General features: G+C 47.6%; 1 protein-coding gene across 1 annotated transcript; it reads right to left on the reverse strand.

Moving 5' to 3' along the window:
* Positions 1-11,792: 11,792 nt before the first annotated feature.
* Positions 11,793-32,463, reverse strand: LOC144247280 (TOG array regulator of axonemal microtubules protein 2-like). The gene is made up of 18 exons (XM_077787692.1): positions 32,430-32,463; positions 31,516-31,730; positions 30,723-30,883; positions 30,249-30,295; positions 29,288-29,376; positions 28,171-28,321; positions 26,921-27,076; positions 25,509-25,641; positions 23,749-23,854; positions 22,953-23,188; positions 21,540-21,692; positions 20,265-20,382; positions 19,218-19,321; positions 17,609-17,813; positions 16,203-16,419; positions 15,062-15,148; positions 12,612-12,839; positions 11,793-11,953 (listed from the first exon to the last, which is right to left on the reverse strand). The coding sequence occupies exons 1-18, from the start codon at positions 32,461-32,463 to the stop codon at positions 11,793-11,795; spliced, it is 2,601 nt and encodes an 866-aa protein (XP_077643818.1).
* Positions 32,464-71,489: the final 39,026 nt, after the last annotated feature.

A 71,489-nucleotide genomic window follows, 5' to 3' on the forward strand; every position in this document is an offset into this window, starting at 1 on the left:
GGTCCCCAGCTAGAGAAGGAATTGTTTTGTCTCTCTGCTCTGTACAGAGGGCTCACCATCCCCTAATACGAAGCCCAGACCCACACACTAAAGCAGCCCGGAATGTGAAAAATAGAAAAGTTAAAACCTGAGACATCATTGGGATGCTTCACAATGTTTTTATGCAGTGAATCTTCCTAAAAACTAACGTAACTCAGGGCACCCATTGCCTTCATGGAAATCCATGCTGTGGCTGGGCTCAGTGAAGAGTCCCTGAAAGCAGAACCGACTGGGCTCCTCTCACTGAACACTGCTCTTCCCATCACCAGGATAACTCCCACTTGTGAGAGTCTGAAGGACTTCTCAGCCCCAGTGTGGTGCTGCAAGGCTGACTTAGGAGGCTTTGTCCTGCTGCAGAGATTTCTTGGCTTTTGCTAATAAATCTTTATTCTAGTGCACCAATAGAAATACTTGGCACTATATGGCACTTCCCACATGGAGATTCCAAGGCAACTTAATGTACTGCTTAGCCCAGACAAGAGAATCACCACTCAGATGGGAAACCTGAAGCTTTTGTCACTCAGCTGTCCTCCCAAAGTGCCTGGAAATGAATGGCAGCATCAAAGTAGCCTTAGAGCAGATTTAGGGCTCCAGCTGTGAACTCCCTGCTAACAGCAGGTAAAGCCCCAGCTGGGCAGGTGCACTCTGCAGTACCATTGTTACCTTCCCTTACCACAGGTGATGCCTTAGCATTTCAGCTTTTATATTTTCCATCTATTTCTAACCCTGCAGTTCTTTAGTGTAGAACTCTAAACTCCACACACAGTGTGAGCTGCTGCTTTCCCATTTTGGGCAGACACAGCAATTCCTCTCCAGGCCTGGCAGTCAAGGACACCTCACTGCCGCAGGCCCCCAGAGATGGAAACAAAAGTGAGCTGGGGGGAGCAAACTTGGGGTAAATGACTTCATTACCTGAAGCTGGAATTGGAAGATGAACCCTCAATATGCAAATGGCCCAAACTTCTAAAAGTGTGAAAACCTGTGAGCCGTGGTCCATTTTTGGGTGCAGCCCTGGGGGGGCTTCATGTGCCCTAAATGTACCTGAAGGCTGTTCAATAAATAGAAATGCTTTTTTATTGCCTTAATTTTGTCTGGCTTCTGTTTTCAGGTAGCCCAAAAAGGTGTCTTAGATGCCAAAAAGGCATCAGAGGTACCAAAGATACTGCATTCTGGCAAGTCAGAAAGTCAGATTTAATTTGTTTCCAGCTGTGATTTTAACTGGCAGCTTCTGCAAATGAAGGAGCAGTGAGAGCAGCTCATCAGCACATGGATCAGTGTCTCTGCGCATGCACTTGCCAGGAGCCCAGCAGCCTTCTTGTCTTTACAAGCAGTGTTTTCTTTGACCAGACATTCACTGTCCCCTTTGAGCTGACAGTGGTTGAGGCCCAATGCTACTTGAAGGGAAAATAAATGGAAATATATGACCCTTAATTAAAATAACATTTTAAAAAGGAAAGTAGACTTTCAGTGATTCATAGCAAGAATTGAGAGAGGGAAGAAGAGAGGTCACCCTGAGAAATTTAAGGAGACTTAAGCAAGATTTGGTTTGTACAAAAGGATCTGCAGTGCACCTTGAGGCTACAGAACTATAAATCATGTTGTTTCAGGGCTCATTTATCACCGAAGTTTGCCCCAGGATTTGGCAAAGGAGGTAGAAGTCTTCCAGCTGTTTCGTGCAGCAAAGTGTCATTGATAAGCGCAAGCCTGCAAAGTAAACAATAAAATATCAATTATAAGTGAGACAGTTGCAAGGAAGCTGCCTAGAATCAGGTTTCCTCTGGCTTGCAGTGCTCCCTAGATAGTGTCTTCTTGCTCACTGGTGACACAGATTCCTGCATACTGGGAGATTCCTGCATATTGGAGATTCCTGTGTATTTGGAGCAGTTCTCCCGGGTGAAAATAGGTGACCCAGGCTTCACAGTCACTTACTCTCAGTAGCAGGTGCACAGGAGTGAGCAAGGCCTGGGGAAGGTGCAGCAATTTTGACATGGTGGAACATTGGCTCTGGGACACGTCCTGTGCCGGTCGGATTTTTTGGAGGCGGCAGCCCACTCAGGGCCCTGGACAGGCCCCTGACCAAGAATGCCGGCCCTTTTCCCTGGAAAACAAAGCTCGCAACCCCAGGTTCCTGGTGTCAGGTTGCCAGGTGAGCTTGGGACTGTCAGGGCAGAGCAAGTTCGAGGTGGTGGCAGGTTGGGGGGCCTGGGACACATCCTGCGCTGTTTGGATTTTTTGGAGGTGGTTGTCAACTTAGGGCCACAGGCCCCTGAACACAAACAGCGGCCATTTGCTCTGTGAAACAAAGATCGCCACCCCAGGTTGCTGATTTCAGTTTGCAGGGAGCACTTGGGACTGTCAGGGCAGTAGACATTTGAGTTGGTGGCAGGCTTGGTCTGGGAGACATCCTGCGCCGTTCCAAATTTTAGGCGGTGGCCACCCACTCAGGGCCACAGGCCCCTGATGCAGAATCCGCAGCGCACACAAATGAGAACTGGGATTTCAGGGGGTGGCAGGAGAAACTAAATCCATCTGCTCGCTTCCCTTTCCTGCCATGGCCACGCTGATGCAATTCAAAGAATTGCTCCTGCTCAGGAAGCTCTCAGATGATAGGAGCAAAAGCCACGTGTTTCTGAGGTGCTAGCTGCCAGTGTCTCAGATTTTCCTTCCCAGTTCTAAATGGTTTTGACTATTTTTTCCATTTCAACACTTTCTGTGCATCTCTGTGAGTTAATAGGCCCTCACAACCCTCTCCCTCAAAGCCTTGAGATACTGCCAAAGCAGAACTGGTTCATGCTCTTTTCTCCTGGTGATTTTACAATCTTATGCAGACTCTGAAAGCAAGCTCATGCTGTAGACAAAAGATTGACCTGGGTAGCACAGGGCACTTTCTGGGTGTGTGTCTTTGTCTGCTTTTCACGGCCTTTGGGTGAGCACGGTGAGGCCGAGGCCTGGGGCCCTCAAGATGGCGCCGGGCAGCCCCGGGGGCAGCGGCGAGGGGCGGCACCGAGGGGGGCACAGGGTGCATTTCCCCGAGCCATGGGAGAAGCGAGCAGCAGGGGAAGGCGCCCTGGGGAGAAGGGCAGGCACAAGGGCCCGGCTCTCTGCAGGGTGGGCAGCCACTCGCCAAGTGCTGCTCCTGGAGCCACAGGCAGGGCCGTGTCTCCTCCCCGCCCTGACACTGCACCTGCAGGGCCGCGTCCGGCTCTTCCCAGCACGGACAGCAAGGACGTGGACACGCTGCAGCCGCTGCTGAGGAGGGACAGCGAGATGTGCAAGGGCTGCAGCACCTCTCCTGCAAGGAAAGGCTGACACAGCTGACGCAGCTCAGCTTCTTCGGCCTGGAAAAGAGACTTAGACTTAGGCTTGTCCCAAGTGGGGCCTTCCAGTACCTGAGGGCAACCTACTAGAAAGGCTGGGCAGGGACTTTGTACAAAGGCAGGCAAGGACAGGACGAGAGAGGATGGATCCAAATGGAAAGAGAGTCGCTTTAGATGAGGGATTCAGAAAAAGACTCTCCTGGAACAGGTTGCCCACCAGAGAAGGTGTAGATGTCCCATCCCTGACAGTGTTCATGGCCAAGCTGGATGGAACTCTAGACAAGCCAGTCTAGTGTGAGGGGTCCCCCGCCACAGCAGCAGGATGGTAACCATGTGATTTTTCAGGTCCCTTCCAAGCCAAAGCATGCCACGGCTCCGTGATTCTGGGATACTTCCCCTCTTCATCCTCTGACAGAAAAAGAAACGTGGCACCAAGTTCCATATTGCAGATCATGTCTTTTGGCAGCCTGCAACTGTCTCAACAGAGGATGAAAAGACATGGCATTACTGACACAATTTCCCTTTTCTACTTGAAAATTAAATGCTCCACTCTCACAAAACTGTCAGAAGAGGCAATTCTTCCCCATGAAATGCTTTGTCTCACCCAAGGAAGAAAGAAGCCACAAGCCAACACTCTTCTTTATTGCTTCCTTGATTGGTTACTTCTCTGATAGGAATTACTTTGGGTTTTTATTTGTTTGTTTCTTTCATTCATTCACGGGGTCCGCAGCAGCTCCTCCATTGGGTTTGCAGAGGCAATGGACGAACGGCCGCCAGCTCCGGCACCTCAGCAACAGCAGCAGCAGCAGTTCTCTGGATCGATCGGACTTGCGCTCAACTTTCTGCTCGCTCTCTGTCGCCTACTCCCGTGCCATCTCGTCCCGTGCCGTCCGTGTTCCGCCTTTCCCAGCCCGGCTCACGCCGAGTCCCGCAAGGCACCCGTGCGTGGCTCGGCCCCTGCCCGGCCATGCTCGGCCCGCGAGGGTCTCGCCTCCGCCAGGCTCTCTCCAGAGTGGCTGCGGCGCCTCCGCAGGAGCCTCTGGAAGAGTTCCTCACTCTGTTCGTGGCGGGGCAGCAGCGTCCCGTGGCTCTGCCCGGCGCGGCCTCTGGCCCGGCCCCAGCCCCGAAGGAAGCCCCTGCCGCAGCTCCGCCTGGAGCCGCCCCGCTGCCGCCCGGCTCCCGCCCCGTCGCCGGGAGCTCCCCCAGGCGCTTCCCCGCCCCGAGCTCCGCCGCTCGGCAGCTCGGCCGCCGGCCCCGAGCCGCCGCAGCCCGGGGCGGCTCGGCAAGCAGCAGCGCGCCGGGCGCTCGGGCTGCCGGGGCAGAACAGCGGGAGCGCGGTGCCGCCCGCAGGGGCAGAGAAGCCTCCCCTGGAGCAGCTCTGCCGGGAGGGCCCTGCTGGGCAGCGGCGGCTGCGGCAGCGTTTGCTGCGGGACCCGGCTCGCCGCCGGCGCCCCGGCAACAGACGGAGGGCGGCGGGAGCCGGCGGGCGGCGGGCGGCGAGCTCAGCCCGGCGCTGGCCTTGGCTTGCAGGGGGCCATCAGGCGAGTGTGCCGGGATCGCGTCTCGGAGCGGGCGCGGCTGCTGAGTGAGCGGGGCCAGCGGGAGAAGTCGCGGGGCGGCCGGGCGGGGCTGAGGCCAGGCCCGGCAGGGCGGCAGCCGGAGCTGCGAGGGGAACGAGCGGCGAGTGAGCGCGGCCGCGCAGCGTCCCGGGCCGGGCAATGGCAGCGGGCTGGGGCCGGGCAGGGGTGCCCAAGGCGCGGCGCAGCATCGGCCCCGCTCAGGGCATCGCGGTCCCCCGCAGCACAACGGCGCCCTTGTGCCCCTGGAGCCGGCACTTTTGGCTGTACAGCATTTTTCAGGTCCATGATCCCCAAAACCTGTCAATGGTGGTTCCATTGTAATACCAAGTAGCAAAGAGCAGCACAAATGACACAAAGAAACTATGGCAAAAGAATAAGAGGAGATGCCCAGCGAGGAAAGGATGTGGTGACACACTGGCACATCAAATGAGCTGCACTCCCATAACCTCTTGGCTAGCAGGTCCTGGTCTCACATTCTCCATTTGTTTATTTATGTTTAATTTATTTTGGTTTTTTAAATCATCAAAATGAAATATATCAATGTTATAAATTTACGCCACAACGGATCATAATCCAACTAGAATTTTATTAATTACAGCAAGTAGGATATGAGCAAAAACAGCACTGGACGGCCGGGGAGTCTCTGCTCCCTCTCTGCCGTCCTGATTCGTCTAAATAGTCTTCTTTTTATTCCGTTCTTTCCATGAAGTCCTGACAGGCTCCTTTGTTTGCAGTTTCCTTCTGTTTACGTAAGCCGTAATTGTGGTTATCTTTATCTTGTATCGTCAGTCCCCAGGTGTTAAGTGTTTGTGATTTTTCTTTATCTTGCAAATGTTGTGTCCGCAGGCTATTTGCGTATCCTCGTTTCATAACCAATACCTTAGTCTGTAAGCAGTCTGTATTTTCTCACACTCCGTTTCCTATCCTCCGTCTGTGGTTTCTCACGAGTCCGTTTCCTAACCTTTATATATATATCTTAATAAACAATACCTCAGTCTGTGGTTTTCCATAAATTTCCCCATTTTCTTGTTTTATCCCATTATTGTTTATTAGACATTGCTTTCACTTTCAGCATTGCAAATAAACCTTTTTCTACAATCCCAACATTTATCATAGCACTCACAAGGTAATACTTCACAATTACAATAGGCGTAGCCCCCACGTGGCACAACACATTCACAACAATCTTCATCCTCATCAATAGATGCACTTTTCTATTTTGCCCCCGACTTCGTAGTTAAAATAAGTAGTTTAGCTATGTTAAATCGTTGTTTAACATCGTGTAAAATACAGCGTAATATACAAGGCATAAATATAAGTCCCAGCATCAATATAATCAGTGGTCCTGCTAAGGCAGACAACAAAGTGGTTAGCCAAGGTGAAACATTAAACCAATTTTCATACCATGACCTGCCCGCCTCACAATCTTTTTTACGTTGATTTAACCTTTTCCGGAGTTCAGACATAGTATCCTGGACTACTCCTGTATACATTCATTAGGAGTCTAGGTTGCTTTTATATATTTATCAGGAGCCTTTACTGACTAGCCCGAGGCTATTGTTTCACATCCCTAATAACTACAATAATAATGTCTGGGATAATTACAGTAAGACGGTCCAGAGGCCGGGCATATATAAAATGGAGGTCCTTTTTCACAATGTATTGGTACTAAATCACAAAGTTTTACAATGAATTCAGGTGGACCTGGGTTGCTAAAAGTGGCTATTGTTCTCGTTCCTTCCCAAGATATTAATTCCCATTTAAATGGTTCATGAGAATTTCCCCTTTCTGCTTGGGTTATTGTCAATATCAAGACTAACGGTATACCAGGAAAAAGGGTGTCTGTCAATTTTGCCAATTTAAGTATATTTTTACCAATCCTGGGGAAGTTCGGCCGTTGCTGCCTCTGCGTCCCATTGTTCTGGTTCTTTTCTCCACGGTTTGTTCCTCTTCTGCCTTGCCTGTCGACTCGGTTGCGTCGAGTCACGGGGGTTATCATCTTCTCGGCAGCAAGGGAATTCTTCAGGAGAACAGCTGTTTTGGGATTTCTGCCTCTTTATATAGGCTTCCCACTTTGCATCTTGAACTAATGGGGCAAAGCAAGACACAGTTAGTACTTCCCCTCTACACTTTATAGCCAAGATTTCAACCACAAAGGGGGACTGGTTTGTTGGAATGGTAATAATGATATTGAAGGTATCCACCTTCACAGTGTGTCCACCATTTATCCTGGCATACTTTATACCTAAAACAAGCAAATGGATAACAATTATAGTTTATATCATTACTACAAATTCATATATTTAGAGTACATATATATTATTTACATCAGCATACCTTCTATATTCACTATGGTGTGGCTACATATATTTAGCAATTTCCTTCAACACACTTTGTATGCTTCTATATATAATAGATAAAAAAAAGAAGTAATTATAGCATATATAAACAGCAATACACACTTTATACCAAAAGGTAATGCAGCAAAAAAATCAAATAACGTCTTTATCATTATGTTATCTTTTCAGGGTTATCTTGGTGTCACCTGGGGTACTGATTACTTTCCAGTGAGGTCTCGTTACTGGGCCTTTAAGGCGGCTGGCATGAGTCCATCCACGCTCAGCAGTCCGGACGGCTGTTTCTGTTGTCAACAAAACAAGATAAGGTCCCTCCCAATTGGGCTTTAGGGTTTCTTCCTTCCGCACTTTAATCAATATCCAATCCCCAGGTTTAACGTTGTGTATTTTTAGGTCCAATGGGGGTCGTTGCACCATTAGTCCACGTTCCCAAAGCTGGTTACGATGTTTTGCTAATTGTGAAACATATTCATTAATCACACGGTCTCTAATTAAAACATTTGTTTGTGGGCTTTCAATTCTGTAGGACATTCCGTACACCATTTCAAATGCTGATATTCCTACATCTGCTCGGGGTCTGGTTCTGAGAATTAATAGTGCCATGGGTAGGCATTTAATACATGATAATTTGGTTTCTATAATTAATTTAGTCAAAATAGTTTTAATTTCTCCATTCATCTTTTCAACTTTTCCTGAACTTTGTGGATGCCATAGTGTATGGTATTCCTACTTTATACTTAAGCTTTCTGTCAATTTTTTTGTCTTAAATTTTTCTTTTTCCTACTTAACGATGGCATATCTGGACAATTGTTTACTTTCTACTATTTGTGATGACCCATCTATGAATAATACTTCTCTACATTGTAGTTCTTCTAAGTCTGACCTAATGCGTGTTTGTTGTTCGATTGTTTGAAAACAATTGTGTAATGGTTCATTACTTTTTCCTGAGTACAAAAATTCAGCGGGGTTAACTGCTCCAGTAGTTTTTAAAGATAATTTAGGGGATTCTATAAGTATTCCCTCATACTTTAATAATCGGCTATCTGTAAGCCATTTTTCTGCTTTTTGTTGTAACACTCCCCTGATGTTATGAGGCGCATATAAGACAACTTCTCTATTAAAAGTAATGCAATTTGTTTCCTCAAGCAATAGGGCAGCAGCAACAATGATCTGTAAACAACTCGGCCAACCCCTGCTCACAGGATCTAACAGCTTTGATAAGTATGCCACCGGTTTCTTTTGTCCGGCCCATTCCTGAGTTAATACTCCGAATGCCGTTCCTTCATGTATGTTAACAAATAAATGGAATGGCCGTTTTAAATCCGGGAGACTTAAAACCGGTGCTTGACTTAGCTCCCTTTTGAGATTAGCAAACTGCTCTTGATCCTGAAGAGGCCACTTGGGTATTTTGTCTTTAAGCAGTTGTTCATATAGGAATTTAACTTTAAAGCTGTAGTTCTCTATCCATTGCCTACAATACCCAAATAGCCCTAATGCCTGCCGAATTTGCCTCTTAGTGACAGACATAGGTAATTCCAGAATTCCTTTAATACGCTCTGGATCTAGTATCTTCTGGCCGTTAAACAGATAATGTCCCAGATATTTTACTTTTTCCTCTGCAAATTGTAACTTTTCCTGTGATACCCGTAGTCCCTTTTGTGCAAGAAAGTTTAGGAGTCGAATGGTTTCTTTTCTTACATTCTCCCTATTATTCCCCGCTATGAGCAGATCATCTACATATTGTAACAGCACATTCCCCATTTGTACTTGATATTCTGTTAAGAGCTCTTCTAGGGCCTGTCCAAACAGATTAGGGGACTCAGTGAACCCTTGGGGGAGCATGGTCCATCTTAATTGCTGTCTCCGGCCCGTCTCTATGTCTTCCCATTCAAAGGCAAAATAATTACGGCCTTCTTCTGCCAATGGACAGACCCAAAAAGCATCCTTTAAATCAATCACACTATACCAGGAGTTATGGGGTCCGAGTTTGCTTAGCAATGTGTATGGGTTTGCTACCACAGGGAACCGAGTAATAGTTCTTTCGTTTATTTCCCTTAGATCATGTACGAGCCGATATTTCCCATTAGGTTTCTTTACAGGCAAAATGGGGGTGTTAAAGGGTGACATACAGGGCTCTAAGATTCCTTGTGCCAATAATCGATCAATTTCTGGCTTCAATCCTCTTCGTCCTTCTAAGGATATGGGATATTGCCTTACCTTCACAGGTATGTGGGGTTTGGAAATTTGGATTTTAATCGGTGGCATTTCCAGTCTACTAATTGTGTCCGGAGAGTACCAGACATTGGGGTTAATTTGTTTTTGATCATCCACGGTCAAAGGATAAGCAGACACTGCCAACTCTTGATTTTTCACTTTAATTTCTAATTGCAATTCAATAATTAAATCTCGTCCTAACAGGTTAAATTCTGCTTCAGGGACGAGCAAGAGTTCACCCATTCCAAATTTATTTTCAGTTTCGAATACCACATTTTTGATTTTACTTACTTTAAAGGGTTCCCCTTTTGCCCCAATTACTTGTACTTTTTCAGGGGAAACCTTACATCCCTCAGGTATCTGTTTAATAGTTGATTTCTCAGCCCCAGTGTCTACTAAAAGGTGAACTCTTGTTTATGGGGACCTATTTTTAATTTTATCAAGGGCTTATAATGACTCTGGTCCCCTAAGATATAGAGCCCCTGACTCCCCTATTCTATTTTCAATGTTCCCTCATCCCTGATTCTTCCTCTGCAATTCCTCTTTATATGTCCCTTCTTTTCACAGTAAAAACAACACCTTTGTTCTCTCCTCCAGGTTAAGGAGTTTTTTATTATTTACCCAGAGGTTTAACTGCTGTCTCACCCAATCTTTTTCTGACCCATAGACTGGCCAAAATACATTTTTTTGAAATCTTCTTCCCTCCCCATATCTTAGTACAATATTCTATCATTTTTTGCTTATCTTTCCCTAGGGTTCCAGGGAAATATCTCCAATTATCTAAGATATATGCCAGAGGGGTATTCTTAGGTACAGTGGGTACCCTTCCCATGGGAGTTGAAGGCTTGCTGCCCTTCGCCCCCATCGTCTGGAATATCTCCACACACACACACACTCGCTCCTCTTGTTCCTGGCCCAGTCCCTCGCGGGAGATGGAAAATGCAGTACTTAAGAGTCCACACTTGCTTGGCTCAGTATATCGAACCTCTCATTCATTATATTCCAGGAAACCCAATCCCGCCCGAACGGAAAACCCATGAACAATTTCGCCGCGAACAATTTCGCTCTGTGAATAATTTCACTACTTACGCGTCCTGCGTCTTAGTCCGGACTCCTATGCACAGAATTTTTATGGGATTTTACCGGTCTCTCCTTTGCTCATTATCCTAGACTTTAGGTTCATCGGTAAGGTGGGGTAAGCTGTTGGTCGCGGGGCCGCGAAATGTCGTGGGGCGCCTCCCCGGAAGACGAAAGCCCACCGTTCCTTATCCGAGTCATGGCACCAGAAATTGTTATAAATTTACGCCACAACGGATCATAATCCAATTAGAATTTTATTAATTACTGCAAGTAGGATATGAGCAAAACCAGCGCTGGACAGCCGGAGAGGCTCTGCTCCCTCTCTGCTGTCCCGATTCGTCTAAATAGTCTTCTTTTTATTCCGTTCTTTCCATGAAGTCCTGACAGGCTCCTTTGTTTGCAGTTTCCTTCTGTTTACGTAAGCCGTAATTGTGGTTATCTTTATCTTGTATCGTCAGTCCCCAGGTGTTAAGTGTTTGTGATTTTTCTTTATCTTGCAAATGTTGTGTCCGCAGGCTATTTGTGTATCCTCGTTTCATAACCAATACCTTAGTCTGTAAGCAGTCTGTATTTTCTCACACTCTGTTTCCTATCCTCCGTCTGTGGTTTCTCACGAGTCCGTTTCCTAACCTTTATATATATATCTTAATAAACAATACCTCAGTCTGTGGTTTTCCACATCCAGTTAAAAAGATGTCATCAAAATTCAAAGATAAAGTCAAAACACATTATTCAAAACTATGAGAACATATGTACATCTCTAACTATACTAAAAGAAATCTATAAAAGTCTATAAAAATCTATAAAATTCTATTCAATTCTATAAATTTCAATAAAATTCTATATAGTTCTAAAAATGCTATAAATCCTATTCTTGAAACATTCTGCGGACGTTGGGAAGCTTCTTCCTGAGCCTGGAGGAAACAAATCTCTTCCGGACTGCAGGCAAGGACTTTATGGAAGAACATAAGTACATCTCTAACTATACCAGAAGAATTCTATAAAATTCTATATAGTTCTAAAAATGCTATAAAGCCTAGTCTTGAGACATTTGTCGGATGGTGGGTAGCTTCTTCCTGAGCCTGGAGGAAAGAGAGCTCTTCTGAACTGCAGGCAAGGACTTTGTGAGAGAACATAAGTACATCTCTAATTATGCTAAAAAACTTCTATAAAATTCTATAAAATTCAATATAGCTCTAAAAATGCTATAAATGCTGTTCTTGAAACATTTGTGTGATGGTGGGTAGCTTCTTCCTGAGCTTGGAGGAAAGAGAGCTCTTCTGGACTGCAGGCAAGGACTTGGTGGTAAAGGGGACATAGAAGGTGTCCAGAGAAAACTTCTTGGTATCGCTACGACCAGTCAGATCTGCAAAGTGGAGAGACCAAGGGTAACAGAGGCCACAATGCAAACCTAAAGCATATAAAGCTCCAGATTTCATGGGACAGACTCCTTGGAATCTTCTAAGGAGCTGCAGGGAAGCATGCTGCTGCTGGCAGCCCCTTGAAGCAGGCCTGGGGAAAACCCTGACCCGCTTCCACAGGGCTGCCACAGGAACAGCCTGGCCTCTGGGCTGTCCTGGGACAGCAGGGAGCCCAGAGCCCTGTGCTTTCCAGGAATGGCTCAGCTGCACATGCAGCCTCCTGCTCCTCTCCCTGCCCCACAGCTGAGCACTGGCAGAGCACAGCTGATTGCAGGGGCACATGCAGGGCACAGCTGTTCCCTGGCAATGTGCACAGGCTCTCTGGGCTGCCACAAGAGCCTTCCTCCCACCAGAGAGTGGCCCAGCTCCCCCCTCACCTTTTTGTGAGGCTGAGCCATGCTCAGCCTTCACATTGTCCTCATTGTTTGGAGTTGCTTCAGGGCTCCCATTTCATGACGATGAAGGGTGATGGAGAGAGCGGGGGTAGATGCACACCCTTCCTTAGTGTTTTGTCATTTTTGGCAGACGTAAATAAAGTCACATCCGGAGGTGTCCAAGTCAGAACTTTGTCATCTTTCCGGAGAACATGATACCTTCACCAGCCCAAAATGTCAGAGAGGTTTTCCTGCACGCGTGGAGGCTTGCTGGCTGCACACTTCTTCAGCTTGGTGCCCATCACCTCGTAGAGGGCCAAGGCAAGCCTGGTGGCCACCGTGCGGACGCTGGCGCTTCGGACAGGCAGCGCCTTGTTCTCCAGGAAGGACCAGAGCACGGGCAGGGCGTAGCGCTCGACGACTTCAGGGCTCCTGGCATAAACCCACTCCACAAGCACTGCCGGGAGAGAGGCACAGCTTCTTACCCACCAGCCTCCATGCAAACAAGGGTCTACCTCTGCCTTTGCTTCTTGGAAGCCTTTCTGGCTAACATCAGCAAAATAGCACACAGAGCCCCATGATCCAGAAACGGGAAAAGCCGCTGATCATCCTTGAAACTGAACCACCAATACCTCAGGACTAATTTCTCCAAACAGAGCCTTGTCCCTGTGGCAGACTTTGTACTTTTACTAAATTATTTCACAATTTGTTTCTGCATGAACAATGAATGAAATATCAAATTGCCTTTTATTTCCATTTAGAAGTTGTCTAAACCCACAGTGAAGATTTGGAAATGCACTGTAAGGAGGCAGTTGAGTGATTTCTAATAAAGGGGGTGATTCCATTTTGTAACTTCCATGTAAAGTGCCAGAAGTCTTATCTGACTCCCCTTTGCTCAGTGGCACACAGCAAAGGGCAGTATTAGAACACACTTCAAAGCCCCAGCCCACCAGAGATGGCAGCTGCTTGACAGCTGCCTTAGAAACATCGGTGACTAGCCAGTGTCTTTGGCAGAATGCTTTTGTGCCTTTCAACACGGAGCTGTTTCAAACCTCAGCATGTCTTAGGGAATTACCCAGACCCCACTGCTATGGAATTTGAGCATCTTCATGTTTTAATGGCAGTTCCCCTCCAAATGTTAGTGGCATTTTTTCTTACAATGTGCACTGAAATAGGGGCATAGAGAAAGAAAAATGCTACACAGGGGACTGAAATGTAATCAGAAGGCAAGTGTTTTCTCACATTGTCTCTGAAATCTGCTCTCTGCTCATTTTCTGGACTGAACTATATCAAAAACAGACAAAAATTTGCTAACAACAGGCTCCTTGCATGGCAGATTTGACTGAGGGGTTAAAACCTGAAATGCTAGGGAGACCAGTCTTATTTTCTGATCAGACAAAAAGTTATCTAGTAGCTACTTATTATTCTGTGGTGGAAGAGACTTCATTTTCTCTATGCTGTTAATCCACCAGCAGTCATCAACACTGAAACAGCTCCTGAAAATACCCAAAACCAATCCTGCTAAGCAGGAAACGGGTAATGGTCCACATTTCAAAATGAGACTTCATTTGAGTTGAAATGCAAATAAAGTCATTGGTCACGACAGAACTTCAGAAAGAGCTATCTGTTCCCACTAAACCTGAGTGAGGACATTTGCACTTTCTAAAGTAGTCCTCATTTTTGTTCATTCCTTTATTTGAAAAAGAGATCAAAATAACTGCAAAACTATATTCCCTGTTCCTGGGGATCTACTTGATTCAAATGCTCTTTGATGGTGGTTTGAAAGAGCCTTTGACATTCCCAGTCGCTGAACATGCCCTGTTCAGATTCATAAGGAAGACACAAAGACTATGAAACCTTCTATTTAAAGATGCTGGCATAATTAGCAGTGCTATTAGCCCCAGTTAAAGCAAGGCTATCAGTCGTCGTCTCTACAATATGTTGAGATTGTCATTTTTCCAATCCTTGGCTATTGCTGACACAGCAAGCTCCTCTGAGGAATCAATTCTCAGCTGCATTTGTAGCATTGTGGACAGTGCTGACACAGGAAGAGGCTGTTTGCACAGCCCGAAATGCTCAGTGCAGTGCCACTTCCACAGCACAGGCAGGCAGCCTCAGCACTCTGCTTCTGCCCCTCTGCCCCCAAAGGCTGCCTTGCACTAAATCCATGCAAGGATAAGTGTGATAGACTCTAACAGAGTATCTGATAGAGTGAGATACACTCTGTGTGGTGAGTTTTGACCTAAGCTGTGACCCCCAGGCTCCGCATGCTTCAGCCTCAAAACTTTCCAAGAGCAAAACAAGAATTCTGTGAGAACAAAACAAACTGATCCCCTGAAACAGCATTTGCCACCATTTTTCCTAAAGGCTCACAGATGTCCCTGAGGCTCCAAGAGAGGAGCCAGCTGGGCTATTTTTAGCCCCTTCCTATCCTGGAGGTGGGTTCTGAGATGTCCCTGTGAGAGCTCAGCCCCCAGGCCCAGCGCCGCCCCCATCTCAGATGCTGCACAGCTCTGCAGCAGCCAGGGAAACCTGCCAGAGACACCTGCCCTGGGTATTGGGCAGGAGGGACAAGCTCAGTACCTCCTGCTGTGGAGGAGCTACTCTACTGTCCATTCCCAGGCATTCCCTGTAAATAATCCCCTAGAGGACCTCTTGGCTTAGAAGGGGAGGCCATACCTGTGATACACTCCGTGACAGCCAGCAGAGCTTTGCCATTCAGTTGGCTCCATTGGTTGCTGAGCTCTTTCATCAGTGATACTTTATCTACAAGTGAAACACACGTTTCTTCTCACTCTTCTGAGGTCATAGCAGAAAGGACAGTGGGGAGGGAAAGGGCAGGGGCAATCCCATTTTATAAAAGAAAGTCATATTCTGCTGATTTTTGAATCTTTTTCTTCTTTCCTGCCAGCCTACTTGGCAGGGTTAAAAGTTCCGAAAGAAAAGCTCTCCTTTCACATATGAAAATCCAAAGTTGTCTTCTGTACCAGGAGCTAAGTTAACACTTTTCACATCAGGCACCTCAAGAGTTCAGTCACATGTAAACAGTGAAGAGGTTTTGCATCCCACAGTAAAAAGGAAGAACTCCATCCTTGGGACACAGAAAGGCACTGAGTCAGGCAGTTCATGAATTCACAGAGCAGCTGAGGTGGAGAAGGTGGAAACACCCCTTGAAGACCTGCCTCCTCACCACTCAATTTTTCAGGCATTTTCAGAGCTGACAACAATCTGTGTGGCAAAGGAATTTAGAGCAGCCCTTGCCTATGTAGGTGTTTGCTAGAGCCACCTTGCCCCATGCAAAACAACATGTGGAACAAGGCATGATTGACAGCTGGATTTAGACCAGTTTGTTCGAAGGAAATTAACCTGGTGAATCCTAAGTTCCCCTTTGAAAAAAGAAGACAAAGAAGAAAGGTGGAAAATAGGCAGCTAATGCCTATCATGTAGAGCCTTCCAGGTGGCTGCTCTGCAGAAGCTCTGATGGGCTGGTGTCCCTTCATGCCAACAGCAAAGCTGTTCATTTGGGAAGTCAGATGGGGCCCAAGCAAACTTTGCCTCTGAATTGTAGCAAAGCTGTAGTCCAGGACTTTGTCTTCAGATCAGCAGCACAGAGCCAAGGGCTTCTGGGACTTTTGGGAATTGCTGATCACATTCAAGCCTGTTGGAGGACTGGTTCCTAAGGACTGCACCTCCAAAGCTTCTGTGGGTGTCTGCGAGAGCCTTCCACAGACAACAGCAGCTGTCAAGGCACTCAGCGTTCTCTTGTGTCGCAGAGACAGAGAAGCAGTTGAGGAGAGTCCATGCTGGGGCTCAGCCTCACCTAAATGAGCAATGGATCCTTCCAGCGCTCTCACAGCTGCGGCATGAACCCCGGGATCCTTTGAGTTTAGATTCTTTGTTATTCCTTCCACCAAACGGATGATCACGGGGCTCAGGGCATCTTCCAGGAGGCCTATGATTTCTGCCAGCACGTCCAGCGCCTTCTGCCTCACTCTCTTATGCGTGTCACATAGTCTCAGGTCAAAATAATCAAAAATCTGTGAAGAGAACAAATAACATGAGAACTTGATTAAAATGACCTTGTTTGAAGAGGGGGTGTGGAAATGAGCACTCAGCAATGTCAAAGGTGAAAGTGATCCTTTCTGTCAGGTCAGCCCTTGCATGCACAATTGCAATGTTTTCCTGTGGGCCTCTCGCTGGAATGGTTCTGCAACCTCATGCTGGTTGAAAGATTTTCATCTGTTTTAAAGAGGTTTAGTTGGGGACAGGAGAGTTCCTATGATGTTTCTCCCCAGCTATAAATCATTCAATCAATTCCCTTTATTAACTGATAAGACTACCTTTGCTTTACAAAAGTGGAAGCTGATATTTACAATGTCCGGGTTTCTATACAGTTGCCTCAAGTACTGAGGGCAATTATGATTCTGCCAAAACTATGGCTGGAGGAGATCTAGGTTTTATTTTGTTTGTCTCAGAACCTGTGTCTGGAGATGGGCAGGGCTCTGATCAACTCTTCCAGGACTCAGACCATTTCTCTAACTAACAGGTAGACTTCTAAAATGCAATGTGCTGTACAGCTCTCATTAGAGCAGGCTCAGTCCCTTGAAAGCCCATTATCAGGCACCAGTTTCTGGAAGAAGGGGAAAAAGCATCTACTGGGAGGAGAAAGGATAGCTCTGTCCTTAACTGTTTTCCTCCTTTTCCAAAGAGAAAAAAAAAAGCCCCCCAAGAAGGGTGAGCACCATCTTTACCTAGAGGAAGAGGGACAAGGATGGAAATGAGTAGCCAGAGCTGTGCCTGTGCCAGACAAGATGGAGTTTCCAGAAGTATCCTTTAAAAACATTTAGTTGAAACCAACCCAGCCTGAAACATCTCTTCCCCACTCAAACCCATTTTTTGTCCAGAGAATAAGTGCCATTATTGCTTTCAATGGCTGGATTCCCTTCACATAACCCAACTGGCAGTAGGAGACAGCAGCAGTTAAACCAGCAGGAAATTCTGTCATCATCTGATCAACAGCATCAATATAGAAAGCTGCCAGACAAATACAGCTGGACTGAAAAAACTTGTCCTGAAGCCTGGACCTGAATTAAATTTCTCTGAGGAAGAGGGACCAGCCTGTCCCGAAGAGCCAGGATGTCCTGCCAAGACACACTGAATTAACTTTACTTCCCCAGGCCTGGGAAAGGAGGTGATGGAATGGAACAATGAAGATACCCTACATACTTGGACAATGTTAGTGGAGATGAGCTGGGGTTTGGTTTTGGACAGGTCTAGGAGGAGTGCCACTCCTTCCATCCGTGTCTGAAACTCCTTGGCTTCCAGGAGAAGGTAAAGCTTCTGGAGCGGCTTCATCTCTTCCACAGCTGGAGGTAACGTGACCTGGGCTTTTGCACGGTGTAGGAGGCGTCCATCAGAGGTAGACTCCACCCTGGAAAATAAAACCAAATTAGGACCTGTTGGTAATAATAGCGTCAGTTAATTGTGACCAAAACATCTTGAGGAGCTTTCCTAGTGATGTCATTTCAAGCTAGAATATCATGAGGCTCTGAAGAACAACGTGAGCCTCACGCCAAGTCATTACAGGAGACAATCTGCAAGTAACATTCTCACACTGCTCACTCAGAAACACCAAGGATGAGCTGCATCTGATCTATCTTCAGATGGCTTCCAAGGCGAACTGCTCACATTGCTTTGTGGGGAAAGATAGACGCTACTTCCAAGTTTAAATGCCTCCTCATATGGGAGGTGTGTGTCTTATAATAAGGAAACACATCATTCTGGAGAAGTGTCTCTACACCAGGCATGACAATCTGGAAAAGTAGCTCAGATGCATTTGAACAGATGAACAGGGGCGTATCTGAAGGGTCCAGAAAAGCAGTAACAGAGATAAAAACAGAAGCCAGACATGCCAGAACTACGCTCACATTTTGTTTGCTTCCCTAGAGACCAGATCCACAGCTTAACAAACCCACTGGGAACAATTCTCCTGGATCAACCTGTCTCTTCCATGAGCATGGGCAGATGCAAGCCATGCTACTGAGACATGTGGTCACTTTCCTGCCACCGCTGAGCGGGACAGCTCTAAATAAATCCCCTCTGTTATCAGAGGAGAACAGGCACAAGCAGCTCTGCCACTAGCATGAAGAGACAGCAAGGACCAAATTCCTGTCTTAAACGCTGATTGCAGCACAGGGGGAAATAAACCAAACATGCTGTCCATCAAGTAAACTATATGAAGGACAGGAATATCAAGACAAAAAGTCCACATTGAGGCACCTGTTGGCCAAAGTTGCTCAGGAATTCCCTTACTACTACTACTGCTACTACTACTCAAACGTCATACTGTTTGAGGGTAAAAAAGCCATGAATCAGCCAGGCCAAACCACATGGATGAGAACTGTATCTTTGGGGAATGGCATCTTGTTTCAAGACTGGGACTTCTCATTAAAACACCCATCTACAAAAAGACAAAAGACTACGCTGGGATTTAAAAAGAACACCCTGGTTGCATTTCCTTGTCCCAAGTCAGGCAGCAGAAACCTGGCCCTCTTCGAGCCTCCACAACACTGCCCTTGCCACTGCATTGGATGGTCTGAGCTGTTACCAATGGGTGTCTTTTGTTGCCCAGTTTTTGTGGAAGCCTTCCAGAGAAGTTGTGTTCAGCATAATGCAGAAGTGGACAATTTTTATCCTAGAGCATTTGTAGGGAAAGGAAAGAATCTCTGGCACTGGTCATCTCCAGCAGAAAGATTTTCCTGAGGAAGAGGCATGTAAAGCACATGTCATGTGCTTTGTCACATCTAACAAAAGTGCTCCCATCTGACAAAAGTACCGATTGCTAGAAGGCGATGTGGCCTGGGGCTTCTTTGAGCCGTCGCTCCTCTTCTTCACCAGGTTCTTCACAGATGGGCGTTCAGCCTTCTGGTTTTCCATCCCCTACAAAGACATCAAGAAACTCCATGAATCTTTAGAATACAAAATAGGGAATTCCCGGATTAAAACACAAGTTAGAACCAGGACCACTGCTACTAAGGCTTAAGGAAACATTTCCTAACTTACAGAAATAAATGGAGCAGAGATTCAGTGATGCCAACTCTTTGTTTACAATAGCCCAAGGCAGGTTATGGGTGCTATCATACGGCAGTGAGCAGCAGTCTAAAATCCCAAATTCATTATTCTTGAGCATAAATGGGAATAATGCAAACTGGTAGGCAATGAGTGTTCTCAATGGAAGCAGCAGATTTGGACTCCTTGGGGGTTGGCCCACTATTTGGTTCAACACTTACTCTCCCTGCTCCTGCACAAAGTCACACTCCCTTCTATAATGTAGATAAAAAGAAGAAAATCCCCCCCAAACAAACAAACTATTTTCCACTGGATGCTGATGGATTCACCAAGCCTCTTCCAGCTCCACAAGGCTTGACAGCAGGGAAGATATTCCCAAAAGACCAACAGTAATTGTAGCAATTAGGTTTGACTTGGACATCTTTTGTATATTTGGAAATGTCCTTGGCACCACTACTTCCGTTGTCTTTTGCAAAGACACTGTTATCCTCAGAAGCACTATTCTCACTTAACTGCTTGACTGGGGGCAGAGTAGGGAGAGCCCGTGGGGCCTTGCCCTTGGATGTAAACCCATTTTCTCCTCTTTCCCTTTCCACTTTGTGATATTCAAAGAATTCAAAGCCCCACTTTTTCCCAAATAATATCAGTTCCTCTGTGGTCTGCAGATGAACAGGCTGGGGATTAACAGCTCATTCCAGGAGCAAAATGATGCAGCAGAAGAGGAATGAGGTAAAGACACATCGAGTATGTTTGATCTCATATTAGCAGTGGCAATACTTGCACAAAGGAGACACTGCTTCTGCCAAGCACTTACTTTCTTCTTAATTCTTGCCAGGATATCTTCCAGGTCATGGGTGGAAAGAGATTGTTCCAAAAGCTTCTTAAATTTTGGATTATTCAGCAGCATCTTCACCATCTCCTGTCCATAATGCCTAAGGAAGGAAGGAAGGCAGGAAATGAAAAGTGAACAAAGGAAGAGTGTTAAGAGAAGCAGCTGATACCTTAAACTGATCAGGTGCAATCCTTGCAAGAGAAGGCATTACCTACTCAGCAAAGAGGGACATTTGCTTCACTGGACACTGCACAGTGTTGTCAGCTGAACACAAGGGACAAGAGGAGAATGTGGGGCCACAAAAAAATACCATTTCACTCTGAAACTGTGGGTGTGCTTCTGTGGGATCAAAGGATCCCAGGGAACAGGCAAAACACATCTGCTTTGTTGTCAGAGCCTATTAGCAATGTCCTGCTGCCATTGCACAATAATTTGCCTTTCTTTCACTGGCAGGGAAGACGGAACAAAACACCTCATGCTTGCTTTGGATTATTCTATACTATATAGAATAATCAGGGGCATGGGCAGATAGTTGCTCTGGTGTCCCTGGCAGCTATTAATGGGAATTTCATCATCAAAGTAAGGGGATTTTGGTGGTTTGGGTTGGTTTTGCCACTAGGAAACCACAGATTTCTTCAAGAAGAAATTTGGAGGTCACTGAGCCACAGATAACAGCATTCTACAAACCTGCAGAAGTAGTTTAGAAAGACTGAATACATAGGCTAAAGACCTCTGAAATATTTCTAGGGAAGTCTTAAGTTAATGTGAAATAGATGTTTGGGATCCTTCAGTGATGAAGCCAACACTTTGCCTTTATCGTGTGCACCTAAGGCCAGTCAAAACTTTTTGACTGGCTAATCGGAGCTCTTTTGATCTCAGTAAAGAATCCTTCAAGTCACAGGAAGTTGGCAATGCTCTTTCTTGGTGGCCAAGCTCAGGTTACCCACTACAGTCATTTCCCCAGGCCATCCAGAGCAGTGGTCACAGCACCAAGGCTGACAGAGATCAAGAAGTGTTTGGACAATGCTCTCAGGCACATGGAGTAACTCTTGGGGTGTCCTGCACACAACCAGGAGCTGGACTTGATGACCCCAATGGGTCCTTTCAAACTCAGCATATTCCATGATTCTGTGACCCTTATCCATACTGTGAGGTAACTTAATGTTGCCTTTAGTTTCCACTCCTTTGTAGTTTTACCCTTTATAGCCAGACACAAAACCATGTTCCCGTTTTGGGAGGTGAAATGAAGATCATTACCTTGTGTCCTGGTGACAGTCCTGAGCAAGTGTCCCTGCCACGTGTGCCAGTGTCTCAGCCCTGGGTGTGCCTGCCAGCTTCGTGACTCCAATTCTCTGCACCAAGGACAGGAGGAGCTCGGCCGCGCACTTCCGCACCTGGACGTAGCGGCTCCTGGGAAGAAGAGAGCAAACCCTGGGCACAGGGAGAAGGAGCAAGAGCAGCACAGGCCTTGGCCAGAGCCTGCTCCCTGTCCTTGCTGGGGGAAGGAGGCCTGGGCTCTCCCTGCAACTTCAGACACCTGTAGAAGGTTCTGTCCTCAGATAAACACAACGTTAGCAGGGAAAACACGCTGTGGGGCGGGAAGTTGCCGATATCCAGCAATGCAGCCTCTGTCTTTTGTAAAGATTGGCAAGGGATACATCTGAGTGTTTTGACCCTATTCCAAAGCTGAGGAAAGGGTGGCAGGCATTTTGGCCAGGTTGTCCTGATCTAGAGACTGTCTCTTGGGAACTGTCAGGCCCAGCACCAACACTTAAGGCAGCATTTTCTTCAGCTGTCCCGTTGCACTCAGCCTGTGAAGGTGCCTGTCAAGTGATTCATCATCTCAAGGCTAAGCTGAAATATCAGTTTGAATGGAAAGTAGAGCTCTCAGGCCAGGACAGTCATACAAGCCTCCTTTTGGCAGGAGCTGCACCTGCTGTGCGGGCAGTGCCACACCCAGCACATTCTGCCCCATGTGCTGCACGCCCCAGCAAGTACCCTCCGTATTTCTCACGTTAATTGCATCATGAGGATACGTGGTTTTTCCCAGCACTGCGAAATACCCAACAGCGCTCACAGCGGTAATTGCAAATGTTTTCCCTCTTCCCAAAAAAGCACAAGGCTTTCTCCTTGGCCTTTGCAGGCACTTTCATTTCCCCAGTGGTCACCAGGTCTAGGAAAAGCTGACAGACTGGGAGAACTCCAAGAAGCAGCAGGAAGCTGAGTCAGAGGAACTTTAGACTGGATATTAGGAAAAGGTTTTTCACCCAGAGGGTGGTTGGGCACTGGAACAGGCTCCCCAGGGCAGTGGTCACAGCATCAAGCCTGACAGAGTCCTAGAAGCATTTGGACAACAATCTCAGGCACTTGGTGTGAGCCTTGGGCTGTTCTGTGCAAGGCCAGGAGCTGGACTCAATGGTCCTGATGGGCCCCTTCCAACTGCCCCTATTCTACAGATCTGTGATTCTGAGAACTAAGAGGCTGCAGCAGGGCAGAAATAGGTGACAAGAGGAAAGAAATGAGGTTGATAAGAGAATCAAGTCCCTGAGTTCCCAGAAGACCCAGGATACAGGACCCTTCCCTGCCACCATTCCCATTCTCTCTCTCTCACCCCTTCCCCCACCCACACAGGAGAAGGTGAAGAATATCACTCAAAGAAGAAGAACCTACTTGGCTCCCTTGTCCATGAGAACAGTCATTGCTCGTGCAGGAGTCACCTTCTCTACCATAATGGCCAGAGCCTGACAGGCTGCCTTCTGAACAAACTCTGGGGAGTTCCACACCATGTGGAGAAGGACCGGAGCAACCTCATCCACCTCGGAATCCATGTCCTTCCTCAAGAGTGCAAACAGCTCTCCCAGAGTGACGATTGCAGAGCAAGACAGCTTTGACCGCAGGCTGGTCACCTGGGGAAGTCATGAGGGGAAACATAAGAATCACCTTGAAAAGAAAACCAGTTGCCTTAGACAAAACTCCCGGGAAATCACAACACCTCCCACTGTGTCCAGAGGAGCAAAAAAGCACAGTAAGAGCAGAAGAGCCCAAGCACAGAAAGGTACCTCCTCTGGCACCAATTTCTGCCCTCAGACCTGCTTACTACAGGCCTAAAAAATATATTTCACTAAAGTGTGCTACTTGACCCTTCTGTAATAGCAACTACTTTGATTTTAGGGCCTTTTGTTTGAAAAACCAGCAATTAACGCAAGGGCTGCTTTCAAACCATAAAGGCACAAGTCATAAAGATAAAAGACTCAGGTGCTCCTGTTCAAAAAAGCAACAGCTGTAGTTGAAGCACTCAGACAGGAAACACAAAACACAGGCTCAGGTCTACAGACTAATTTGCAGTGTTGAATTACAGCTTGGGCAGAGAAGGCACACCCTGAGCACACATGGAGATGAGCGAGCACACAGCTACTCTACACACTGTGTATGAAGTGTGGGGGACAATTCAGAACAATGTTCTCACCTCGCTGGTAACTGCCAAGCAAATCTCACGAAGTCGACAAAGCAGGACTTCTGAATGGGACTCAGCCAGCTGTTTGATGATGCAGAGTCCCTTCTCCTTCATCTCCCTGAAAGGCAAGTACCAAAAAGATGGATTTTTCTCTAGCCAAGAGCTAGGCAGCACCCTCTGAAATGACCAGGCTGGCAGCTCAGTCAAACCATGGGAGGTGCTTTTCATAGCGTAGTTAATGAAATCATAGACTCAGGATGCTGTGGCTGTCAAAAGCATACAAAACTCCAAGAGGCAAACAGGGGGGTGTCAGAGTCTTCATTTGTGGCCTTTCTGAAAACCTCTGGCACACCAAGTCTCTCTGTCACTACTTCCTAGAAGCTGTGAGGCCAGGCCATGCTGCTGTTTCTTGTCACGTCCCTGTACCTGTCCCTGAGACACAGTCCCATGGGGCTGCTCCTGGGACATTTTCCTTCTTTGTCAGCCCCAGCAGGCAGTTCAGCAGGGAGAGTCTGCGCTGCCACTCTGGAGCCAAGTTTCCACTCTATAGTCTCGGCCTGTGTGTCACCTACTCCACTGCACTGCACACTTTCCCCCAAAAAGCATCAGAGTGTCCCAGAACGGTTCCACCCCTGGGCAAGAACTGTTGAAACCCTGGCTTTTCCCAAAACACTCCTACCTAAAACAACCCCCACAACAGCAACATGTTATTTAAGAGGTACAAACAACTCTATCTCTCAGCACTTGCTTTGCGCAGGCTCTCAGGTACAGGAAGGTCTGAGGGCTGCAGCACAGGGCTGGTGACCGATCCCACAGGCACCCCTGGGTGTCCTCCTGACCCCCACACCTGCAGGAGCTCTCTGCACCTCACAGGGCACCAAAGAGAAAGGGGAAGAGAAAGCAGAAGAGAAAAGGCAAAGCAAAGGCGACTGCACAAGGAGGCAGATTTTTCATGCTTATCCCAGTGGGAATGGAGGCCTTATCCCCCTGTGTGAATGAAGCATCCAGCAGAGAGTGGATGCTAACCCAGACATCACAAAGAGAACCAGTATCACCTGGCATTTGTAGACTTATCACCTCTGGGCCTCCTTCTGTCTGTGTAAAATGTTGGGACACATTGTGAGTATTGACAAAACATCTCAGGCCCATATGAAGCAGTGAGAAGGAAAAGTTGAATTCCAAAAATGCAAGGCTCCTAGAGGATTTTCTTTCTTTTTCCTTCTCTTCTGCCATGAGCTCTTCAGAAGTAATGACAGACTGAGGGACTTGAAAGCACAACTCAGTCGGTTTCTCAGAAAGAGGAACTCCCTGAAGCTGCTTCTGGGACTGCCATACAGGAGGTCACAGGGAGACCCTGTCACCTGCCATTGCTGGCAGCAGTGGGAGCAGAGAGGAATCTTACTCAGTCCCACTGGCCTAGTGGCCCAAGGCACCCAAACCTGCACTCCAAACTGCTGCCATCCTGCTTCTCCCTTCAGCCAGCAAATCATGTCGTTCCAGGGCCTTCTCTCTCCCCTCAAGATTTCCTTTGCAGCCCCGTGGAGCAGCAGGCAAAGCGAAGAAGCAGCACGGACCTGCTGCAGCTGGAGCACTGCTGCAGAGCAAGGCTGCGAAAAGGCTGCTCTCAAATCTTGATCCTCTCAGTGCTCTGCAGTGGTTTCACCAGTGCCCTTCGGCCCTGTGGGCTCTCGGGGCTCAGAGGCAGCAGCAAGACTCACTTCTAACCAACCTTAATGCTAAGAGGGACGCAGCGTGAACGGGGCCTTTCTTACCAGTCGTCGCTGCCGAGCGAGGACAGTGCCTCCTGCAAGGACTGCTGTGGGTCTGCAGAGGCCGTGTCCTTCTGCCCAGTCCCACGGCGCGGCTGCTCTCGGCGCTGGGCACCAGCGGCCGTCTGCGAGGTCACTGTAAGGACAGGGTCGGCCATGGGCGCTGCAGCCCCGGGCAGGGCACCCCGCCATGGAGCGGCCTGCAGCCCATCTCCCAGCCAGGGCTCCCTGGGCACACACGGGCACTGGGGCAGAGGCTTCCCTGCTGCCTGGCGCCTTGGGCTCCTTGCTTTCCCCCAGCCTCCCCGGCTGGGCACAGCTCCAGGCTGAACCTGACCATGGCCCCGCAGCGCCAGCTCCCCAGTGCCACAGGGGCCACAGCCAGCGGCAGGTTCCTGCGGCCGCAGAGCTCCCGCTCCCTGCCAGACAGGGCCGGCAGCAGGGCTGGCCAGCCAGGAGGGAGCCTCTCAGGTGCCTCTCTTGTCTCAGCGCCCTGATTTCCCCCAGCCCTGGGGATGGGGCACTCTGCAACTCCCCGAGGAGAAACCTGCAGCTGCCTGGCCACAGCACCGAGCCAAGGCTGAACAGCCCAGCCCTGCTGGGCCCGGCTCAATCCCCACGGAGCAGCTGCCAGGGAACAGCCACACCTGACCCTTCCCACCTGACAGTGCCTCTGCCTCCACTGACCTCAAATATCCTAGACAGCAGCCAGCTGAGTGTACATACATTTAGCCTGCTATTGGGAAGGGAGTAATTTATGGATTTGCTTCTTTCCAAGCATCATGAACCTTTACTCTTTCAGAGGTACACACTTGCTGTATTTCAAAGATGCTGAGGTGAAATTTATTTGTCACCAAATGGATGTGTTTGCATACTGTGCACTGCCTAAGCTTTCTCTTGCAATTTCCAGTCTAGATGGTTGATAAAAAAGCCTTCCAAATGCAAACTGGGGAAAAAAGAATGCGAACACCGATGCAAATTGTTGGCAGACGCACTCTCTTGATAAAAAGCTGCATGCAGAGCCGGACAGCAGCACAGGCAGAGGGCCCAGATGGTGAGTGCACAACTGATCCTGGTGGTTCTCGTAGGTGCACGGTGAACACACCCTGGCAGGCTGCCCTGCAGCTCATCCCTGCAGTCACAGCAGCCTCCTGGCACCAGTTATCCAGATGGGCAAAAGGCAGAGCTTAGGCCTTTACCCCGATTTCATTCAGCTCAACTTTCCAATGGATTTCTAGAACCAACTGCTACAGTACTACCAAGCTGGAGTAACTCCAAAGTAGATTTGATGTTCAATCTCAGGACAGGCTATGGACCCGAGGTGCCAGCTGTTCTGCCTGAGGCAGGAGGCAGTTTGTGCTCCTTGTGCAAGGAAAAACCCGTGCAGGGAAAAAGCTGCCAGGGAGCAGGCTTACCTGTGGAGTTGCGTGGGAAGCTGCCATCCCCAAGGATGGTGGACGTACTGGGCAGTAAGGGCACGTTGTCCTTCACAACCTGCTTCTTCAAGTCACTACCAGGCTGTTTTCTCTGCCCACTAGCAGCTGTGCCATCGACAGTTGGTAGCCTAAAGCCTGCAGGGACCAAAGAGGAGCTTGTAAGTGGAGGGTGCTGGGCAGGGTGACAGTCGAAAGTCCAAGGAAACTCGCTGGAGGTGGGTAACATCTCTGTTATCCCAAAGAACTTCAAGTATAACAATGGAACACTAACATGGGACAGTGATCACAGAATCACAGAATATTAGAAGAGTTTGGGTTGGAAAGCACCTTTAAGCACCATCTAGACCAACTCCTATGTACAGGGACATCTTCATCTAGATCAGAGCCCTATGTAAAGTGGCCTTGAACACCTTCAAGGATGAACCAACAACAGCTTCTCTGGGCAAACCCTTCCAGCTTTTCATCCCCTTTAATTTAAAAACAAATTCTCCCTCATATATAATCTAAATCTACCCTCTTCTAGCTTAATAGCAAATTGCAGTGATGCTTGCCCTAAGAAACAAGGAAGAGCCAGTATTGCTTTGCTTTTGTTGTCCTGTTGCAGAGGCTGTCAGGGGAAGTTTCCAAAAGAAAGTGCAGATAACCTTGCATGATGCTCTCGGGCTGAGTGCTGCCTCCTTAGGGCCCTGCTGCCGCCCTCGGGGCAGCACTCCCAGCCCTGCAGTCAGAGCCCCTGGGCCGGGATTCAGTCGGGAACGCTGCTTGCTCCTGGGGCTACAACAGAAGCAATGGCTGGGGCTTCAGCACAGCTCAGCAGTGCCAGCTCCTCAGCAGGGAGCGGCAGGAGGAGGAGCTCTGGTGTTTTCATCAGAAGGAGCTGGACTTTGTTTCTTCCAGGCTGCAGCCTGGTTGAAAAGCATTCTTTTGGACTTGCCTTCCCTGGAGGCTGCTCTCCAGGAGAGTCTGAAGCCCCAGTGTACTTTGCAAGACAGAATTTTCTACTCTGAAAGACTGCAGAGGTGAAGGTGGGAAGCTGATATTCTGGTACTGACTCAGTGAGGCTATGGGCAAGACACTTCATGCATCTGTATTTTTCTTTGGCAAACAGAAATAAATCCTATGCAAGCTTTCGCCCCAATGCAAGCCAAACAGCATCCCAGCCTGATTGCAACACTGTGCAAAGGGCAAGCAAGTGGTCAGAAAGGACCACAAGTGTAGCCAACACTTACTTGCTCCAGCTGCATCCCCAGGCTCAACTGGCTTAAGAGGAAGCTGCAAGGATGCTTGATTTTGTCTCCTTCTCTCCAACTCTTTCTCCAGAAGCTCCATTTTCTTCCGCTCCAAGTTCTTTTGAGCCAACTTGCACAATGCAGGACGGATCTAGGTGCAATGGAAATACAGCACAGACTGTAAGCACAGACACACAAACTAAACACAACATCTCATCAGGAGCACAGAGTCCACAGAGTGCTACAGGCTTCAGTGCAGCTCCACAGATATTCCAATAGTTTCAGAGCAAGGTCTCCCATCCTCACCCTGGCTATTACACACAGTGAGGTGAAACACTTCAGTGCCATAACCTTCTACTGCTGCCACTGCAACCTCTGTCAGGAAGGCCTGCTTGAGGCATGAAAGTCATAGGAGTGCCCCAAGACAGATGAAGAGCTCACATGGCAAGTGAGCAGGCAGTTCAGTTCCTACAGGCCATGGCAGGAGAATAAACACTGTGTGCAATACCCAGCAAGGAGGGGTAATGAGCTGCTGCTTAACACTCATGGCCAGGAATTGCAGCTGTTTCTCACTTCCTGCCTTCGCAAGGATTCAGCTCTGAAGGGATCTGAAGGATTTGGGCTCTGAGACCACGAGACCAAAAGGAGGAGTCATATGAAAACAAGTTGCAGAAACACTGATGTTAATGAGCAGAAAACTTGAGAAGGAGAAGGCTGTGAGATGCAGCCAAAGGTATCCTGGAAAAGTCAAACTCTCCCATTTAATTTTGCAGCCTTGCTTACACTCAACATTAGAACCTTTGCTTCTCTGCTTCTGAGGATGCACTTTGCCCACGTTCACTGATGGTTCTCTGCCATTCAGAACTTCTCTAAAAGAGCTTTTGCACATAAAGAATGCTTCTGGCATGACCTTAGCACCATCTCCAAACCAGTGACCCTTTCTGGCACCACTGGAAATAGCCAAGCAATTGCTCTGTAGCTGTCCAATAGATTCCCAAGATAATCTCCATCCCCATCTCCCAAGGGGTGGAAGATGATAATTTCCAGTGACATTTTTGGCCAAGCACTAAACAGCCACCGGAAAGGAAGTATGCTCATCCCTGTGCTTACCCCTTACCTTTCCAGAGCTGTCCCTCAGGTCACTGTCACTCATAAAAACAGGACTGGTGGGATGATCCATCTCCTTGGCCTGGCTCAGTGGAAGGCCTGGTAATGGAAGCAAAGGTTCATGTAAATCTCTGGCAGACTTCAAGCCCCCAAAAACATAATTGTGGGCAACAGGCAAGTCAGGTTGCAGACTGCAGAGCTTCCATAAAACACAGAGATTGGGATTGAGAGCAGCAAGGTACATATGCCTAGAGTGTGATGGAAGCTTCCAACTTGAAAGCATTGGCTGACCCAGATGCACCAGAGATGGCATTTTGTCTGGCACAATTCCACTTGTCAGGGATCAGGCAAGGCAGGGAGGGAGGACAAGGCAGAAGGCATCTCCTCCCCCAGCCTCAGCCTGCCACTCTGACACAGGCAGAGAGAGCTGGGGAAGAGATTTCCAAAGGACTTTCTGCCCTGGGATGTTTCCCTATTTTTGCCAGTGCCAGTGCAAAACCAGGCAATGCCCATGAACCTCCTTCACTCCTCAAAGAGTTCAGCTCAGAAGCTTCAGCCCCAGGGAATGGTATTCTGCTTCAAGGGCAGGAGGAAGGAGTGGGAACATTTGTCATTTCATGCTAAATGCCTTCCTTTGCTCTACTAATTTTGACTCTCAAAAGCTTGCAGGGAGATGAAAGCCATGTGAAGCATGGAGAGGAATGTTTCCTTTTCCTGCACTGCATTTCCTGGACCCCAAAGTACCATTCCATCTCCTGCCATTCAACACTTCATACTGGAGGAATTTTCACTGTACCACCAGAGAACACTCCCAGTGACTGGGCTTTGGGAGAGTCCACTGAGCCAATCAAGGAATTGAAATGACTTTTAAGGAATGTTCAAAAGAATTGGTTTGAACCTAGTTTTCCAAATGTTCACCTCTGAGTCTAGGTTCCAATAGTCATTTTAGGAGAGACATGCCCTGTACCTACCTGCATGGTCAGAGCTCTTCCCTTGGCTACTGCTGCTGGGTCTTGGCCTGGAGGAAATGGAGAACAAAGGAACAAATGAGGAGATAGAAAGAGAAGGGAAGGAACGAGTGTGTCATGAAAGGAGGCAAACCTTCTTAGCATGGTCACTGATGAAGGAGGAAATGCAACAAATAAAGATGCACAGCAAGATGGAAAGCTGATTAATTGTCCTTAAGCTTTCATTTGCTGTTGTCACTCAGAGCTGGCTAAGCTCTGGGTGAAATAATATCCAAGCCCTGACTCCTCTTCCCCACCTCCACCTCTCCTCTGGGGCCGTCAGTGTTGGGTTTGACATTGTGCTGGCCCTTCATAGATGGGCAAAATGCTGAATACAGAGGGGTCTGCCTAAATACATGGGACACTTTGGAAAGTCACCGCATGAGATGAGAAGGGCGAGGTCAACCGCACCCTGGAGCAGCAGACACCTTGTCTTACCTCATCTCCTGGGACTCCTGGAAAACCAGCTGGAGAGGGCTTCGCACTGACCCTGCAGCACTGCCAACAGGGAGATTTTCTGCCTTGCGTATTGGGGGGATCAAAGGTGGTCCCAGTGACCTCTTCTTCAAATCCCCTTCAGTGGAATTCACCATGGAAGCCTGGAAAGAATAGAACACAGTGCTCAGATCAAGCATCCAGCCTTGGCCTGATTCATGGCCCAAGACATTTAGGTATGTTTTCAACTGGCACACGGCAGGAAACAACAGTCAAACTCATGGAGCAGCTTGGCCCAGGATGGGAAATGCAAAGGGAACTGCTGAGGGAGAGACCACGTCACACATTTGACACCTCTCTCCTCACACTCATTCCTCTGCAAGTGTGGCTACATTTAAAGGTGGCATGCAGATCTGTGACATCAAGATGTTCTGAGACATAAAGATGGTTCACAGATACATGTAGGATACTAAATGGAGAAGGAGTTCTCTTCCAGAATGGACAATTTTAGCGGCTCTGACTGCTAGTTGGTGTTTTCTCCACCATAACACAGAGGAGGAACCACGACACAGCCCAGAAGCCATTCCAAGACCTCTCCTGTTACTGACACATGCTGAGGACACGAAGCCTGCACTTCACACCCACTGCAAAGGCAGCCTGAAGTGCAGTGTCCAGCTGAGATCTTCCTTGACTCAGCAGCTTCCCTGGGCTCACACCACAGGAAGAGGTCTCCAAGTTCTGCCTACAGCACTTTAACAGAAATTCTACCATACAAGACTTATCTTGGCATTCTTACCTTACACCTTATTCCCTCTGAGCTCAGCTCCAGGCTCTTTCTTCTGATATCATTGTAGGCAGTGCAAATTTGGCTTTTGTCTTTTTCTTCATTATATATCTTGCTTGGTTTGATGGAAGAAGAGCTCTCGGGGATGGGTGGCAAGGGCTTGGAGGGAAGGAGTGACATCAGATGTGTCTGGGGAAGGTTCTTGGTAATAGTGTAGCCAGTTGGGGCTGCAATGTGAAGACACAAAATATAACAGAGGCCACAATGTAAATCGAAAGGATCTGAAGCTCCATGGCACACATTTCCTGGAATCTTCTAAAGAGCTGCACAGGGAAGCATGCTGCTGCTGGCAGCCCTTTGAAGCAGGCCCGGGGAAAACCCTGACCCGCTTCCACAGGGCTGCCACAGGAACAGCCTGGCCTCTGGGCTGTCCTGGGACAGCAGGGAGCCCAGAGCCCTGTGCTTTCCAGGAATGGCTCAGCTGCACATGCAGCCTCCTGCTCCTCTCCTTGCCCCACAGCTGAGCAGCCCACAGCTCCAGGGGCACTGGCAGAGCACAGCTGATTGCAGGGGCACATGCAGGGCACAGCTGTTCCCTGGCAATGTGCACAGGCTCTCTGGGCTGCCACAAGAGCCTTCCTCCCACCAGAGAGAGCCCAGCTCTCCCTCACCTCTGTGTGAGGCGCAGCCATGCTCTCAAGGGAAGAAGGGTGTTGGGTGAACTCCCACCTTTACAATCAATCCATCCAAGGCTTGATGGGGCACCCAAGGGGATTTTTAATTAATCAGGAGATAACTCTCTTTTTATTTTTCATGAAACTAGCATCACTACAATTCCTCTGGACTGCATGGAGCTGGTGAGCCAGCAAAGAAAGCTTCTACAACTTTGCTTATGTGCTGCTCCTTGCCAAATCTACTACATTCACATCCCTTTCCTTCTAAACTGTTGGCAATCCACATGGTCGCCAGAATTTGGCAATTACACCTAGGAAGTAATTGTTTTCCAAAGCTGCTTGTCATAGCCTTTGTTTCTCTAACTCCCGCTCAGTTCTGGGTTGGGTTTGGTTGGTTTCTTTTACTTCTCCTCACAACAAATGAAGTGCCAGCTCATGAACCATGGCACTTCATTTGTTAGAAGAAGCTTTGCAATCCACATTACATGTCCCCAGCATTCAAGGAGTCTGTATCTGCAGGAGAAACACTGGCCATGAAATTGTAAATTGCCAATTTTGCCCTGCTTCATTGCTCCATGGGATTTTCCCATGCTTTCTTTCCTGCAGAGATAACCAAAAGCAACATAAAACATTAACTGACTCAAAACATTTATGATCCTGGCTAATACTGACAATTCCAAATTTCCTTACTGGAAATAGCAGAGGGCAGGTCATTCTGAAATACTCTCCAACAGAGTGTTTAGAACTAAAAGAACTAATTCTTTACATGGTTTCACAGAGGATAAAATCATGTGGCATCCTAGCAGGAAGAGAGGAATACCTGCCATAAAATAGGATTTCCTTCCCTCTCTCAAATGGTAAGGACTTTAATAAAACATGGGCAGGTAAGGAATAAGGAGATAGCTAATTCCAAGGCCAGAATAAATCCACAAAAAAAATCACCTTATTTAGTCGGTAATACTTCTCAATAGCTGCTGCTCCAAGACATTCCAGCTTCAGAGCAGCAATAAAGGAGTCATTCCAAAGGAAAATCTGACAGAACCCAGGATTTGGCACAACTAACCCTGAGCAAAGGAACCAGGGTATCGGATCCCATTTCTGCACCAGCAGAATAATTTCTTCAAATCTCACCTTCCCTATCATTGCACACCCAGAGATGGCAAAGGAGCAACAATAGGGCCATGGAAACTTTCAACTTGAAAGCATTGGCTGACCCAGATGCACCAGAGATGGCATTTTGTCTGGCACAATTCCACTTGTCAGGGATCAGGCAAGGCAGGGAGGGAGGACAAGGCAGAAGGCATCTCCTCCCCCAGCCTCAGCCTGCAACACTGGCACGGGCAGAGAGAGCTGGGGAAGAGATTTCCAAAGGACTTTCTGCCCTGGGATGTTTCCCTATTTTTGCCAGTGCAAAACCAGGCAATGCCCATGAACCTCCTTCACTCCTCAAACGGTGCAGCTCAGAAACTGCCCCAGGGAAATTTTTTCTACTTCAAGGGCAGGAGGAAGGAGTGGGAACATTTGTCATTTCATGCTAAATGCCTTCCTTTGCTCTACTAATTTTGACTCTCAAAAGCTTGCAGGGAGATGAAAGTTATGTGAAGCAATGAGAGGAATGTTTCCTTTTCCTGCACTGCATTTCCAGAGCCCCAAGGTACCATTCCATCTCCTGCCATTCAACACTTCATACTGGAGGAATTTTCACTGTACCACCAGAGAACACTCCCAGTGACTGGGCTTTGGGAGCGTCCACTGAGAACATCAAGGGATTGAAATGAATTTTAAGGAATGTTCAAAAGAATGGGTTTGAACCTAGTTTTCCAAATGTTCACCTCTGAGTCTAGGTTCCAATGGTCATTTTAGGACAGACATGCCCTGTACCTACCTGCATGGTCAGAGCTCTTCCCTTGGCTACTGCTGCTGGGTCTTGGCCTGGAGGAAATGAAGAACAAAGGAACAAATGAGGAGGTAGAAAGAGAAGGGAAGGAATGAGTGTGTCATGAAAGGAGGCAAACCTTCTTAGCATGGTCACTGATGAAAGAGGAAAGGCAACAAATAAAGATGCACAACAAGATGCAAAGCTGATTAATTGTCCTTAAGCTTTCAATTGCTGTTGTCACACAGAACTGGCCAAGCTCTGGGTGAAATAATAGCCAAGCCCAGCAGAGGGGCTGTCCTGCAGGGCTTTGAAGCCCTGCTTCCTCTTCACCACCACCACCTCTGCTCTTGGGCCATTGGTGCTGGGTTTGACATCGTGCTGGCCCTTCATAGATGGGCAAAATACTGAATGCACATAGATCTGTCTAAATACATGAGACACATTTGAAAGTCACTGCATAAAATGAGAAGAGAGATGTGAACAGCACCCTGGAGCAGCAGACACCTTGGCTTACCTCATCTCCTGGGACTCCTGGAAATCCAGCTGGACAGAGTTCCGCACAGACCCTGCAGCACTGCCAATAGGGAGACTTCCTGCCTTCCGTATTGGGGGGATCAAAGGTAGTCCCAGTGACCCCTTCTTCATTTCTCCCCCACGAGAATACAGTAAGGAAGCCTGGAAAGAGTAGAACACAGTGCTTAGATCAAGCATCCAGCCCTGCCCCCATTCATGCCTCAAGACATTTAGCCACGCTCTTAGGTGGCACCTGTAGGAAAAGACAAGTCAGAATGATGGGGCAACTTGGCCCAGGATGGGGAATGCAAAGGGAGCTGCTGAGGGAGAGATCATGTCACACATTTGATGCCTCTCTCCTCACACTCACTGAGTCTGCAAGTGTGGCTACATTCCCAGGTGGCATCCACATGTGTGGCATCAAGAAGTTCTGGGTGCCACTGGCTCCACTGGCATTTTTGGATGGCACAGGAAGGGGTTTAGATCACTGTTCTCTCCCTGTTCCTAAAGGTACCTAACAGGCAGGGCTGATCTCCAGCCCAGTCCCCACAAAGCCATTCTGCAGGATGTCAAACCCTGCTTTTCTCAAGCCCCTCTTTGCTTCTGCTGCTGCCCTTCCCTCCTGCAGTTCCTCCACAGCCTTTGAGCCCAGATGCTGCTGAGCTCTCAGGATGCTCGCTGCTCTCCAGCTCCCACACTTCCATCATCTTAGGCTCACTGGCATTTAGGAAGTTCAGCAGAGCTCCCTGTCCTGCAGCTCTCTGCAAGGTCTCAGCCTGCCCAAGTTCTTCCAGGCCCCCATGCCGTGGCCAGGAAGGGAGGTGGAGTCAGCGGGGACAGACTCACACCCATCCTTAGCAGCCCATCATTTCTGGCCCAGCTAAAGAGCCAAATCAGGAGCTGTCCAAACCTCAGCAAAAGGGTCAGTTCCTGTCAGGGAAAAGGTCTCAGAGCCCTGCCAACAGCACAGAAACTGAACATTTACCACACAGGACTTAGCTTGCTCTCCTTACCTTATGTCCTTTTCCATCTGAAATCAGTCCCTGTTGTTTTCTACTCTCCTCATCACAGCTGCTGATGTTTTTCCCCTTCTCCTGCTCACTGCTGTAAACCTGGCTTGGCTTAGTAGATGGAGAGCTCTTTGGGATGGGAATCTTGGAGGGAAGGAGCATCAAGGGACTTGCCGCAGAAAACCTCTTGGCAAGAGGGTAGCCAGTCAGGCCTGCAAAGTGGAGACAGAAAATATAACAGAGGCCACAATGCAAACCTAAACCATTTGACACTTCAGATTTCATGGCACACTTTTCCTGGAATCTTCTAAACAGCATGGAGAGGAACGTTTCCTTTTTCCTGCACTGCATTTCCTGGGCCCCAAGTTACCATTCCAGCTCCTGCCACTCAACACTTCACACTGGCAGAGTTTTCACTGCACCTCCAGAGAGCACTTCCAGTGACTGGGCTTTGGGAGAGTCCACTGAACCCATCAAGGACTTGAAATGAATTTTGAGGAATGTTCAAAAGAATGGGTTTGAACCTAGTTTTCCAAATGTCACCTCTGAGTCTAGGTTCCAATGCTCATTTTAGGACAGACATGCCCTGTACCTACCTGCATGGTCAGAGGTCTTCCCTTGGCTACTGCTGCTGGGTCTTGTCCTGGAAGAAAATGAGGACAAAGGAACAAATGAGGAAGTAGAAAGAGAAGGGAGGGAATGAGTGTGCCATGAAAGGAGGCAAACCTTCTTAGCATGGTCACTGATGAAGGAGGAAAACATATAAAGATGCACAGCAAGATGGAAAGCTGATTCATTGTCCTTAAGCTTTCAGTTGCTCTTTTCACTCTGAGCTGGTCAAGCTCTGGCTGAAACACAACACTCATTCTTCAGCTTGCATCAGAACTGCCCAATTCTGCTTTCTCTCCTTTTGGAGCCACGTGGCTCCTACAGCCTCTCTGAAGCAGCCACAGCTGCTGAGCTGACACAGGAGTCTGCATGCAGGGCAGCAACTTCTGTACTGCTGCCAGAGCCTGACTTTGCCTTCTCGTGCTACCCCAGGGACAGCCTTGTGCTACACGTGGTGAGAGCACTGCTGTCTCCTGAGAATGATATTACACCTCCTGGCTCTTTCCAGAACAAAAAGGCTCCTTCCAACTCAGCTGCTAGGCAAGGACACTCAGATTGCACTTTAAAAGCCCTACCAAAGATTTTCAATTGGAATGATAATTCTGTGATTCCCTCTTTATTATTATTACTCAGATAAGCTGGACAGCTACGTATTCTCAAACATATCCAAGCCAATATCTTTCCATTAGGTGACGTCCTATAACACTTCTTTAGCACCTTTCCATCTTTGACATTAAGCCCAGAAAAGAATATTAAACATAAAACGGATTTTAAATCTATAGACTAAAACTTGTCTGGGATTTCATTTCACAGTGGGGGCTGAGAAACAGAGAAATGACACCTGAAGTTTACAGAAGCAGCATCTGAATTTGCAGACACCTCTCCAGTAGCCAATATTTGCACAAGCCTATTCTCATGGGAAGACAATTTAACACCCAAAGATCACAACATTCAAAAGCCTGCAGGATCTAGACCCGTGCAAAACACTACCAAAAGGCAGCACAAACATTACAGAGGGAATGTGTAAGCAAGCCCAGCAGAGGGACTGTCCTGCGGTGCTTGGAAGCCCTGCCTCCTCTTCTTCACCACCACCTCTGCTCTTGGGCCCTTGGTGTGGTGTTTGACATTGTGCTGGCCCTTCATAGATGGCAAAATGCTGAATATACATAGGTTTGCCTAAATACCTGGGATATTTTGAAAAATCACTGCATGAGATGAGTAAGGGGAACAGCACCCTGGAGCAGCAGACACCTTGGCTTACCTCATCTCCTGGGACTCCTGGAAAACCAGCTGGAGAGGGCTTCGCACTGACCCTGCAGCATTGCCAACAGGGAGATTTCCTTCCTTGCGTATTGGGGGGATCAAAGGTGGTCCCAGTGACCTCTTCTTCAAATCCACTTCTGTGGAATTCACCAAGGAAGCCTGGAAAGAGTAGAACACAGTGCTCAGATCAAGCATCCAGCCTTGCCCTGATTCATGCCCCAAGATATTTAGATATGTTTTCAACTGGCACATGGCAGGAAACAACAGTCAAACTCATGGAGCAGCTTGGCCCAGGATGGGAAATGCAAAGGGAACTGCTGAGGGGCAGACCACGTCACACATTTGACACCTCTCTCCTCACACTCATTCCTCTGCAAGTGTGGCTACATTTAAACATGGCATGCAGATGTGTGACATCAAGATGTTCTGAGACATAAAGACGGTTCACAGATACATGTAGGATACTAAATGGAGAAGGATTTATCTTCCAGAGTGGACAATTTTAGCGGCTCTAACTGCTAGTTGGTGTTTTCTCCACCATAACACAGAGGAGGAACCACGACACAGCCCAGAAGCCATTCCAAGACCTCTCCTGTTACTGACACATGCTGAGGACACGAAGCCTGCACTTCACACCCACTGCAAAGGCAGCCTGAAGTGCAGTGTCCAGCTGAGATCTTCCTTGACTCAGCAGCTTCCCTGGGCTCACACCACGGGAAAAGGTCTCCAAGCTCTGCCTACAGCACTTTAACAGAAAATCTACCATACAAGACTTTGCTTGGATCCTTACCTTACAACTTACTCCATCTGAGCTCAGCTCCTGGCTCTTTTTTCTGATATCTGTGTAGCCAGTGCTAGTCAGTCTTTTCTCTTTTTCTTCATTATACATCTTGCTTGGTTTGATGGATGAAGAGCTCTCTGGGATGGGTGGCAAAGGCTTGGAGGCAAGCAGTGGAGCAGGACTTGCCAGGGAAAACCTCTTGCCAATAGGGTGTCCAGTCAGGCCTGAAAAGTGGAGACACAAAATATAACAGAGGCCGCAATGCAAGCCTAAAGTATCTGGAGCTCCAGTTTCATGGGACAGATTTCCTGGAATCTTCTAAAGAGCTGCACAGGGAAGCATGCTGCTGCTGGCAGCCCCTTGAAACAGGCCCGGGGAAAACCCTGACCCGCTTCCACAGGGCTGCCACAGGAACAGCCTGGCCTCTGGGCTGTCCTGGGACAGCAGGGAGCCCAGAGCCCTGTGCTTTCCAGGAATGGCTCAGCTGCACATGCAGCCTCCTGCTCCTCTCCTGTCTGCTTCCACAGAGCTTCCTTGGGAACAGAGGCATCCCAGCGCCTGTCTTACACTGAGAACTCTTTTCCTTCATTCTCTGGCTTTTTGGTATAGACTCAGACGAACTTGTAGACCAGGTACAAGAGAAGAACTGAGTTCATTGAACTCACACCTTTACAGTCAGCCCTTCTAATGGGTGAGGAATTCAAAGTATAATTTAGTAACTGAAAAGCTTGGTTGTTTTTTTATTAGTCATGAATCTAGCAGCAGCTAAATTTCTCTGAACAATATGGAGCTCGCAAGCCAAGAGAGAAGGGTTCTACTACTTCATGTGTTGCCCCTTGCCCCCCCCTTTCCTTCCAAACAGTTGGAACTTCACCGTGATCGCTAGCATCTGACACTGGCAAGGAAGTAATTGTTTCCAAAAGTAGTTTTCAAGGCCTTTGTATCTGTATATCACTCCATTCTAGGTTGGGTTTTGCAGTTTTGGGATTTTTTATATTACTCTTTACAATAAAGGAAGTGCTGGGACACAAACAATGGCACCATATGTTAGATGCAAAAGAAGCTTTGCTTTCTCCATTAGATATGCCCAGTATTCTGTAAGCCTGTATTTGTAGGGAACAAAGTGGTCATCCAAAAGTTCCACTTTTGTACTACTAACTAGTTACTGGGGTTTATTCTCTGTGTTCTCTTAAACAGAGACAGCCAAACCCAACATAAACATGACCTGCCTCAAAACATTTCTGATCTTGGCTAATACTGACAATTCCAAATTTCCTTAAAGGAAATTGCAGAGAGCAGGTCATTCTTAAATACTCTCCAACAGAGTTTTTAGAACTAAAAGAACTAATTAATTACATGGCTACACAGAGGATAAAATCATATGGCAGCCAAGCAGCACAAGAGGAATGCCTGTCTTAAGCCTGGATTCCTTCACCCAGTAGAGTGCTTGGGTCAGTAATAAAAGTGAGACAGGTAAGGATTAATGACACAAGTAATTTCCAGTCCAGAATTATTCCTGAAAAAAAGGTACCTTATTTAGTGAGCAATACTTCTCCCTAGCTGCATTAGGCATTCCAGCTGCATATCAGCAATAAAGGAGTCATTACAAAGGGGCCATACCAGGATTTGGCAGAATGAACCCTGAGACCAGGGGATCTGATCCCTTTTTCTGCACCAGCAGAATTATTTCTTCAAGTCTCACCTCTCGTATTGTTACACACCCAGAGATGGCAAAGGAACAAGAAGAGTGCCCTGGAAGTATTCAACTTGAAAGCATTGGCTGACCCAGATGCACCAGAGATGGCATTTTGTCTGGCACAATTCCACTTGCCAGGGATCAGGCAAGGCAGGGAGGGAGGACAAGGCAGAAGGCATCTCTTCCCCCAGCCTCAGCCTGCCACTCTGACACAGGCAGAGAGAGCTGGGGAAGAGATTTCCAAAGGACTTTCTGTCCTGGGATGTTTCCCTATTTCTGCCAGTGCAAAACCAGGCAATGCCCATGAACCTCCTTCACTCCTCAAAGGGTTCAGCCCGGAAACTGCCCCAGGGAAATTTTTTCTACTTCAACGGCAGGAGGAAGGAGTGGGAACATTTGCCATTTCAGGCTAAATGTCTTCCTTTACTCTATGAATTTTCACCCTAAAAAGGCTGCAGGGAAATGAAATCCATGCGCAGCACGGAGAGGAATGTTTCCTTTTCATATTTCCTTTTCCTGCACTGCATTTCCAGAGCCCCAAGGTACCATTCCAGCTCTTGCCATTCAACACTTCACACTGGAGGAATTTTCACTGCACCATCAGAGAGCACACCCGTGAGGGAATTGAAATGAATTTTAAGGAATTTTCAAAAGAATGGGTTTGAACCTAGTTTTCCAAATGTTCACCTCTGAGTCAAGGTTCCAATGGTCATTTTAGGACAGACATGCCCTATACCTACCTGCATGGTCAGAGCTCTTCCCTTGGCTACTGCTGCTGGGTCTTGGCCTGGAGGAAATGGAGAACAAAGGAACAAATGAGGAGGTAGAAAGAGAAGGGAAGGAATGAGTGTGCCATGAAAGGAGGCAAACCTTCTTAGCATGGTCACTGATGAAGGAGGAAAGGCAACAAATAAAGATGCACAACAAGATGCAAAGTTGTTTAATTGTCCTTAATCTTTCAGTTGCTGTTATCACACAGAACTGGCCAAGCTCTGGGTGAAATAATAGCCAAGCCCAGCAGAGGGGCTGTCCTGCGGTGCTTTGAAGCCCTGCCTTCTCTTCACCACCACCACCTCTGCTCTTGGGCCATTGGTGCTGGGTTTGACATCGTGCTGGCCCTTCATAGATGGGCAAAATCCTGAATGCACATAGATATGCCAAATACATGGGACACTTTGGAAAGTCACTGCATAAAATGAGAAGAGAGATGTGAACAGCACCCTGGAGCAGCAGACACCTTGGCTTACCTCATCTCCTGGGACTCCTGGAAATCCAGCTGGACAGAGTTCCGCACAGACCCTGCAGCACTGCCAATAGGGAGACTTCCTGCCTTCCGTATTCGGGGGATCAAAGGTAGTCCCAGTGACCCCTTCTTCATTTCTCCCCCACGGGAATACAGCAAGGAAACCTGGAAAGAGTAGAACACAGTGCTTAGATCAAGCATCCAGCCCTGCCCCCATTCATGCCTCAAGACATTTAGCCACGCTCTTAGGTGGCACCTGCAGGAAAAGACAAGTCAGACTGATGGGGCAACTTGGCCCAGGATGGGGAATGCAAAGGGAGCTGCTGAGGGAGAGACCATGTCACACATTTGATGCCTCTCTCCTCACACTCACTGAGTCTGCAAGTGTGGCTACATTCCCAGGTGGCATCCACATGTGTGGCATCAAGAAGTTCTGGGTGCCACTGGCTCCACTGGCATTTTTGGATGGCACAGGAAGGGGTTTAGATCACTGTTCTCTCCCTGTTCCTAAAGGTACCTAACAGGCAGGGCTGATCTCCAGCCCAGTCCCCACAAAGCCATTCTGCAGGATGTCAAACCCTGCTTTTCTCAAGCCCCTCTTTGCTTCTGCTGCTGCCCTTCCCTCCTGCAGTTCCTCCACAGCCTTTGAGCCCAGATGCTGCTGAGCTCTCAGGATGCTCGCTGCTCTCCAGCTCCCACACTTCCATCATCTTAGGCTCACTGGCATTTAGGAAGTTCAGCAGAGCTCCCTGTCCTGCAGCTCTCTGCAAGGTCTCAGCCTGCCCAAGTTCTTCCAGGCCCCCATGCCGTGGCCAGGAAGGGAGGTGGAGTCAGCGGGGACAGACTCACACCCATCCTTAGCAGCCCATCATTTCTGGCCCAGCTAAAGAGCCAAATCAGGAGCTGTCCAAACCTCAGCAAAAGGGTCAGTTCCTGTCAGGGAAAAGGTCTCAGAGCCCTGCCAACAGCACAGAAACTGAACATTTACCACACAGGACTTAGCTTGCTCTCCTTACCTTATGTCCTTTTCCATCTGAAATCAGTCCCTGTTGTTTTCTACTCTCCTCATCACAGCTGCTGACGTTTTTCCCCTTCTCCTGTTCTCTGCTACAAACCTGGCTTGGCTTGGTAGAAGGAGAGCTCTTTGGGATGGGAATCTTGGAGGGAAGGAGCATCAAGGGACTTGCCGCGGAAAACCTCTTGGCAAGTGGGTAGCCAGTCAGGCCTGCAAAGTGGAGACAGAAAATATAATAGAGGCCACAATGCAAACATAAAATTTCTGGAGCTCCAGTTTTCATGGGACAGACTCCTTGGAATCTTCTAAATGGCTGCACAGCATGCTGCTGCTGGCAGCCCCTTGAAGCAGGCCCGGGGAAAACCCTGACCCGCTTCCACAGGGCTGCCACAGGAACAGCCTGGCCTCTGGGCTGTCCTGGGACAGCAGGGAGCCCAGAGCCCTGTGCTTTCCAGGAATGGTTCAGCTGCACATGCAGCCTCCTGCTCCTCTCCCTGCCCCACAGCTGAGCAGCCCTACAGCTCCAGGGGCACTGGCAGAGCACAGCTGATTGCAGGGGCACATGCAGGGCACAGCTGTTCCCTGGCAATGTGCACAGGCTCTCTGGGCTGCCACAAGAGCCTTTCTCCCACCAGAGAGAGCCCTGCTCTCCCTCACCTCTGTGTGAGACTGAGCCATGCTCTCAAGGGAAGAAGGGAGTTGGGTGAACTCCACCTTTATCATCAGCATATCTAATGCTATTGGTACTTGAGGATTTTTTTAATTGCTGAGAAAATTGTTTTAGTTTTATTTTTCATGGAACTAGTCTCTCTTTAATTCCTCTAAGCAGCATTGAGTTAGCAAGTCTAAAGTGAGATGTGGTAGGCTCCAATGGTAAGAGAGGAAAAAAAGATTCCTTCTTCAGGCTGAACTTCTGTGAATCTCCAGGAAAAACCAGCACAGCTGTGTCTGCTATTTCTGCAAACCACAAAGACCTCTCTGCAAGCAGCAGGCCTTGGTGCTGTTTCTATAGCACTGCAATACCACCCTCAATGCTGGACCCAATCAGCAAGGAGAGGAAGAAGGGGAAATTTATCTGTCATGAGACCCAACATTGATGGCAAAGAAAGAAACAGGACTTGCACCTATGACCATGTCCAATCTGTGGTCAGCTGTGGCCGCAGTCCCTGTCCTGGCTGACAATACGAGTGCTTTGGCTACTGTCAAAAAGGGGAAAGCAGAGTAGAGTAATGATAGAATGTTGTGATGCCATGGCCATCCTTGCAGGATCATCTGTAGCTGTCAGCCCCCTACTCTGACACAGAGCCAGCACTGACCACCATGGACCAGTTTTCCCAATAATCTGGGGGGATTTTTTTTTTCCATTTGGCGTCAACCTTTCAGCTCCTTTCTATCCTCACCTTTTCCTTCAGTGGTCTTGCCTTTTCTGGTAAAGTCCATCTTCGAACCCGTGCTTCTGCCTCGCAGAAGTATCTGGGCTTGAATTTGGGAATGCTCTCAGAGTTGACAGCGATGGGAGCTTGGTACCCAGCCTTGGAACAAGGTCGGGTGACTCCAATCGCCAGCGCTCGGCACAGAGAGGCAGAGCCAGATGCGTCTCCTGCCGCTGTGGCCCTGTCAACCACAACCCTCACACCCCCAGCCTGGGGCTGCCCTTTGTGATGCAATGGCCCATGGCTCTCTCCTGGGGCTGCTCCTTGTGATGCAATGGCCCATGGTTCTCTCCTCACTGCCCTGCTGTCCTTGCCACGCCCCTGGCAGCACAGCCAGAGCCAGCAGTGACACCTGCAGCCATTGCCCACTGTAGAGGGATCCCTCTTCTGAAGCCAAGGTTTTCTCTGGCAGGGAATGGCACTGGAACTGCTGCAAAATACCTGCACCCCAATAAAGCCACTGGTGTGAGAAGTGCCTTCTGGCCAGGCTGAGGCAGTGCTGCTGTGGGTTTTGCTGCCCTTGCAGGTGCCAGTGGGGCAGAGCGGTACCAGCTGCCTGGTGAGCTGGGGCCAGCTGGGACTCACTTTTACAAATGGATGTGGGGGTTTAGATAAGCCCCTGCCCCTTGCCCAGGTCTCTGGCAGCAGGCAGGAAGTTTATTGAGGTGGCCAGCACCCCAAAACCCACTCTGGTTCACAAGTTTTTTAAGAATAGCTGACTCAGTCAGTTAGAGAATGAATTCTTTCTTTAATAGACACAAAACTAACAGACATAAGGCTTAAAACAAACTAATACTACTCAGGAAAAAAGACAAAAAGAGACTACTAGTAGGTATATACAGCATTGAGTTAAAGGTACCATTCATTTCACAGCTAGGGAAGAAATAATATGACTTAGGATCCAAAGTATCTTACTGTCGGAGTCCAGGACATCCCTCTGGCTGCCCTGGATGTCTCGAGACCCTGGCAGGGGGCTCGGAGACCCTGGCAAGAAGTCAAAAACACCTGTGGCTTCGATTTTACTTTCTGGGAGAGGCTGCCAACACTGTATGAGGAATTACAAGCCAAAAGGGTTTGAGTAGTGTAATAGGTGAATTGACACAGGGTGAAAAACTCGAAGTTTACTGGTTTGAGTATGTAATTCTGACCAAACTGATGCCTTGTAAAGGCTGCCCTAGAACAGAGGCTAGACTGAGTTAATGAATAAAGTAGGGATTTATGAAAAGGCCTCAATGGATACACCCTGAGCAGTACAAGACTCCAGCCATGTCTACAGCCCAGGTGAACCCAAGATGGTCACAAAATGCACAACTGCTCACAGGGTCTCTCACTTTGATCACTTCTGCTCCATTTGCATATTGGAGTCAATTGTTCAATTCTAGCTTTAGCCCATGAAGTCCCATCCTGCTTGTTTTTCTCTCTTCAACCCACGTTGTTTGTGCCCTTGGGCCTGAGATTTGGATGATTTGTCCTTGGTCCCCAGCTAGAGAAGGAATTGTTTTGTCTCTCTGCTCTGTACAGAGGGCTCACCATCCCCTAATACGAAGCCCAGACCCACACACTAAAGCAGCCCGGAATGTGAAAAATAGAAAAGTTAAAACCCGAGGCATCATTGGGATGCTTCACAATGTTTTTATGCAATGAATCTTCCTAAAAACTAATGTAACTCAGGGAACCCATTGCCTTCATGGACATCCATGCTGTGGCTGGGCTCAGTGAAGAGTCCCTGAAAGCAGAACCGACTGGGTTCCTCTCACTGAACACTGCTCTTCCCATCACCAGGATAACTCCCACTTGTGAGAGTCTGAAGGACTTCTCAGCCCCGGTGTGGTGCTACAAGGCTGACTTAGGAGGCTTTGTCCTGCTGCAGAGATTTCTTGGCTTTTGCTAATAAATCTTTATTCTAGTGCACCAATAGAAATACTTGGCACTATATGGCACTTCCCACATGGAGATTCCAAGGCAACTTAATGTACTGCTTAGCCCAGACAAGAGAGTCACCACTCAGATGGGAAACCTGAAGCTTTTGTCACTCAGCTGTCCTCCCAAAGTGCCTGGAAATGAATGGCAGCATCAAAGTAGCCTTAGAGCAGATTTAGGGCTCCAGCTGTGAAGTCCCTGCTAACAGCAGGTAAAGCCCCAGCTGGGCAGGTGCTCTCTGCAGTACCATTGTTACCTTCCCTTACCACAGGTGATGCCTTAGCATTTCAGCTTTTATATTTTCCATCTATTTCTAATCCTGCAGTTCTTTAGTGTAGAACTCCAAACTCCACACAGAGTGTGAGCTGCTGCTTTCCCATTTTGGGCAGACACAGCAATTCCTCTCCAGACCCGGCAGTCAAGGACACCTCACTGCCGCAGGCCCCCAGAGATGGAAACAAAAGTGAGCTGGGGGGAGCAAACTTGGGGTAAATGACTTCATTACCTGAAGCTGGAATTGGAAGAGGAACCCTCAATATGCAAATGGCCCAAATTTATAAAGGTGTGAAAACCTGTGAGCTGTGGTTCATTTTTGGGTGCAGCCCTGGGGGGGCTTCATCTGCCCTAAATGTACCTGAAGGCCGTTCAATAAATAGAAAGGCTTTTTTATTGCCTTAATTTTGTCTGGCTTCTGTTTTCAGGTAGCCCAAAAAGGTGTCTTAGATGCCAAAAAGGCATCAGAGGTACCACAGATAGTGCATTCTGGCAAGTCAGAAAGTCAGATTTAATTTGTTTCCAGCTGTGATTTTAACTGGCAGCTTCTGCAAATGAAGGAGCAGTGAGAGCAGCTCATCAGCACATGGATCAGTGTCTCTGCGCATGCACTTGCCAGGAGCCCAGCAGCCTTCTTGTCTTTACAAGCAGTGTTTTCTTTGACCAGACATTCACTGTCCCCTTTGAGCTGACAGTGGTTGAGGTCCAATGCTACTTGAAGGGAAAATAAATGGAAATATATGACCCTTAATTAAAAGAACATTTTAAAAAGGAAGGTAGACTTTCAGTGATTCATAACAAGAATTGAGAGAGGGAAGAAGAGAGGTCACCCTGAGAAATTTAAGGAGACTTAAGCAGGATTTAATTTGTACAAAAGGATCTGCAGTGCACCTTGAGGCTACAGAACTATCAATCATGTTGTTTCAGGGCTCATTTATCACCGCAGTTTCCCCCAGGATTTGGCAAAGGAGGTAGAAGTCTTCCAGCTGTTTCGTGCAGCAAAGTGTCATTGATAAGTGCAAGCCTGCAAAGGAAACAATAAAATATCAATTATAAGTGAGACAGTTGCAAGGAAGCTGCCTAGAATCAGGTTTCCTCTGGCTTGCAGTGCTGTCTAGATAGTGTCTTCTTCCTCACTGGTGACACAGATTCCTGCATACTGGGAGATTCCTGCATATTGGAGATTCCTGTGTATTTGGAGTAGTTCTCCCAGGTGAAAACAGGTGACCCAGGCTTCGCAGTCACTTTCTCCCAGTAGCAGGTGCACAGGAGTGAGCAAGGCCAGGGGAAGGTGCAGCAAGTTTGACGTGGTGGAACATTGGATCTGGGACACGTCCTGTGCCGGTCGGATTTTTTGGAGGCGGCAGCCCACTCAGGGCCCTGTACAGGCCCCTGACCAAGAACGCCGGCCCTTTTCCCTGGAAAACAAAGCTCGCAACCCCAGGTTCCTGGTGTCAGGTTGCCAGGTGAGCTTGGGACTGTCAGGGCAGAGCAAGTTCAAGGTGGTGGCAGGTTGGGGGACCTGGGACACATCCTGCGCTGTTTGGATTTTTTGGAGGTGGCCACCCACTTAGGGCCACAGGCCCCTGAACACAAACAGCGTCCATTTGCTCTGTGAAACAAAGATCGCCACCCCAGGTTGCTGATTTCAGTTTGCAGGGAGCACTTGGGACTGTCAGGGCAGTAGACATTTGAGTTGGTGGCAGGCTTGGTCTGGGAGACATCCTGCGCCGTTCCAAATTTTAGGCGGTGGCCACCCACTCAGGGCCACAGGCCCCTGATGCAGAATCCGCAGCGCACACAAATGAGAACTGGGATTTCAGGGGGTGGCAGGAGAAACTAAATCCATCTGCTCGCTTCCCTTTCCTGCCATGGCCACGCTGATGCAATTCAAAGAATTGCTCCTGCTCAGGAAGCTCTCAGATGATAGGAGCAAAAGCCACGTGTTTCTGAGGTGCTAACTGCCAGTGTCTCAGATTTTCCTTCCCAGTTCTAAGGGGTTCTGACTGATTTTTCCATTTCAACACTTTCTGTGCATCCCTGTGAGTTAATAGGCCCTCACAACCCTCTCCCTCAAAGCCTTGAGATACTGCCAAAGCAGAACTGGTTCATGCTCTTTTCTCCTGGTGATTTTACAATCTTATGCAGACTCTGAAAGCAAGCTCATGCTGTAGGCAAAAGATTGACCTGGGTAGCACAGGGCACTTTCTGGGTGTGTGTCTTTGTCTGCTTTTCACGGCCTTTGGGTGAGCACGGTGAGGCCGAGGCCTGGGGCCCTCAAGATGGCGCCGGGCAGCCCCGGGGGCAGCGGCGAGGGGCGGCACCGAGGGGGGCACAGGGTGCATTTCCCCGAGCCATGGGAGAAGCGAGCAGCAGGGAAAGGCGCCCTGGGGAGAAGGGCAGGCACAAGGGCCCAGCTCTCTGCAGGGCGGGCAGCCACTCGCCAAGTGCTGCTCCTGGAGCCACAGGCAGGGCCGTGTCTCCTCCCCGCCCTGACACTGCACCTGCAGGGCCGCGTCCGGCTCTTCCCAGCACGGACAGCAAGGACGTGGACACGCTGCAGCCGCTGCTGAGGAGGGACAGCGAGATGTGCAAGGGCTGCAGCACCTCTCCTGCAAGGAAAGACTGACACAGCTGACTAATTGATTCCAATTAGTTTTGCTCTGAAAAAGCAGCGTTTCTGACCTGGCAATGGTTGAACATACACCTTTCTTACCTAAAACGGCCTGTCATACAAGGAGGTGCTGCAGCTCAATATGTTCTTGATTTCATTCCTATTTTCTCACCTGAGTATTCAGCAAGTCCTTCTCCAATTCTGTAGCTAAATGGCTTTGGGAGTGTTGCAGCATTTTTGAGAGAAAGAGGACATGAATTATGAGGTCTGAGCAACCCAGTCAGACTAGGCCTGATAAGCGGCCTTGATGGGGCCTCGAAGCCTTTGATGCAGTGAGAATTCAGTAGTGGCAGAGTTAGAAATTATGTTAAAGTACCTACAAAGTAATCAGCTATCGGAGCATGAATTAGAGTAGAGCTGCAGTGTGAAAAGTTTAGACACCTTAAGGAAAAGGTAAACAATGTTAGTGTGCCAATCAGAGTGTCTTTGTAACTGTAAACTATGTAGGAGCTTATATAAAATACTATCTTATCTCGAATAAGGGGAGAATGTTTGATTAACCACATTGGTTCAGATCTGCATTTGTCCTGTCCAGTTTCCTGTTTTCCTGAGATTCCCTGGCTTTTCAGGAGAAAGACATTCCCTTCAGCACCTCTATTAAAGGCTTCCCCAAAATGAGGAGCTCAGGTTGGTTTTATCTTGCTCCCTATTTCTGCTTAGACACACCGGGCACACACTCAACTCTTGCTGTCACACAGCCACACGATTCACTAAAGCGGCCCCAAGAAGCGGCCGGTGCGGTGCTGATCACAGCGTGTCCAGTGCAGAGATGGTAACAACAGAGAGAAGCCCCAGTCTGGCTGCAGGTCTCATTCCTGCTGCTCTCCAGAGGAAACCCTGGATCACAGCCTCTTCCCTACCAAGCACACACTGCTCCCAGCATCAGCAGCTCAGAGCAGGACTGCCAGACACAGCTCAGTGCCAGCCTGCTGACAGAAGTGCTGTAGGCATGGAGGTAGGACATAAGAGGATGCTGGGCCCTGCAGCACTTCCTGCTCTGGCTGGGAAAAGAGCTAGGGAAAACCAGGGCTGTTTAAAGAGAATTCTTTAAGGTATAGAAAATATACCTTTCATGCAGTGTTTTCCAAGATTCTTTCAAAATTTTTCCTTGCCCTCTTGTATTGGCCATTGTCCAAGATTAAAAAAAAAAAAAAACGTTTTCCTATTTACCATTTGAGTAGGAGTTGCCTTGGGGCAGTTTTCCTTATCTGCTGTTAATAGCCCCATCAATGCCTTGCCCCATGACTCAGAGATAACACTGTCCAGGAGCAGGTGATAAAGGACACACCTCGTGACTCATAATGACCCATTGTGAGATGCTCTGCCCAGGGAGGAGGAGATAGGCATTCCCACCTGGGTAAAACTGGGGATTTCTAGACAGAAGGGCAGCCTTTTCACAGGTTCTCCGAGAAGACACAGCAACTACATCTGCCATCCCAAGAGGACTGCGGCTACTCCAATTTGGACTGCTACCAGCACGCTGGCCAGGTTGTATTCTGACTTTGTCAGTAGTTTTTCCCTTTGTATTATTGCATGTATTTTTTCTCTTTTTCCCTTTTTCCCAATAAATTGTATTTCTGACTTAGAGTCTCTCACTGGTTTTGCTTTCAAACCAGAACAGCCATCTCTTGCTTTTAAGCCTGACAAGTCCAAGGTATTCCCTAATGATTCCGAGTCCCCTCCTCACACATAGGATAGCCTGAATCCAAATGGGAGCCTAAATGCTGCTTAGGACAGAAAAACAAGTTTCCTACAAATGCCTCAGTACTGGAATTTATCCTTATGCTAGACTTCCCTAAGATTTCTCTTCAAACAGTGGCACTGGCATTACCATGCTTGATTTAGGTACTAGAGATGCCATATCATCAAGAACCCTGCACAGACACAGCTAGGCACCAAAACCATGTCCACATCTTGTCCTCAGCAGAGTTTCCTATGCACCATGACAAACAAATCATGGGTGCAAGCTTGTTGCAGGCTTTGACATTGGAACCATCTTGAAAAGTATACAGGAATCCCATTAGAAGTACACACTTCAGGTTTATATGATGTACAGACAACACTACTGCTTCATATCACAGCTTGGACACCAAGAGCAAGTGGGATAAAACATCATATGTGGTAGAGAATGTTGAAAAATTCACAAAATACCTGAGCAGTTCTCCGTGGGTGTATTTCTATCAGAAGGTCCCAGAAACAGTGACTGGCTGGTGCTGGTGGCATTTGGAGATGGAGCTGTTTTTCTGTAAGGATGGTCCAGCATTTCAGGTTACAAGGCAAAAATATCAACAGTCCTTGTTCTTTACTCACAGCAAAAACAGACCTTCATTTCCCAGAGGGTTTTTTTGCAATGGTTGTTGTCCTGGTTGAACTTACTGGAGGGTCACCTCCAATGTCTTTCTATCTCGGACACTGTAGCCAGGCCAATCAACCTGAATGTCTTTGAAGAAATGTTCCTTCAGGCTGAAAGAATTCTCATTTGCATCCAGGTTGGCTACCTATGGGCAGACATTTAAAACATCAATATTCATTACACCTAAAGGCAGACTACAGATGTAAAACTGGTAGTACCAAGCAAAAGGAAAGCAGAAAAGAAAGTCATGCACAAGTTTTCCAGGACTCTTGTTTGATGTGAAGAACAAAGCAGGTATCATGCAAGAGGCAACAATATTAAACAGCTGTGGTCCGTTTGGGCTGTAGAAATTTGGATGTAAGTAAATGCCAAACTGCTGCAAGCATGGAGGAAATGGACGCTATGAAAATCTCTCCCTGCACCAGGGATCCTGGTTTTTTGGTCTTTAACGCAGCTTTGAGAATCAAGGTACACTATGCCAGAACTCTCAGTCTTCACCATTTGAAATATATGGAGAGACCAGGTTTTTCCTTTCTGTTGTCCTTTTCTTTTGAGGAGGACATGAAGAACATTATCTCCATGAGCAAGTCCATATTTTTCCACGCTCAGGAGGACACCTGCTGCCCTCTTTTTTTCACCCAGCAACATTGCCATGGCAGAACACAACCTGGACCTGTAACGGGGCACATTTTCATCAACCCATGAAGCACCACAGGATGTTCGCATTTGTCTCTGCAAACAGAACTGCTTTTCTCTCTCCAGTGTCTGCTCAGAGGAAACTACAGCTTCCTATGGAACACTTACAGGAGATAACCTACGTAGAGCTACACTTCAACAGCTTAAAAGGAACAAAGATACCCAGAATCAGGAATTCACTTTTTAAAAGCAGAACTAAGGCTGTGTTGGAAGAGAAGGAAGGTTGTGAATAGAAGAGATCAGCAAGTTCTCCCTACTGGTTTTTCATGTATAGCAAAAATCAACACCACCTCCCTATGAAGTTAAGAGAAATGTGAATAACAGTTTTCAGGATGTAGTGCTGTTCACACAGCCCTTTCAGAATGCAAACCACTATCTCCAGGCAGTTCACACTGCAAACAAGAAAATACTCCTTCAAAATCTCCTTAAACATTAACAAGAACAAACAGAAAGGAGAATTTTTTTTCATCTCTTACCCCCTAAGGAGCTGAGCTTTGAAATCTTATCATTACCTTTTTCCGTAGCAAAATAGGAAATATTGCTACTTGATATATTAATCCTTTCATAATTCAGCAACAGCCTACATTGAGTGGAATATTGAAAAAGGAAGGAAACAGCCACTGCATCCTTCAGTCCATGTGAATTGTATGAATGGCTGTAATAAAGAAATACCAGTGGCACTAAAAGGACAACTGGAAAACTATGAGAAATAAGTGCCAAGGAAGTCAAAGGCTCAATCCACACAACAGCAAAGAAACTCTGTGTTCCAAGTTGGGCCACCATCTTTATCATGTAGGATTTGCCTGGAACACCCTTCCCTGGAAGGCAATCCCCACAGAGCCCAGTAGAAGCAAATACCATTGAGAGGCCACCAAGTCCCTTCCAATGAAATACTGCCCCATGCAGCCACCAAAATTCTCTCCTCTGAAACTTGTCCCAGGGCATTTTAAGGACCTCAGCTAAGTGTTTCACCCAGCTGAGAGTTTCACCCTGTGAAGTTACTTCATGAAACAATTTACCAGTGCAAGGAAAAGAGGGAGGATTAAAATAAGGCATGAGAGGCAACAACATTACAAAGAATTTATCATTGCCAGCTATTCTAGAAAAACCACAACAAGGCCTCCAAAGTTTTGAAGATATCTTTCTTGTTGTCACATGGACTTGCAGTTGGTTGGAAACTGGGTAAAGTTGATGGAAAAATGCAAACAAAGAGCATTTTCTAAGCTTCGCATTAGTTACTAATTGAAACCCTGAAGTAAGACTGCTAAAAGTTAGCATTGCTGGCAGCAGCTGCAGGATCTCACCTCCTGAAGGATCTTTCCAAGGGACTGCTTCTCCTGTTCCACAAGTCCCTCTCTCTCTAAGGAGGCTAGTAGCTCTGACTTCTTGTAATTCTTCAGAGCCAGTAAATGAATCACCCTGTCTCTGATGGGTCGCTGAGAAACAGTACTGAAAAGTCTCCGGATGTATTTTGCAGGGTTCATGGGCATCGTTCTCTTCCTCTCAAGCACAAGATCTGGAGAGCTGTGTGGGGCTCTCCTGAGCTCCGGTATTTTCACTTCAGTAAAGAAAAAAGAGAAAACGAATTGTCAAATGGGGAGTGGGAGGAAGCAAGGTAGTTGATGCAAAAGGATGTACCGAGACTGTTGAAACTCTATTTGTTCAGAATTTATAGATCAGTACGAATCCAGACAGTAAAGCATTAGGAAGAAACAGTCATTAAAAATACTGTGTGAAGGAGTGATACTGGAGGGGAGGTATTTATGAAAAACTCTTTCTATGCATGGTGGTTTTCATATGATTTCTCCAGTTTGTAAGCTCAAGCACTAAGCTATGTCAAGAATGATATGGACAGGGGTATTAAATGCTTCTTTGGCAAGTTTGACAACAGCAGAGGCCTGGGATGCCATCCAGAGGGACATGGAGAACCTTGGCAAGTAGGGCCCTGGGAACCTCATCAGATTCAACAAGGCCAAGTGCAAAGTGCTGCATCTTTGGGGTTGGGACATGCCCTATCCCAGCTGGGCATGGATGCTGGGGTGGGATGAGGAGCCTGGGATGAAGGTGGGGAGGACTTGGGGGTGCTGAAGGATGAGAGGCTGGGCATGAGCTGGCAACGTGTGCTGGCAGCCCAGAAAGGCAACCGTGTCCTGGGCTGCATCCGGTGAAGCGTGGCCAGCAGGTCAAGGGAGGGGATATGACACAGCAAGCACTGTTTTGAAACCAGGAACTCGTGCTTAGTGGCTGATGGAGACTTGATGCATATTGGTGAGAAATCCGGGAGCTTTGTCTCTTCCATCCCACACATGGAGACTGACCTTTCTTGACGCGCTCCTTCAGTCTTTCAATGTAGGTCAAGTTTTTAATGCCTTTCTCCACTTCCCATTCCTTGGACCATGCCTCTGTGATATTTGTCTGCAAACCTAATTGCACAAACATCACACACTTCAATTTTTTAGAACACTATAAACATGCCAGTTCTCAAGTGAAGACACTGCTAATATTTTGAAAAGTTCAATCCAATGTGGATAGAGAAATTTCATTCAAACAAAACACCTCCTAAAACCATACCCCTGAATGACTTCTAAAGAAAATTACCTGAAGCCATAAGCAAGCATTAAGATGAAAATTAGGTAAGAGTTCTTCACCCAGAGGGTGATCAGGCATTGGGACAGGCTCCCCACAAGACTGCTCATGGTACCAAGTCCACTAGAGCTCAGAAGACATTTGGACAAGTTCCACAGGCCCATGGCGGGATTCTTGGGGACAGAGCTGCACTTGCATATCCTTGTAGATCCCTTCCAAGTCTGATTCTGATTCTCTGATTCTGTGACAAAGCCCAGTCCCTAACTGGTACAGCATGGAGCATGTTGCAAAGGCACCCTGTACCCTAGCAGCAACCAGACCTGTCTCACCTGAGCTTCTCTGTGCCAGCATCAAGCCAAAGTGGTGCCAAGTTCCACAATTGTCTCACTTCTGCCAGTCCTCACACCCCAGTTACTGAATGCTAAATATTCCCTTAGGATCTGTGTAGACCACCCCCAAGAAACACACAAATCATCATTTACATATGAAACAGAATGTCCCCAGTGAGAAATGTGTTTAGTTTAGTTTTGTCTCTGCAATAGGCCACCATGGCACTAGTTTAAAATGCTCTGCAGTAGGCTAAGGCAGAGCAAGAGCTGCACTTGCAGTGGCAGGGAAGTCCCTGCAGGCAGGTGACTGCAGCCACAGCCAGGTGAGAGCCTGCTTTTCTCAGGGCAGCTGGCTGTACCTGGCTCAGCTCACTGCTGCAGGCAGCACCACTGAGTGCCTGTAAGGGGAATGTGCACCTCGAGTCTGCCTGGAGCCAGGCTCCTTGGGGAAACAGCATTGAGAACAGATTAATAACAAATGACATCACCTAAGCACCTTGTGCTTTGTGGGAAATGATGGAATCCGTGGGGAAGATGACATCAATATCTTCCTTTCAATTTCCTTGAAAAGAACCTAACACAGTGTTGCGGCAACACTCACTTATTTACGACCAAGAGAAAAAATTAAATCAAGCAAAGTTTCCCACGCTGACCTTATGAAATTCTCTATGCAACTTTCTCAAGGTTGCATAGGTTTTCCCAATTAAATTTAAAGGATAATGACAGTGCCTAGATACTCCAAAAGCTAAACCTTAGCTACCAAGGCAGTGAATTTAGGTGCATGGAGTAGTCCAAACCTTGACCTCAATGCTCCAAGTTGCATCCCATCAACCAGTATGCAAACAAGGAAGGACTAGCAGGTTTTCTCAGGGGAAAACAAACCAGTGGCTAAACGCAGTGACAAGAGACTGCAAGGTTGACCTGAGGGCATACCACCTCCAGTCGAGATCTCTGAACACAAGAGATCTCCTGTCCCAAGAATATGCTGCAAAAATGAATTACCAAGTTGAAAATCTTGCAGACATTGAGCAAAATGTGAAAGGCAATCATACCTCCAGCTGGGTTATACAAGTTGACATTCTGCGCACTTCCATTGTGTGATGCTTCGCTGGCATTTGGCTAAAAGGAAAAAGATATTTTCTGTGAAAACTTCAGCCTACTCTTCAAAACTGCTGATTAACTAGGCCTTTTGTTTTAAACAAGAGCTGTATTTGCAAAGGTTTGCTGTCACATCACTAGAAAGGGCTGCTTTGACACAGTTCTCCCTCTGCAAGCAGCCGGCTACAAAACTGCCCTGAGAGAGCAACCCTCACTTGGGCTCTGACGCAGCCAAGCATTCAAGTAGCAAGTCATCCTTTCCCAATTGCTGGAATTTATAGGCACAGGCTTCCCTTGAAATCAAGCGCCTGAGTACAACTGAACTGGCCAGTGTTGAGCTAACAATCCAGGTGAGAGTGGTTCACAAAAATAAAAGAATTTTGGGCACAACCTGATGCTGGGATTTATTTGGTACTAAGGAAGCACATCTTGGAGTCAGCTCCAAGAAGAATTTCATCTGCATAAGGTGAATTTTCACTCTCAACAGGCATGAAAACCCTTTCTCTTGTCCTCAGCTCTAGATGCAATTCTTTGCAGCTGTGAAATGGAAGCAGTTTATCCGAGATTAATCAGATATAACAAAATTTGGATTGCTTGCCTGATCTCATAATTTAATACAGAATGTTTGACATTCTGCGGGAGGTTAAAAATCGCTTTAATGTTCATCAGCCTAAGTTCATTTTTTAACGAAAACAACTACTACCATGCAACTGCTTCATACTGTAGGCAAAATTGTCTGAAGTAAAATCTAAAAAGCTATGATAAATGGACTGAAAGATGTGAATTAATTACCATGAGAAGGGAGACATCAATACCAAAGAGAAGATAGAATATTACTTAATTGAAGAAACTATGTAATTTAGAACCAATGAAGATTAATTGGGTTTTTTTGCTAAAAATGCTAAAATTTCTTTGTTTGGAAAAGCTTTGAAAATGGTGTGCATGTGGCTGGAGTTCTCCACTATGCATCACAGCTGAGAATAAATACTAAATACTAATACGAAAAAATACTGTTAGAGAGTTTCCTTTATCCTGACATGTTTGGTGAGTGCAGTGCAAATATGGAACAATGAGAAATGCATGCATTTTGACTAAGAGCCATGCCCAGAGCATGAATTTCCTGAGTGTCCCAGCACTGAGAACATCTGACTTTCACTGGCACCTCCTCAGTGCAATCCCTGAGCAACACATCCATCAGAGAACTTCCCCCTTCCACTGGCACCTCTTCCGTGTCATCCCTGCGAGTGGCTTCCCCCGGGCAGCTGCCTCAAAGGGGCCCTTGGAGCACCAGTGGGGCCCCAGCCCTGCCCAACCGGTCCCGCGGGGTCAGCAGCACTGACACCAACACCACGGCCAAGCCCCCACCCGCTGGCAGCCCGCAGAGCCCGACACCTGCCCCTCACCTCTTGGTCCTGGCACCTCTGGGTCACCCTGACGGGCACGGCAGTGCTGTCGGGGGCCCTGCGGGACGCAGTGCAGACCGGGGCCCTGTGGAACGCTCTGGATAGTGCCCAGGCCCACAGCTCCGCCATCCTGCTCTGCCTCGACTGCTCTGGCTCCCACACAGCCACTGGTCCTGCTGAAGAATCTGCAAAATGCAAAATATTTGTTAGGAAAATGTGTTCTGTGATGTTTGTCCTCCGTGGCTTTCAAGGCCCATCAAAAAGAAGGGAGATTATTCCCATGAAACAAGAGGTAGCCAACGAGTGATGGCCAGGCCTTTGAAAGGCAGGTTACTTCTTGGCTGAATTGCCTTGTTGAGGTGTAGGGCTTGACAGGCATCAGCTGCCTCAGACACCGGGGAGGTGAGCAAGGCTTGGGAAGAAGGATGTACCACTGATGGTGGGAACAAAGAATGCAGAATTTAGGGGCACAAGGACATTTGGCAGAATCCCCAAGGAAAGGAACAAACTGATAAAGCCAATGCAGCAACTGCGCTGAATCACCTCCTGTGAGGTAAAAGGCCATTCCAGCAGGGGCTGACCTTGGCCTTGCGCTCAAGAAACCATTAACATAAAAGAAGGGAGAGACTGAGCATGCAGACTAATGAACGTAAGAAGTGAGAGGATCATTACCCAACAGCAGACAGACTGCTAATTATGAAGAGAACTAGGGAACTTGCAGTCAATGAACACTAATTCCTTTCTTTGCTAAAATGTAGAAATACTAAGACACTCTACTTCTTCCAGCACATACACAGTCACTCAAATATCATCTCTTTGACAAAACCCGCCGACCTTTCCTCATCCCAGTCTCCTAAAAGGAAACAAGCCAGCAGCATGCCCAGACCCCATGTGCTCTGCAGGAGGAGCTGACATGGAAAGGCTCATGCTGGCCCTGAGCACAATTATAGGCAGATAATTGTGCTGACTGCAGCTGGCCACTGAAGTTACTGACACATGTAGATAAACATTTTATACTCAGTTTATGATGGTTTTTTATGGTTTTCCCCCTACCCAAGATTATTCCTGATTTAAGTCAGCTGGCACCAAACCTAAGTGTTGTCCAGTCATTACAGGGAGAGAGAATAAGAGCATGTAGTTGAGAATGTGTTGAATATTACCATCCAAAGCACATTTTCAATGACATCTTGTATTTGTTTTCAAGACCATGTCTATATCTACCCACGTCTGATCTCCTGGCTGCCCCACTCACAAGGACAGTGCAGTCTGGGGAAAGAAAGGGAGGAAGCAATTTGTCAAACACCAGAGCCCACATCTGTGTCCCTTTTTGGGAATGACTTGATGGTGTTGATGATGGATCCCCAGTTATGAACTATTGGAAAAACATGGGTATGATCCATAAAAGGAATCCATGGAGGTGTTACACTGGACACCAGAATGTCCAGCAGCCTTTCTATATATTTTAAAGGTTATTGGTGACAACCCCTGCTGTGGAGTTACTAGATTTGACTGACCCCTTTGCATTGTTCATACATGAGTGCCTTTGCCTTGCACAGTAACTCCATCTTTAGCTCAAAGAATGGGAATGAAGGAAGTAACCCTGTGGTATTTTGAGCCTATTTCTCAAAAAACAACCAAACAATGTACTACAGGGATGGCCAATGCACCTCAGAGCAGGAGCCACCATAGTCTTGATTGATAGAATATACTTGAAAAGAAATGGGCAAAAAAGTGAAAGTTGATGTGCCACACATGGTTATGTCTTGTGTAGAACAAAAAAAAATCACTGGTTATCCCTGAGCAGAATCTGAAAGTAACAGGTGGTACTCCTGGAACAAAAGACCTTGAGACCCAGGCCCCTCAAAAACATTCTTTGTCCTTGCTGCATGTGTGCCTAGAGTGACATGTGTGTCACCTTCCTGCCAATTCAGAATGTGCAGAACTGGACCTAAGTGCTACTTCTGTTCAAAGTTTTCTGAAGGCAAAAAGGGAGCTGGGACATGGGCAGAAGGGGGGGTGTCCATAAGTAATAGGTTGTCCTGAAGTCCCTTTTGCCAGGCAGATGCCATGGGGGGCTCTCACCCAGAGGAAGAGCCAGGACCGCAGGGCAGATCCCGTGTCCTGGATCTGGCCAGGACAGGGGTAATTTTTGCAGCAGCCAGGAGGAGCACGGCCAGGACCTTGGGGTAACTGGATATCACCTGCCACGTGGCAGGGGGAAATGGAAGGGGTTTGTTCTTCCTCTGCTGGTGTGCTGTAAGTTGTGGGGTGTGCCCAGTTCTGTATGGTGAACAATCACGTGTGACTCGGTCTCCTCTTGTACACTCTCCTTTTAGTGTTGTTATTACCATTTGTGGAATTTTTTCACTGCTATTTCTAGTAAATTGTTCTTATCTCAACCTGTGATCTTTACCTACTTGTGCTCTTCTCTCCTCCTGCTACAGGAAAAGTGGTGGGGAAGTCAGTGAGTGGCACATGGTCTGAGCTGTATCAGTGTGAGCTCAAAACTGGGGAATACCATTCCTACACTGCAACAATGTGGAAAAATCAATTTCCTAAGTTACTTTCCTTGTCTAGTCCTACAGGAAAATTAGCCTGCTGAAAAGCAACTGCTGTAATTGAACTGAAAGCCTGCTAGTTAGTTCTTGTTTTAAAGTAGAGACGTAATAAAATTACACAGAAAGCAAAAATTAAATATTGGTAAATAGTCTTTATAATAACATTTTAAAATTGATGATGGGAGAAACTCCTGTGATGTTTTTTCCAGTCCCACAGTGACAAAGAATTCTATAAAGCAAATTACAGCTGAATATTTTCAGCCTCTAAAACAAGTTAAGCAAAATAGTAGAAAGAGTTACATCTGAGTTGCATTTCCAAAGCAATGGTTGACTTTAATGCTTAAGGCTAAAGAAGGGGAAATGAGAGAATCTGTGTGTTGAAAAAAACCCACCCATAATGGAGCTGTGCAAATGCATTCTGTTCTTCCCTGAAATGGAAATTCTCATATTCAAAATATCATTGAAACTTGAGGCCATAATTTCAAGTGATTTAATGGCAATCAGCTGTGTTAAATCATTAAAGAGAGCATTACTGATCTGGCTTCACAGGTGTCTGAATGAATGACGAACAGAAAATCAATACCTTCCTAATCATGTTTTCTTGTATAAGTCAGATTTCCCAGAGGATTCAGAAAACAGGTTTGGGTTTGGTTTTTTCTCCCTCTAAAAAATGGCCAAAAGAGTTCATGCTTTCTCTTAGTTCTGAAGGGTCACTCAGCTATGATCAAGGGCAAAGATAACAGATTCCAAAAAGATGTCCTTGTTTTTCACACTTTTCACACACAAAATACCATGAAAGAAAAAATTACAATCAGTTGAATTCAGACACCACTTTGCTCTCCATTAAACCACAAACCCACACTCTAACCTAACCCTAAGCCTACACCCACACTCTACCCTAACCCTAACCATTCTCATTAATACAAACACAGAAACACTGACAGCCTTGGCTGGCAGAAAAAGGAAAACTGTAATTTCTCAACAACTCATTGAGAGCAGTCCATGTTAAAGCCCCTGCCCTGGGTTTCACTGCCACTCCCCACCTGTGCCCATCCCTGCAGGGCAGGACCAGTATCAGGAGGACCTGTGGCAAGAGGTGGTGACAGCAGCAGGTCCCTCTGCCCGGGGCAGAAGGCACAGCACCTCTGCTCCTGGCTGGAACAGGGGCCCCTTGCCCGGGGAGGACATGGTGTCCCAAAAAGAGGAGGGGCCCCAGCAGGAGGCCAATCCCCCAGCAGCTCTAGCAGGGCTCTTGCAATTCTTTATTCAAGGAAAAGGAAATAAATTGTCATTTCCCTCACATAGACCCTAGATGCTGGTTTCTCTCCCTTCTAATGCCCTTCACCGTCCCCCCATGCCCGCTGTGGGTGACACCCCTGTGCTGGAGGGCACAGCCATGGGCCCCTGGAGTCCGAGGGCTATGTCAGCAGTGGCACCTCTTCCCACAGGAAATCCTGCTGCAGCTGCCATACCCGCAGTAGAGCAGATGCCAAAGGCAGAGCAGGCAGCAGGAGCAGCTGGTCTGTCAGAGCACCAAGCCCCTAACCTTCCTATCCAAATATCTGGATACGCAGTGACTCCACAACTCGATGTAATTGAACTGGGGGCACTCCCCTCTGATGTTTCAGCCCAGAAAGCAGAACTAATTTCAGTCACTTGAGCTTTGGAATTGAGTAGAGGAAAATGAGTTTACATTTGAACTTATTCTGAATATGCCTTTGGAGTGGTACATGCACATGGGACTTCTGGAAAGAAAGAGACCTTTTGACATATCAAAGCTCCAATCAAAAATGGAGAACAAATCTTGGGTTTACTTGAAAGTATCCAGTAACCAGAGGAAGTTGCCATCAGGCGTTGCAGAGCACACCAAGTGGATACAACCAAACTGGAATTGGGGAAACATTTAGGCAACAGGACTGCAGAAGAAGACATGTTAGAAAACATGTTAGAAAACAAAGTTTTCTTATGCTGTAAAATGAAATATAGGTATTCAGAAACTAGTTTCCATACAGAACTTTGTCTCAAGGAAAGGGGGGACTTGATAAGGACCATAGAACTGAATGTTAGCATTCAGGAACACACATAATCACAGGATGTGATTATATGCAGGTGCATTATTGAGAGCTCTGGGAATCAGGGGTACAGACCCAAATCTGACTCCCACATGGCTTTTGAGCTGAACATATTTTCTATTCTATCGTTGCATAACTTACATAGTAATTATTAAACTTATATTGTTCTATTGTATACATTGACTTGATTCCAGCATAAGTTTCTCATGATCTTTCTAATGCCCCTGAACACAGTTTCTGATGATTATTCTTACAATTAAACAGTAATTATATTTAATTACTAAACAATCATCACATTTCTCATGTACTAGCTACACAGGTGCAGTTCTAGCAAGGTACAAGGCCTACATGTACCTAGGGTATTAATTTTTTTCAGGGCCTACTAAGCTTAATCTGCCTCTTAACCCTAAATCCCCATGATTTTAAAATGCTTTTACTATCACAACCATCATCAGCACTTGGGGGTGGCACAATTCCAGTGGCACAAACAGTGCCTTGAGGTCACTTCTCTCTGTTATAAATGGCTAATGCAATGGTTGGCTCTCTTCACTCTGTTATAAATGGCTAATGCAATGGTTGGCTCTCGCAATTAAGAGATTAATATTATATGTATGTTAAGGAAAGTTTATTGACTTATGGTTATCGTGATTTGTTGTTTAGATGTCCTCTGTTCTCCCCATAGTCCATCTTCCCTACCCTGTATAGTTGCCAAGAGAGGGCCTCAGTAGTCCAGGCATGAGGAAGGAGGGTGTGTGTGTACCTGTGCCTTTGCATAAAACATTTGAGAAAAGGGTGAGCTTGTGTCTAGGAAGTGCAGCATGACAACACCTCACCTCCCATCAAGTGGCAAGAAAGAAACCTCCAGGGATGAACGGCAAAGAAGAGTCGACTGCCAGACCTTGGCAGGGGCCAGGGCTGCCTGAGGCAACCCCCAGGGGTACAAAAAGCAGAGCAGCCAATTCATAGATGAGCTCATGGCTGCTGGGGTTGCCAACTCCCAGCATTGCACTGTTTTTTTTCCTTATTCTGTCTTTTGTTGTATTTTGTTAAAGTTTTTAGTAAACCTTTAAAATCTTTAAAAGTGAACGTCGCTTCTCACATCTTGGAGAGTAACATCCTCTGGGAAACCACGTGAATTCTTTGCTGCAATGTGCTGAGGGCTGCATGGAGAGAAACATCCAGGGCAGGGAGGCTCCAGGGGAAATTCTCAGGGCAGCCACGGACTGCACAGAGGGACATTAGAGTGGTGGGCCTGCAGGGAGAAGTCACATCTGCCTCCCTTCTGAACCACCCTGAGGACCTGGGCAGGGCCGTGCAGTGCCCTGGGCACTGACCTGGAGCTGAGGGATGTGGCAGAGGCCTTTGGTGTCAGGGATGTTGAGAAGGCTGGGCAGTGTCACGGTGAGACCTCTCTCAAAGCCCCTGGAAAGGCCAGAGCCATCCCAGAGGGTCCTGGGCACTTGGGAAGGGCAGACATAGAACCAATCTGCAAACAGGGCAGGGAGGGGATGGGGACAGTCACAGCCTGGTCAGGCTCAGCAGGGAAGGGGATGTGGCAAATCCTCCTGCAGCTATTCCAGGCACCGGCAGCACAAGGCAGGGACTGCAGAACCCACGTGGCAGGGAAAAGAAGGGGATGTTGTTTGCCCAGACCTTAGCAGGGTCTGTGACATGGTCTGCTGGCTCTCCTCAGAGCCAGATTGGAGAGAGATGGGCTGAAGGAATGGAATATGGGGTGAGTGGGAATTTGGCTGAACAATGAGGGTCAAATGTCGGCCATGGTACAGAGTCCTCTTGACAGCCACACCCTGGTGACATCCTGCAGTGACCAGCCCTTGACTACAATGGAATATTCCTATATTCCCTGTGCCATGGGACAAAATGCACTTCCAAGTCTTTTGTGGATGATGCCAAATTGCTGGAAACCCTTGTGCAGTTGCATCTGGTTAATGCTGCCTGCTAGAGTAAAGCTGAGCAAAACGACGCTGGCGGGTTAAATGTGTGTGGCCATCAGGGGCCAGCAAGCCTCTTTCTCCCTCTCCTTCTGTGATCTCCCAAACTTAAGGCAAAGGAAACACTCAGGTTTCCTAGATGCTCATGGCTAAAAGAAATTAAAAAGCTCAGAGAGTCCACAAAGGCCTATAAAGTTTTTTTAATTCATTACACATTTGGAATAGAAATTGGGATGTCTGTTCCTGAGCTCTAAGAGGGCATGTCAGTAGATTTTGTATAAAGGCACAAGAGGAAAGGTGAAAGGGAAGAGAGACAGAGACAGGATAGACAGAGACAGACATGTGAATCAGAGGGGCAGAGAAAAAGAAAATGAGAGAGAGAGAGAAGAAGAGATCCCCAGCCCTGGTTCCAGCATTGATCCAGCCAATGGGATGTCCAGGGTGCTGGGGCACAAATGTGCCTGGGCTTGGTGGGAGGACCTTTTTACTGAGCACTTTTCCCTGCCCTGGCGATAAGTGTCTCACTTTCTGTGCAAATGACTTATCACGTGCAGTTAGTTCTGCTACACCTTTCTGGAAATGGCTCGGAGGCTTTGGGGGTCTTTGGTGGTGTTGATCCCCCCACAGTCCATGCCCACTTCTCATTCCTGCACTTGAGCCATGTCCTGCTCATGCCCAGGAGCCAGAGCAAGGATGTTTGTCCTGGAAAAGTTCTGCCTTTATCTGCATGGCCCCTTCTGCAGCCACAGCCTGTTCTTCCTCAGTGTGTTATTGCCAAGAAGTCTTGGCTGTTCTCACCAATCCTTGGCTGGTCCCACAGCCATCCATTTTTTGATGTTTGATGTGGGAACTCAAAATGTCTCTCAGACATTTTTAGAGGTTCCAGGCCATGGTCAGAGGCAGTCTGGACCCTGGCAGGCAGCTGGAAACAGCTGTGATTTCGAGTTTGAACCATGGAATGAATTACCAACTTTGAAGGTGCAACAAGCAGTCACAAAGGGTTAGATAGTATAGTAAATGTAGTCACAAAGTAGAGGGGAAATTTTTTTGGTAGTGTACAGGGGGGTTTTAGTGCATGTACAGGGGGGTTTTAACTTTGTACATGGGGGTCAGAAGTTCTAAGATGGAGGGAAGTGGGCTGAACCCATCCTTCTTCTTTCTTCTTCCTTACCTCCATGTTCTTGGTGATGTTGGCACTCACAGATTGGTTTAGAGTAGAAAAACACTTGGCAACGTAGGTAGTAGGTATTGGGGAATAATTGTAAATATGTTATATGTAATATATCATATAAAAGATAGAAGCAGCCCTGGGCGGGGGGAGAGAAGAAGAAGACACCAGATAGTCAGGGTGTCAGGAGTGTGTGCCTCTCTGCCTGGGCCGCTGACCAAAGGGCCGCAGCCCGAGAACCTAATCTGTTAGATAACTAGCAATAAATCGCCTTGAGACCAAACAACAAGAGACTGCGGAGGTTTTCTTTGGGAGCACAGGTTGGAGGAGAAACTTTTGCACCACACGAGACCCCAAACCAAACCCGGGGTTCTCACACTTGTTCTTCCTCCTTCTTCTTCCTTGCCTTCATGTTCTTGGTGATGTTGGCACTCACAGATTGGTTTAGAGTAGAAAAACACTTTGTAATATAGGTAGTAGGTATTGGGGGAAAACTATAAACATGTAATATGTAATATATCATACAAAAGATAGCAGCAGCCCTGGGCGGAGAGAGAGAAGAAGAAGAGATCAGATAGAGAGGATGTCAGGGTGTGTGTGTGCCTCTGCCCGGGCCGCTGACCAAGCAGCCGCAGCCCGAGAAGACAATCTTTTAGATAACTAACAATAAACTGCCTTAAGACCAAACAGCAAGAGCCTGCGCAGTTTTCCTTTGGAAGCACGGGTTGGAGAAGGAATTTCACCACCACATGGGACCCCAGAGTAAGGCTGGGGTTCTCACACTACAGGATCACTGCTTCGACAGAACTACATCTATCCATTCAACATGACTGCAACAACCATTTAGACAGACCGCTACCCCCACCCCAACCAACAGGGTGTCAGGTTATATCCTGACTCTGTCAGTTTAAGCCAGAGTTTCAGTAACATTGCCTTGATCCTAATTTTCTTATTAAATTGTAATTCTGATCTCCCACTGGTTTGCTTTCAAACTAGCACAATACCCTAAAGAAATCTCACCTCATCTGTCCAATTGTTTCTTCTGGTGGCGATGAGCACCACTGGATCATCCTTGGAGGTCTTTTCCAACATAAATCATCTCCATCTTTATCCTGTCAAAACACCCAGATTAGGGGTAAAAATAAATAAATGAAACAAAAAAATTTAAGGCCTCATCATTTTCCCAGGATTTGGGTGTGAATTTGGGGTTGGTTCAGAGAAATATGCAGGAGGATTTGGGTGTTGTGAGGCCACCCAGGTCAGGCAGACTGGGTCCATGATCTTGTAGTTGTGCCAGCAGAACGTGTCCACCTGAGCCTGTCTGCTCTTAAGGAATTGTGGTTGTCTGTCCCAGAGAGACAATTACCATTGAAGTGCCCGACCTGCTCCTGGCTGTTTGTGGGGGGCAAACTTGGAGTAAATGACTTCATTACCTGAAGCTGTAATTGGAAAATTAAACCCCAATATGCAAATGGACCAAACTTATAAAAGTATGAAAACCCGTGACATGTTGTCCATTTTTGGGTGTATCCTCTGAGGGGACTTTGTCTGCCTGAAATGTACCTGAAGGCCCTTCAATAAATGCAACTGTTTTTTATCCCCTTAATTTTGTCTGGCCTCTGGTTTTTGGTAGTCCCAAAACGGCTTCAGCACAGAGCAGGGGAGGCCCTTGGTGCTGCCCAGAGCTCAGGGCAGCTGTCAGAGCTGGCAGGGAGCTGGGCTGGGCTGGGAGAGCCTGGCACAGAAACCATCAGTGTCCATCTCAGCCTAGCTGAGCGGGCAGGGGCAGGACTCAGCCCAGGCCTTGTGGGGCAGGGCCAGCGCCTGGGCAGGCATTGAAAACAGGCAAGAGCCCGAGAGAGGAGGCTGCTCTGTGCCCTTGGGGCATGGCCAGAGCAGGGAGGGGCCCAGGACATTTGTCAGCGCCAGCCTCTGTCTGTGCCAGCCCTGGGCAGCCCTGGCTGCTGAGCCCAGCTCTGCCCTGGGCTGAGTTTGGCTGTGGCCCAGCTCCATCCTCCTGCGGGGCTCAGGGCCTGTTCCCGGCCATGGGCAGCCCTGGCCGCCTCTCTGCTGGCCCAGAGGCCGGCAGAGCCCGGGCAGGGCTGTCTGTGCAGCCCCACAGGTGCCACGGGCTCTGCAGGAGCTGGCAGAGGCTGCCCAGCAGGGAGGCCATGGGGCACAGAGCCCCAGGGCTGCTGTGGGCACTATGGCACAGCGGCTGTTCCCAGCTGCAATGCTCCTGTGAAGAACACCAATCACTTGTTTTAAAATTTTAAAAGCTGAATAGTAATATAATAGCTATAGAAATAGTAACAAAAATTAGAGCAAAAGAATTTGGAGCATCAGAGTTAGGACAATAAAGGACAATAGAAAGCAAAGAATTAGAGACGTCCAGGTGCCTGGCACTCTGCCACAAAAACACACCTCGCTAACAAAGAATTAACCCGTAAAAGCAATAGCCTGTTGCATATTCATGTATCTCATACTTGATTCAAAAATTCTTTTCAAACAAAGGATAATCTTCCGCTTAGTTTCTGCCCCTCCCCTCATCTTATAAATCAATTTCTTTGGCTCCTAGAAGTCTGGAAGAAGTCTGGATAGTCCCAATAAGGAGGCAATGATTCTTCTCTTGAGATTTTGTTGTCTTGTTGCTGCTATCTGTATGCAAAGAGTTTCTTGGTTATCTTATCAATTCCTTGAGCTAGTTACCAAAAGTATCTTACATCATATAGTTTCCATTTTAATATTGTGCTATAGCCTAAAAATTATATTTACCACACTACTTAAAAGAGGTTAATACAGCATAACTTTCCAATGTAACACATATAGTATTCATTTTAATATTTGTGGAAAACCAATGATATAATATACATCTATAATATTCCTGTCCTGGGCTGGGCTGCACAGGGGCTGTGGCACCATGGCTGGGACAGCAAAGGGCCACAAAGGGGCCACGCAGCCACTGCCGGGGCTGGCAGCAAGGCTGGGCACAGACAAGGAATTGCTGAGCATGGCCTGCACTGGCCAGGGCTGGCTGTGCCAAAAGCAGAGCTCAGCTGCCCTTGGGGGCTGAGCCCAAAGAGCCTCCATGGCTGGCTGGATGGAGACCAAAGCTGGAGGAAGGAAATGCAGGGCTGATGGGGGATGGGGAGGGGATTTAATTTCAGCAGACACATCAGCTTGCAAGGTTCTCTGCTCTCCCTCAGCTCCTCTCTGAGAGATGCCAATCCCAGCTCAGTGCCTCAGGGCATCGGGGCCCTACAAGTGGCACTGCCTGTTCATGGGCACACAACTGACGCCTGTCTGGAAAGGGTCACAGGTTTTAATACGTGTACATTTCATAATATACAACCTTCATCAACCACGTCATTGGAGTACTTTTAAGAAATGGCAACGTTTTCCCACAAGGAACAGAAGTTTCCTGGATCTACTAGATTCTTCTACTGATGTCAGGAGAAGAAATACTGATCTTCCCCTCTACTTGAGTCATCAATATTCTGTCTATTGTTTAATCTCCTTTTTCCTTCAGGTGTTTCCAGCTCTCCCGTTTAAATGGACATGTCTACGGACATCCCTCCACTAGACCAGCTGGATCTATGTCCTTCCCATTGCTCCCAAATTCCCTCCTCCAGATGCTCTCTGGTCATTCAAGGGCCTCTCAATTGACTGGTTTCATGTTTTGAGCTTCAAGGTGTTGCTTAGTCTTTAAGACGTTTAAATAAATATCACATTAGTCAACATAAATATCACATTAGTTAACATTTTAATTGTGTTTATATCTATCCTAGAATTACCTTTTCTTATGTCTTTGTCTAAAACTGTTCCTGTATGATCTTGCAGAAGCAAGGGACCTTATAAATAATATGGAAAGCTGGACAGGACAAACGCAGATCCAGCCAATATGGTTATTCATGCGTTCTCCCTTTATTGTTTAGAAGATGGCAGTTTATATACAACTTCAATATAGTTTACAATTGTGAGCACACTCTCACTGGCAAGCAAACATTGTTTGTCTTTGTCTTAAGGTGGTTAAAGCTTCACACTGCAGACCTATATTAATTCCCACTCAGAAAGCCCATTACTTTGTGGTCACACCTTAACATAATTTCTGACTGTGCCACAGACTAATTCCCAGCTGCGCCATAGGCTTCCAAGGCCTCACCGAGGCCCATATCTGAGGCCTAGGCTGGGGGTAGCTCAACCTTCACTCCAAATATAAATCGTGTCCTGTCTCTCTCAGAAATTCTGCTACACCTTGCAGTGACTCTCTGAGTCTGTGTGCACACAGGAGTGCCTGTGCTCGGGAAATGTGGCAGAAATGCTGCTCTCTGAGGGGTCTCAGTGCCTTGGACAGCTGAGTCAGTCAGGCCTGTAAGTGAGGTTAAATCACAAGGCCTAAGCAAAGTTAAATGTTTCTAATAGTTGTTCTTTTGCTAAATCGCTATGTTTAATATAAGCTGAGCTAAATATCATTAAATGTTTTTCATCTGTTAAATTGTAAAGTCATAGGTTATAAATTAGCTTCAATACTATTAAGTGCTCTTCTTTGGCTAAATTGTAAAGTTTAAGGTAGAAGTTAAGATTAAGGTATAAGTTAAGTCCTGTTAAGTTTGAGCTCTGTTAAGCTTTTAGGCCGTATTCCTTTTATCCTTGCCCTCGCTGTCCTTTTGTCACACACACACACACACACACACACACACACACACACACACACATACACACACAAACACACACACACAGAGGCACAGCTCTCTGATTATTTCTGCTTTGATTGTCTGGATTTTGCTTGGGTATTTTGTTGTTTTGTTTCCTTGTGTTTCCCTGAAGTGTCCAGTCAGGAGTAAAGTGATGCTTGCCAAGGAGGTTTGTCATGTTGTTGTCGGCGATGGAGAGAGACGGGGAAGACTGATTTGGTGATCAGAATCCATTCAATTGTGGGATACAAATGCTTATATACTATTTTAGGAAAACTAGTAATGTGTACTACAATGATTAGGTTAAAATTACATACACAAACTTATGCATATAATAACATACCCTGCTTGCAGAGTTTGATGAGATTTTCTTTTTCCAGTAAACCTCTCTGATTTAATCTTCTTGCAATCTAGGTCTAATTTTCAAAATTCCGTTTGCTTTTGCCAAGGCATCCTGTTATCAAATCTCTTATGTTAACCAGGTCCAAAGTCCATCATCTGTCTTGTGTCCCCCAACATCCCAACATGTTGTCACTTCATATTAAATCTGGTTTTTGCTGCTCCCTTGCCGGGGATTTTTTCAGCGCTCCCAAGCCCTCGTTGGTAACAGGGTGAAGGAGCCCTTGCCCAGGCTCTGGCCCTGGGGGACACGGGGACGCTGCCGGGGGGTCCCTGTCCCCTGTCCCACCCCCCATGGCCCCAGCCCCAGTCCCCGTGTCGGGCTCTGGGGTCGATCTCATGGAACATGCTCTGGGGGAGGCTGTGGCATGCGGGTTGGGGACCCGGGGGGACAGGGGACCCTGCTGTGCACGAGCAGTGTTGGACTTCTCTGGGGGAACTGGGAGGGGGGGCCGGGGCAGAGTGACCTCCCCAGTGACTTGAAACAGCCCCTGTGATGTCACACAGCTCCCCTGTCATGTCACAGTGCACACTATGATGTTACAGTTGATGCTGTGATGTCACACAACCTGCCCTGGGTTGTCACACGGCCATTATGTGATGTCACAGCCTGCTCTAGGATGTCACAACACCATTCTGTGATGCCGCAGCCCCTCTGTGATGTCACACAGCCACCCTGTGATGGCAGAACACACTCTCTGATGCCACAGCCTTCTCTGTGACACCAAACAGCTGCTCTATGATGTCACAGCCTGCTGTCTGATATCACAGAGCCACCCTCTATGATGGCAGAGTCTGCTCTGTGACCTCACCACCCACTCTGTGATGTCACAGCACACTGTGTGTCACAGCCTGCTCTATGATGTCACACAGTCCCCTCTATCATGCTGTAGCTGCTAGATGACCTCACACAACAAACTCATAGCCCAATCTGTGACCTCTCACAACACCCTCTGTGCTGTCATACAGCCCCTGTCTGTCATCACAGCTGCTCTGTGCCTCTATGACACAGCCACAGAGGTTCTGCTGTGACACAGCCCCCTCTGGGACATCCCACAGCCCCTGTGGGTGCTGAGCCCCTGTGAGCTCTGTCTGTGCCCTGCTCGTGTCCCTGGGATGCCCTGGCAGTGCCCCAGCCCTGCTGGGCTGTGCCCAGGAGCTGCTCCTGGCCAGAGCTGTCTCTGCAGCACTGCCCTTGCCAGGAGCTGCCTCTGGGCCAGGAGCCCAGACAGCTCAGCAGCACAGACACAGCACAAGGACTTTAATGACCCTCTCAGGGCTTTGGTGCTCTTTGCATCAGACTCAGTCCTTCAGAGTGTGCTCAAAACACTTCCCAAGGACTCAAAGTGAGGTTGAAGCATTGAAGTTTCTCATATTTCAAATAGATCCCTGTGAGGGACAGGACTGAGAAAGTGTCCCCAGCTTCCAGTCAGAGCAGAACACTGGAGGCACTGATGACAGCTGGGGTCAAGCAAGGAAAAAGTGTCTCTGGTGCTGAGCAAACCTGGATGTGTTTCAGGAATGCAAAGAGCCCAGGCCTGAGCCCCTGCTGGCAAGGCAGATCCTGTCCCTCCCTCATTGCTCAGGGCTCTTCCCGGGATGGGCACTGGGATGTGGGGATGTGCAGTGCCAAGGGCAGGACCATGGGGCAGCCCCTGCCAGGCTGCTGAGCAGGGACAAGGAGGCGATGAGGCC

Source organism: Lonchura striata, chromosome 21 (assembly GCF_046129695.1).
Source record: "Lonchura striata isolate bLonStr1 chromosome 21, bLonStr1.mat, whole genome shotgun sequence".
Lineage (NCBI taxonomy): Eukaryota > Metazoa > Chordata > Aves > Passeriformes > Estrildidae > Lonchura > Lonchura striata.

Bases quoted from the DNA above. Each gene is read 5' to 3' on its own strand.
- LOC144247280 (XM_077787692.1), bottom strand. From the start codon at position 32,463: ATGTGGATTGCCAACAGTTTAGAAGGAAAGGGAT. The intron at 30,296-30,722 runs GTAAGACAAGGT...CATTTCCTCCAG, and splicing joins CAGGAGTCCCAGGAGATGAG to GCCAAGACCCAGCAGCAGTA. The intron at 17,814-19,217 runs GTACTTTTGTCA...TTTATTTTCCAG, and splicing joins ACATCGCCTTCTAGCAATCG to GGTGGAGTCTACCTCTGATG.